This window comes from Syzygium oleosum, unplaced genomic scaffold, assembly GCF_021117445.2.
Source record: "Syzygium oleosum isolate NSW1041296 unplaced genomic scaffold, Sole_v2.1 Sole_v2.05, whole genome shotgun sequence".
Classification (NCBI taxonomy): domain Eukaryota; kingdom Viridiplantae; phylum Streptophyta; class Magnoliopsida; order Myrtales; family Myrtaceae; genus Syzygium; species Syzygium oleosum.
Genome location: NW_026607489.1, coordinates 1,860,057 through 1,921,004, shown reverse-complemented (window position 1 = coordinate 1,921,004; position 60,948 = coordinate 1,860,057). Strand labels below are relative to the sequence as shown.

Sequence of the window (60,948 nt, the reverse complement as noted above, 5' to 3'; positions counted from 1 at the left end):
TATCACTTTCCAATTATATGTATTTATATATATATATCACTTTCCAATTATACTCAAAGTAATAATTTATAGGTACAAGAAAGAGAGTTGTTAATAACCGTTAAAAATAATTGGTAATTATTAAAAAAAACTTATCGTTATATGCCCGTTGCAAAACCGTTACAAAATGATGACTTTATGACAGTCATAAATTATAACAAATATTTCAAAACTGCTGAAATATCCAATATATATAATCCCCACATACATTCCATAGATCCGAACACCACTTACAAAATAAGAGGTTAAACAAACACGCTGCCCCTTATAACTCCCACCTACAAGAACATATGACACATGGTTAGCAACTAACATTGTTTTCCTCGCGACATTGACATGCTCTACCAATGAAGACCAAGTTAGATAATAATCAACCAAATTATTATGGTCTAAGTCCTTTAAGGTTTATAACCAATTCCCCAGTGAAGTGGCCAAGCTGTCGTGACCTACCTTTTTCGAGAGCCCCCTGGGGGGATAGGTTTAGAGGTATTGCTCGAAAGACAGTCCGAAAAATATATCGAATCAAATGATTCTAGGATCCAAATAGTCCATCAATTAAGAGTGTGGGCTCTCCCAAGCAATACCTCGTATGACGTTCGGATTTTCATTTTTTAGTTCTTTAACACCATAAGTATTTTCTAGGAGTCGCCACTAGCTATTTAGGGTCATCTAGAAATCAAATAAGAGGCGAGAGGTTCGTCTTACTATCTACGCAACCAAAGATTCTAGTCCAGGGACTTGATTATGCTAATCGTCTAATTAGTACCCTTTCAATACCTCTAACTTGGTGGGAATGTTCATCTAAGTGATCAACGACTTTCAACAATTATGATCCTAAAAGTCATTTGATGTCACTAAGTGTTCATGCAATGTTATTGCAAAGTTTATTATGACCCTAAACTAACCCTAACCATTATTGAAGAGAAATTAACAAGCAATTTATTTAAATGGTAGTGAGATGAAGAAAAACTCAAGAAATGAAATGACTTTAAAGTAAATGTCGGAAAAGAAAACCCGATACAAGTTGAGCAAATAATATACATGGCCATGTTATAAGCCTCAGGACAGGATCCCCCATGAGCTAAATTCAAATCAAGTTCAGTTTCTAATCATCTACTAAGACTAAACTTGTGTCAAAGGAGTAGCTCATCGCGGCGTGAGGTTGTAGAGGAGCAGCTTGTTGCGGCGTGAGGTCGCGGCCGTGGAGGTGATTCGACCGTGACTCTACTCCCCCTCTCTTTCACTTGTGTATCTCTCTGTGTGCTTTGAATTTTCAGAATAATGAATTACCAACCTCTAGGTTATGAGACATATCTTTGTATAAGATTAACCTAGGTTTTGAAGGGCTTAGATTAGGCCTTAATTGAAATAATGGACTGTAATTATTAGAGCCTAAATCTAATGGGCTGAAATTAGACTGAACTGAGCTTGGATTCGGCCCGTTTCCCCTTGTGAATTTCGGCCAGAGCTTATCCTCAATGTGGTAAAAAATTGGCCCTCTTGTGGGCTTGATTACTGACGGGCTTGGATTCATTTATGGCTTATTTTAACTAAGCTCAAAGCCTTTAAACATTATAGTCTCTATCCAACTTAATTGAAGCTTAATCCCCATGATTTTGGGCTTGAAAATTTAGGCTATGCCCCCCCCTCCTATGCTGGTCGAATCTTGCTTCCATTACGGGCCAAGTCCACATGATTAATTCAAGCCCATTTACCACTGTCGGTCCAATGCACATGCAACTATATAATATATGCTTCTAAAAACTATATGCTATGCAATTTAATTATATTATTTTTGTTTAGGGACTAAATAATTTTCTATAGCCAAAATTTAGATGTCAACAATGAGGAACGAAGAAATCAGCACCAGTGAGGGCCTAGAGCAGTCTTGCCTTATAAAAAGAAATATTGTTGGTAAAGGAGGATTTAGCACGCAAGCACATGATGAGCATTTTCTAGTTTAAATTCACTTTGAGGGGCAAGAGATTAAGAAGAACATGAGCTTTGTAACCACAAACAAATTTAGGATCCTAAAGCACATATTTGTAAGCATCCGTGTAGTTCATGGAAATATCAGAAAATCACAAAACGGGCTTTTAATAATCTCAGCTAGCTCTTGACACGTATGGAGAACTTTTTCTTTTCAAATATAAGAACAAATTTGTCTTAACTAGGAATGTGAAGATATAATAAAATAGAGCCACGACACGAGGATAAACTTCCTCCTTTAACGAGCATAAAAATTTCAGGTGCAACTTGTCAAAAAAAAATTGAAAAGAAAATATTGTGAGAGCGGTGTCGAACCATTTGTCGAGAGAGGAGAGAATTAAAAGCATTTTCATTATCTAAAGAGAAAAAGAGAGGGGAATCGAATGACAAGGCTTGGGAAAAACAGATTGTAGAATCAAATTAGACGTATTTCCAATAGTCATCATCGTCCTTCTTTCCTTCAGCTCGAACTTCCTCCGGTTCAATAGGTTGTTACTCCTGGTCGGCTATGGCTTCTGTTGGGGCTAACAATACAACTTAAAGGGAGGGATGAATAAATTGAATGAGAATCATGAAAATCTTTCGAGGAATAACTTAGACGCAACAACAAATATAACAAGATGAGATGATAATCAACGTGTGTGATGATAGTAAATGGATATTGCAGATGATGAACTAGAAAGGTAAAGCGCACAACAATTTATAGTAATTCGGTTTCATCCCCAAGCCTACATCCACTATTCAAATAACAGCATTAACACAAACTAGATTCCACTAGTAATCTACAATGCAAGTTACAAGTGGCAAGTGTTGGTCCTCTTAGATGATAAATCACATTATCAAGATATAACGCTTGTTCTTACACTTGTACACTTGACTATTTGCAATTGCAATGCAATCCAAAACCTTTATAAGAAATATCAGATAAAGAACAGCGAATATTTTTTTTTTATCTTAGACAATGAAATGCAACTACAGGTTCTCTCTTCCAACCTCTTTCAAGCTTCGCTGATCCTCTTTGTATAGAAGTCGTTAATCAGCCCGTTGGAGACTCTAGAGAAGATCAAGATAGCTGCATGAGAGATAGCCATTTGAGAGTAGGTGAAGACCCTTGCCAAAATCGGGATTAACTATACAATCGTTTCCTCTGACATCTGCAGGTTTCACGAAATAGAATTTGCCGTAGCTGTCACCTTGCTTATATTCGGTTTGATGCAAAAACTTGTCGGTTGCTATTCCGATTCTATTTCAGTTTTCCTGTTACCGATTCCAAGCTTGTAATGGCTCATTTTATGTACCATCAACTTTGTTGCTTCTTTGTTGCTGACTTGCCGGCCACCATGAAAGCTCCCCACCGCCAGCCACAAGCCGTCCACCGGTCCGAGTTGGAAACAAATCTTTGAAGTTAGGTAATAATCCAATCATAATTTGAATATTAAATTTGATTGCCTATTTTAATTGGATTGTTATCTAACTTTGAATATTTAAGTGATAGGCATATCCATTTAGGATTATAGCCTAATTTGCAATGCACCTATAATCAGTAAGTCTATCTATAAGGCTATAGATAGGATTATGGATTGCGTGGCGATGATCGATAATTTGATTCGTAAGACTTAAGATTAGGTCAAAAATTTCAAGTTGATAATGTTTCCCTATTTGAATTGATTGAATGCTATCTTTGATATTTGAGTTTATCTTATGTGATTGGATGCTTATCCTGTTTGATTGCTTTCCTTATCTAAAAAATACAAGAAGATCACATGTTGGACTAGGATAGATTTTTTAAATAACATTTCATGATAGATAGAGTTTGTTATATAGATTAGATTGCATGCTAGGATAATATATGTCTAGTTAAGATAATTATCTAATAAAAAATAGGATTTAACTTAGATTATTTCCTAGTTAAAATTAGATAATATGCTATTCTAGATAGATTATTTTCATTGATTTTTAATTACGAATTTAATGAAAAATATAAAAAAAATTCATTTTAGGTACGATATTCCAGATACATTGCTAAGTTTAAATAGGATTGCATGCTTAGATAATTCCAGAATAGATTTGAATAGATTCTAGATTGAATTTTCTTTAATGGATAGGAAAATTTACATAACATTGCATGCTTAAACAATATTACATGTTTAAAATGGTTTTCTAATATAGGATAGGTGTTTAGGTCAAATTAATCCCTAATCTAGAATAGATAACTATTCTTTTTAGATAGTTTAATTAGGGTATTTATTAATTTCGAATTTTAATTAAAAAAATAACAAAAATATAATATGCATGTCATATAGTTTGAATGTTAGGAAATTGCATGTCATATAATTAGACTTTATTTTAAGATAAAATAAAATCCCAAAAATACTTGATTATTTTGGTGTGTCCAATTTCTTTACTTTCTTACAATTTGCATGCTTTCTTTGTTTATTGTCATTTTTAATGGTTGTGCACCCGCATGATCACTCATTGCATATTAGTGTCTAGGTTAAAATTAATACAAGTTGCTTACAAAATAAGTCCCCGGATCCATTTAATTCTCTTGCTCGTAGAAGTAAAGTACACTTTACTTGAGTTTTTAATTGACCCACCAAAAATAGATTAGTGGGGACTCTTAAATGAAAATGATTTGCATGATAAATAACACCAATTTGCAACTTAGGTTCAAGTTATTTAATATACAAATCTTTTTTTTTTATTTTGGAATCGCCACTAATCGACTTTTGATGGGTTGATTAGAAACCCAAGTAAAGTGTGGGAGTGTACTTTACTTTTACGAACTAGAGATTACATGGATTCGAAAACTTAATTATACTATATTAAATGCCCTTTCGGTACCTTTGCTCTTTTATTTTCAAAAAAATATTTTGCGGGCAGGTTAAATTGATATTAACTTTTCCACTAACATGCAAGGGGTGATCATGCGAATGCGCAATCAAGCAAGCAAATTGCAAGAATGAAAAGCAATTAAACATAACAAAGCACTCAAGCGTTTTTTTTTTGGTTATTTTATCTTAAACTTAAAGACTAACCTATATGACATGCAATTACCTAACATGCAAACTATATGACATGCACATGATATTTTTTGTATTTTTACATTAAACTTCGAAATTAATAAATACCCTAATTAAACAATCTAAAAAAATAATTATCCAATCTATATTAGGGATTAATTTGACCAAAACCCCTGTCATATCATAGAAAAGCATTTTAAACATACAATATTGTTTAAACATGCAATGCTATCTAAATTTTCCTATCTATTAAAGAAAATTCTTTCTAGAATTTATTCTAATCTATTCTAGACTAATCTAAGCATGCAATCCTATTTAAACTTCGCAATGTTACCTAGAGTATCTTACCTAAAATGAATTTTTTGATATTTTCATTAATTTTGTGATTAAAAATCAATGAAAATAATCTATCTAGGACAGAATATTATTCAATTTAAACTAGAAATAATCTAAGTTAAATCCTCTTTTTTTCAGACAATTATCTTAACTAAACAAATATTATTGTAACATGCAATCTAATCTAAATAACAAAATCTATCTATCATGGGTGTTATCTAAAAATCTATCCTAATCTAACATGTGATCTTTTTGTACTTTTTAAATAATGAAAGCAATCAAACAGAATAAATGTCTAGTCAGATAAGATAAACTCAAATATCAAAAATAGCATTTAATCAAATCAAATCGGACAACATTATCAACTTGAAATTTTTGCGAATGAGGATACATAACTAATCTTAAGCCTTAAAGATCAAATTATCGACACTCGCCATGCAATGTATAATCCTATCCAAAGCTTTATAAATAGAATTATTGATTAAATGCGCGTTGCAAATTAGGAAATAATCCTAATTGAATATGCCTATCACTCAAATATTCAAATTTAGATAAGAATCCAATTAAAATAGGCAATAAAATATAATATTCAAATTCTGATTGGATTATTACCCAAATTCAAAGATTTGCTTCCAACTCGAACCGGCTCGTGGTGGTGGTGACTAGCGGAGGGGAGCTTTTGCGGTGGCAACAAAGAAGCAAGGAAGTTGATGAACAAGAAGCAATGACCATGACCTGCAAAGAGCAAACTCAAGGACACTGAATAGGAGTAGTGTGTCAAAGGAAATGATGACGTGTCTTGAATCAGCTACAATCTCTTCACCACTTGCTCATCAAGCAAGATCAATTCTTTCCAAAGAGAAAAGATCATGATTGTGTCCCTGTAACCCTAGCTTGTATTATAAAAAGACACCACATTGCATAGCATATGCAACAAAAAAAAATTCTATCACTGAAACACAAAACACATATTGGCAATTGCCATCCATTCTCATCTTGTTAGTTCATTGCTTTAACATAGTGAACAACTCGATGAGGGCAGCCAATCTGCTGGGTCGCAGTTGATCTGTTGCTGGCAGTGCACCGAGACAGCGAACTTCACTAATGGCTTCAAAGTGCGACTGCAAGGCAGGCCGCTGCTTGCTGGACACGATGGGGATCGCCTGGAGAGTCGGACTGGTTCAGGTGCTCGCCAGAGCTCCGAGGATGGTGACAGGAAAGCGCCGCGGTGTGCGCGTGGGCAGCGAGCACAGCAACGAACGAGAGCTGCTGTGATGGTTCGCTTGGGCTGCTGTGCTCACCGGAAAACCTGCAAAATTTCAACTGAGATCACAAGACCGGCATTCGCTGCCCATGACAGGCTCTGGATATCGCTGGGCGTGCTGGATCAGGAGTTTGGGCGTGTCCAAGAAGACCGCAGGGCACCGAAACTGCTGGTGAGCGAGGATCAAGGACTGAAGGAAACAACCACCGACTGCTAGAGACATCGGACAAGTTGTGTCACGCCCCGAACCCTACGAGCGCGCGATCATCCCTTTGTGGTCGTAATGTACGCGACAGCCCTTGACTTGTCGCCGACCCAATCGAAACACTAACGAGTAATGCATGCGGAAGCAACCTCGAACTCTCCGTACAACATATAAACAATGGGATAGTAGAAAGACAAAGAACACACATAAACAAGACACTTTTATAAACATAACGTCGATTCCAACACATATATTTGCAAGCCTTCTACGAGGCCACTATCTACGAACCACGCACAACAACAAGGATCGGGTGGTTGGTAAGCTTAACTATTCTACAAAAAGGTGCACTCAAAAGACAGGGTAACTCGACCTATCCTCAATCCCCGTAGTATCCTGGCAGCGTCTCCGGATCAATCACGGTCGCGGGTCTGAAATGGTTTGGTTATACAACCATGAGAACACTTCTCAATAAGCAACTACCTAAGCCTCGCTTAGACCAAAGCGTACTTCCGAACAATTTTAAACATGCAATACTGACATCCAACATGTCATGACAATTACAGGCGCCCTTACCTCGCCTTGGCACATACGTGAGCCCTGCACGTTAGAATATCGCCATAACATGGCCAATTGCCCATCAAGCATGCGCAAAGCAATTCATGGCATGATCAAGCATAACATGGTTAATAATCCAGACGAGCTCATCAATTAACTCAGGCAAAGCATTCCCCAATGCAAATCGCACTCATTAAGTCCAGATTATTAACGACCCCTCGAGCCACCGAACTCCCGTCGGTCTTCTGGCGTAACCAGACATCGTCCCGCTACTTCGGCGACGGCAACGTCCGGAACCCCCGCCCAGATGGCATTCCACAAAGGAGCATCGATTCGGCCTCTACTGCGATCGGCAACGTCTAGAACCCCCGCCTAGACGGCATCCGAACTCCCGTCGGGCATCATCTAGAACTCCCGCCTAGACGGAACGTGTCGTGACCATGCACACACCTCAACAATCATTATCAATTCTTATCTTTGTAAATTAGCCCAATGTCAACTAAATCCACCAAAATGTCATGGTAACACCGATTAGTTCCCGAGAGAGAGAAAAACCGAGTATGCACAGAATCGGGGCCAAACTGGGCAGTAACATAGTCACCGAATTTCCTTTAAAATAAATATTAAATCAACTCCAAAAATTCTGAAATTTGGATATGTCGCATAAAACATCTTGATAAACATTTTCTGTGAAGAACTCAAAACCCAGTTCCTACTATAAACACCTTTTTTTGTCACTTGAAGTCAGAAAAAATTCAACCCGTCCGGTCAGGCCGCCTGACCATCAAAATGCATCTCATCCAGTATCCAAATCATTTTGGAAAGCCTTCAAATTTTTATATGTCATATAAAAACATGTTCTTAACAAGTTTTGTGAAGGAAGTTTGTTGAAAAGAGGTCTGGAAAAATTTGTAGAAAATCGGAGAGACCAGATGGTCGGATGAACAGTAAATCCGGCAGACTGAATTCGGTCCAAAAATGGACTTACGAATGGCACTAAATGATCTCCAAAAATTCCAGATTTAATATATGTCAAACTTCAAGATGTTTTGAACAACTTTTATGAAGAAAACTTCCTCAAATTCGGCCCACACAAGTCACAGTAAAAATAGAAAAATCCAGCGATGCAGCAGCAACCTTACCGGAAATTAACCAACAGACACCACCAAGCAAACCAAGCACAACCAGCCACTAAACCAACTATCCACAGCCCTTAAACCATCCCTAACATGTCCATTAGTCACCCCTTAGCCTAGTCAAGGGTTAGGAAACCACTTACAAGAGAGCTTAAGCAAGACAGCCTAGCAAGGGAGCAAACAAGAGCCTTGGCACGGCAACGGCTACTCCGGCAAAGCAACAGTGAGAGCGGACAGCGGATGGCAGCTCAGGTGGTCGGTGATGGTGTGAGGGTGATCGTGGGTGGTGGTGATGGCCGAGGGGTGGTGATGGTGAGAGGGAAAAGGGAAAGAAAGCATCCCGGTGGGGTGTTTTTGCGCGAGGAGCAGCAGCTGCGGTCTACGGCTCCGGCATGTCTCTAGCGGCTGGGAAGGCGAGGCTGTGGTGGTTGACGAGCAGCTGGTATGGTCTGCTGGAATGGGAAGTAGCAAAAGCCAGAGGAAGCAGAAGCCGAAGAAGCAAGCAGCAGCAGCAACAAAACAGCAAAGAAAAGAAGAGAAGGAAGAAGAAGGCAGCAGAAGGAAGCAGCAGCCACGTGAAGCACCATGGGCAGCAGCATGGGTCAACAGTCAGCAAATCAACACGTGAAGGTGCTGCAAGAAGTCAGCAGCAAGAGCAGAAACAACGTGAGCGAGTCAGCGGGCGTGAAGGAAAAGATGAAGTCAGCAGAAAAGTAGGTCGGCGGCGTGGGGGGGGGGGGGGGTGTGGAGAAGAAAGTCGGCGGGCAGCAAGCAAAAATAGAAGTCAGCAACACGTGAAGAAGTCAGCAGAAGCAGCAAACAAAGTTGAACAGAAACATGGGGTCATCAGTCAACAAAACAGGAGCAACGTGAAGATCATCATGGGAGTGGGTGGAAGAAGACAGCAGCAGAGGGAGTCAGCAGAAAGGTCAGCAACAGGCGTGGGGTTCAACGGGGGAGGAGGAGAGGAGAGAGAGAGAAAGTCAAATGCACTTGAGTGCGATCCGACGATCCTCGTTCAATTCCGAAAATGATCCAACGGTTCACGAAAAACCCTAATTATAAATTAGAAAAAAAGGCCAAAAGATAATATCTAAAACACACTACGAGGGAGGTTTACTAGTCCAAATCCGCACCCGGTCCAAATTTCACTTTTCGCATATCCCGGGCAATATCGAGACTGGCCACAATAATATCGACACCATCCAATTAAATTCGTCCCGAAACTCCGAGAAATTCGACACTAAAGTTTGGGCTCTAAATAACGGCCAAATTCGATCGAGTGCAATTCTAGCGAAATCTCTAATTTAAAAAGAAATAACCCAGGAGTGATCAGTTCCGGGTGAGATTTTGTTATAAGCGCACTAACGAAATACACGTTTTGTAAATCCAAAAAATGGGTCGAAATTCAGAATGTCACAACTCTTTCCCCGTACAAAAATTTCGTCCTCGAAATTTACAACCCAACTCAATCATTCGAGCATATGGGGGTATTGGTGTCGCATCAACTCTTCGCTTTCCCACGTAGCACCTTCGGTTCCATGGTACTCCCAAATTACTTCGACCATCGGAATATTCGACGTGATGTGATAATTATTTGTTCTATTGTTGCGACTTTTGATGCTCTTGCTCAAACTACTTTGTGCAACATAGGTTGGCTAATATTGAAATCTTTATTGCTGCTGAGATTAACATTCGGATATCTGTTCATTGTAGATTTTGAAACTTATGAATAGACAACACACGGAGAAACATTGAGCCTTCATATTGAGTATTCATGTGAGATTATGTTGTCTCTCAATGCTTGTCTCATAATGAAAATTTCTTAATCATTCGCTTATGCCAAGTTCCGTCAGTGTTTGTTTGTAAAACAAACAAAAAAGGCTATTTCCTTGTCCCACATAGGAAAGAAACGAAAGTTTTGGTCTATTTATAAGTTAAGGTATTATCCTTTATGTAAATGGAGAGAAGGGGTGAATGTGCTAAACCCCATAATAGCCGCGTGCGGGTGTTCGATTTTTACGCGCACTTAGCACTTTGCGCGCCGCAGACCAAAATAAGCCTTAATCAACAATCTATTTATTTATTAAATTTCGAATTTATTATTATAAAATAATTATTTTTATCCTATTGAAGCAGTGTGACTGTTCGTAATAGAATGTCAATTATTTTTTAATAATTGAATTTTGAATTTTTATTTTCTGCCTAACGGTAATTAGACTCTCTTATAACCTTTGGAAGGTTGTGTTTGTTCGGACAAAATTGTCCATTTTAGGACATGAAAAGGTATGTCCAAAATTGACATTTTTCATGCTCGAAGAGTTGTGTCTGAATTGCAACTTTTCGGACATGAACAGTTGTGTTCAAACCGTGGTTTTTAGACACGAAGGGTTATGTCCGAATTGCAACTTTTCGGACATGAATGGGTGTGTTCGTATTGGCAGTTAGACACCAAGAGGTGTGTTATATTTGCTTATATATTGAACAATTCTGTTCAATTAAAAATAGAACATAACTCCCTTCATTTTTGTCTTCATGAAGAGAAAAACGAGACATTCATTTTCTCAATTGTTTCGCAGAGAGTTTTGGGAGATTTACTGGAATTGCTATTTAGTATTCTCACCGTGACTTTGTTGTATCATAAAGGGAATTTGCCAGTAACCTATAGCAACTTCGTGGGGCAAATTGATTCTAAAAGAGAGTGATTACACATCTCAAAGTCCGACTACATTCCGATTCCATTACCTGCAAACACATTTTTGTTCCAACTCATGAAAATCTCTAGAAGTTTATGCTCTCCTTTCTTTTGAAATGCGGTGTGCTTGTCTTTCTATCCTCATTTAAAATATCAAGAGACATCAACTATCTACTTAAGTGATTCCTTTATGACAAGATATCTACTTGAAAAGCACACCCTTTACTTAACTCACAAATACTTTGATTATGTTTTTTTTTTTGGTAAGGAATACTTTGATGATGTTTGTTTTGTGAAAAATGAATAATTTGAAATTTTTTTTCGAAAAATGAATTCTTATATCTCTTACGAAAATAAATGAACGAAAAATATCTACATTATCTATGAGAATGTTTAGACATAAAATGTTATTGATAATAAAAATATTTTCTATTGACTAATTATTTCAAGAGATAAAATTAATAATTTTTCGAAAAATATTTTCCAAATCATTCATTTTCTGCGAAACAAATAGAGCTTTCATATCTATATATTTTTACATCTGTAAGGCAGTTTTGTCATCGTAGAAAATAGGGAGGTTGCTGAAAAACCATCCTTGTGGAATTTTGATGATTCCAAAATTGTATTTGGTAGTAACATCTACTATGATAAGTGCATATGTCAATATTTCCTAAGATATCAGTAAAGACCAAAAACTAAATAGTGGCAATCAAGAGAACAAGTACCAATATGACAAGTAGCTCATGGTGATTCGAAAGTACCAAAGTTAATCTAGTGTTCTTGAAGGTATTTAGAGACTAATGAAGTCGAAAGGATTGTTAACACCTAAATTTTGACGATCCATCTAATTATTCATTGGATAAGAAAATTAGGGATTGATCCCGAAACCTAAACAAAAATACTAATCAAAATTGCATATATATATTAGGGGTATTTACATTAGTAGCTAATTAAGCCCATGTAATTTGCATTGGACCGGTAGTGGATGGGCTTAATGAGAGGTACTGAACTTGGCTGAACCAATTGGACTAAGCCCGCACGATTCAAAATTCGGCTAAGCCCAATTATTCCTTTAACATGACCGAATCTTTAAGGTGGGAAAACATCAATTAGAGCGATACGGCCAAATTCTGCCCACGAGGGTAAAAATTAAAAGATATATTGATCATGATCACAAAAGCTGGACATATTTTCCAAAGGAGCAAAGGCAATATACTTGTTTTAAAGATCTTTCACACGTCCATATATATCCACGAGCAGAAAGGACAAAGCAATACAAGGGAAGAAAGGAAAAATATGATATCTTTGAAACATCCATAAGAGGAAATACGATTGGCTTTCTTTCCTTGATGGCCCTGCCCCTCTCACGTATTTAAGGGCCTCATACAGAAAAGGAACAGGGAGTACAGAGTAAAAAAGGAAGAAAGGAAAAGTGGTCTCCTTCTTCCTTGGTGTTTCGTCCGCTTCAACGAAGGACTCGACTGCAACCTTGTGCCACCGCCGATATTCTTTCAGCAGCCACCACCTGAGACGCCGCTTGCACCACGAGCGCCAGCAGCTCCGGCCGAGACCCGCCAGATCCGGTGCAGTTCCCAGGCCGTCGGACAACTTGTGACATTCTGAATTTCGATCAATTTTTGGGATTTACAAAACGTGTATTTCGTCAGTGCGCTTATAACAAAATCTCGCCCGGAACTGATCACTCCTGGGTTATTTCTTTTTAAATTAGAGATTTCGCTAGAATCGCACTCGATCGAATTTGGCCGTTATTTACAGCCCAAACTTTGGTGTCGAATTTCTCGGAGTTTCGGGACGAATTCAATTGGACGGTGTCGATATTATTGTGGCCAGCCTCGATATTGCCCGGGATATGCGAAAAGTGAAATTTGGACCGGGTGCGGATTTGAACTAGTAAACCTCCCTCGTAATGTGTTTTAGTTATTATCTTTTGGCCTTTTTTTCTAATTTATAATTAGGGTTTTTCGTGGACCGTTGGATCATTTTCGGAATTGAACGAGGATCGTCGGATCGCACTCAAGTGCATTTGACTTTCTCTCTCTCCTCTCCTCCTCCCCCGTTGAACCCCACGCCGTTGCTGACCTTTCTGCTGACTCTGTCTGCTGCTGTCTTCTTCCACCCACTCCCATGATGATCTTCACGTTGCTCCTGTTTTGTTGACTGATGACCCACGTTTCTGTTCTACTTTGTTTGCTGCTTCTGCTGACTTCTTCACGTGCTGCTGACTGCTGACTTCTGTTTTTGCTTGCTGCCTGCCGACTTTCTTCTCCCCCCCCCCCCAGCCGCCGACCTACTTTTCCGCTGACTTCCTCTTTTCCTTCACGCCCGCTAACTCGCTCACGTTGTTTCTACTCTTGCTGCTGACTTCTTGCTGCACCTTCACGTGTTGCTTTGCTGACTGTTGACCCATGCTGCTACCCATGATGCTTCACGTGGCTGCTGCTTCCTTCTGCTGCCTTCTTCTTCCTTCTCTTCTTTTCTTTGCTGTTTTGTTGCTGCTGCTGCTTGCTTCTTCGGCTTCTGCTTCCTCTGGCTTTTGCTGCTTCCCATTCCAGCCGACCATACCAGTTGCTCGTCAACCACCACAGCCTCGCCTTCCCAGCCGCTGGAGACATGCCGGAGCCGTAGACCACAGCTGCTGCTCCTCGCGCCAAACACCCCACCGGGACGCTTTCTTCCCCTTTTCCCTCTCGCCATCACCACCCCTCGGCCATCACCACCACCCACGATCACCCTCACACCATCACCGACCACCTGAGCTGCCATCCGCTGTCCGCCCTCGCTGTTGCTTCGCCGGAGTAGCCGTTGCCGTGCCAAGGCTCTTGTTTGCTCCCTTGCTAGGTTGTCTTTCTTAGGCTCTCTTGTAAGTGGCTTCCTAACCCTTGACTAGGCTAAGGGGTGACTAATGGACATGTTAGGGATGGTTTAAGGGCTGTGGATAGTTGGTTTAGTGGCTGGTTGTGCTTGGTTTGCTTGGTGGTGTCTGTTGGTTAATTTCCGGTAAGGTTGCTGCTGCATCGCTGGATTTTGCTATTGTTACTGTGACTTGTGTGGGCCGAATTTGAGGAAGTTTTCTTCATGAAAGTTGTTCATAACATCTTGAAGTTTGTCATATATTAAATCTGGAATTTTTGGAGATCATTTAGTGCCATTCGTAAGTCCATTTTTGGACCGAATTCAGTCTGCCGGATTTACTGTTCATCCGACCATCTGGTCTCTCCGATTTTCTACAAATTTTTCCAGACCTCTTTTCAACAAACTTCCTTGACAAAAATTGTTAAGAACATTTTTTTCTATGACATATAAAAATTTGAAGGCTTTCCAAAATGATTTGGGTACTGGATGAGATGCATTTTGATGGTCAGGCGGCCTGACCGGACGGGTTGAATTTTTTCTGACTTCAAGTGACAAAAAGAGGTGTTTACAGTAGGAAATGGGTTTCGAGTTCTTCACGGAAAATGTTTATCAAGATGTTTTATACGACATATCCAAATTTCAGAATTTTTAGAGTTGATTTAATATTTATTTTAAAGGAAATTCGGTGACTATGTTACTGCCCAGTTTGGCCCCGATTCTGTGCATACTCGGTTTTTCTCTCTCGGGAACTGATCGGTGTTACCATGACATTTTAGTGGATTTAGTTGACATTGGGCTAATTTACAAATATAAGAATTGGTAATGATTGTTGAGGTGTGTGCATGGTCACGACACGTTCCGTCTAGGCGGGAGTTTTAGACGATGCCCAGCGGGAGTTCGGATGCCGTCTAGGCGGGGGTTCTAGACGTTGCCGATCGCGGTAGAGGACGGATCAATGCTCCTTTGTGGAATGCCGTCTGGGCGGGGGTTCCGGACGTTGCCGTCGCCGAAGTAGCGGGACGATGCCTGGTTACGTCAGAAGACCGGCGGGAGTTCGGTGGCCCGAGGGGTCGTTAATAATCTGGACTTAATGAGTGCGATTTGCATTGGAGAATGCTTTGCTTTAGTTAATTGATGAGCACGTCTGGATTATTAACCATGTTATGCTTGATCATGCCATGAATTGCTTTGCGCATGCTTGATGGGCAATTGGCCATGTTATGGCGATATTCTAACGTGCAGGGCTCACGTATGTGCCGAGGCGAGGTAAGGGCGCCTGTGATTGTCATGACATGTTGGATGTCGGTATTGCATGTTTAGAATTGTTCGGAAGTACGCTTTGGCCTAAGCGAGGCTTAGGTAGTTGCTTATTGAGAAGTGTTCTCATGGTTGTATAAACAAACCATTTCAGACCCGCAACCGTGATTGATCCGGAGACACTACCAGGATACTACGGGGATTGAGGATAGGTCGAGTTACCCTGTATTTTGAGTGCACCTTTTTGTAGAATAGTTAAGCTTACCAACCACCCGATCCTTGTTGTTGTGCGTGGTTCGTAGATAGTGGCCTCGTAGAAGGCTTGCAAATGTATGTGTTGTAATCGACGTTATGTTTTATAAAAGTGTCTTGTTTATGTGTGTTCTTTGTCTTTCTACTATCCCATTGTTTATATGTTGTACGGAGAGTTCGAGGTTGCTTCCGCATGCATTACTCGTTAGTGTTTCGATTGGGTCGGCGACAAGTCCTGGGCTGTCGCATACATTACGACCACAGAGGGATGATCACACGCTCGTAGGGTTCGGGGCGTGACATCCCCGTTGAATTGGTATCAGAGCAAGGTTAGCTCGATCCAAGTTGGTCGAAGCCTGGAGTGATAAGGAGCGATGACTTTGGGGTAGTTAGTTAGGGAGACTCGTGTGCCATGCGTACCCCAGACTGTTTGATTGTGATTGCTGAGTGACGTACACAATAACATGTGAGGTGCAGGTGCGTCAGGACTTAAGGTAAGTGCACGAATCTTGTTGGCTGAGATTGATTGGTGTATGTGATTGGCTACCTGCTTAGTGAATTCTTGTTGTGATTTATTGCCTAGGGCTTTAAACTGGTATAGTTGGCCTAGGTTTCTAATTCCTGCGTGGAATTATAGCAGGTGAGCTTTTGCGAGAATTAGTAAGATGAGCAGTCGAGGTCGAGATAGAGGTCGAGGTCGAGGTCGAGGTCGAGGTCGCGTAGCCCCGTTAGCTGGAGTTATGGAGGATCCTAGGGTGGATGAAATCTGGAGAGCGCTCGAGGAAGCGGGAATATTATCGGGTAGACAGACGGGGGAAAGAAGTGATAATGTCGCCGCTGTAGCTGCCAGCGAGATTATTGGAATTAATGGAGGCCAGGGGAATAATGTGATTGGTGAAAATCCTGGTCCAGTGCGAGTAAACGCGATCAGGCCGATGTCCAAGCTAGTAGAACAGTTTCTAAGGTTGAAACCCCCGAAGTTTGATGGGAGAGGTGATGCTGAGGCGGCCCCAAGATGGGTGGAAGAGCTAGAAAAGGCTTTTGAGGTGCTGGGGTGCACTGAGGAAGAGAAGGTAACACTAGCAGTCTACCAGCTTCAGAGTAATGCAAGTGATTGGTGGAGGGCCACCAAAGGTCAAGTATTCCCCACTGGTACTTCTCCGAATTGGACCATCTTCACTGAGACCTTCAATGGCAAGTACTTCTCGAAAAGCGCTAGAGAGCATAAACCGGCGGAATTTATGAGACTTCGCCAGGGCCAGATGTCGATGGATCAGTATGAAGCCGAGTTTGTGAGGTTGTCCAAATTTGCCCCCAGGATGGTGGAGGACCCAACGGACAAAGCTAGAAGGTTCCGAGATGGGCTGAAGCCGGACCTTCGCAGTCAGATGATCTCATTAAACTAGAAAGGCTATCATGAGATCTATGAGAGGGCCCAGGCAATTGAACGAGATCAAACAGATCGGGCTGCCGCTTCTGGATCGCGGTACGCGTCGTTTAGGGACAATCGGAACTTTGGAAAGAGGCCTATGACTGGGAATAGGCGATTTGTCCCTCCCGTTAAGAACGACATTGGAAAGCCGAACTATCACTCCAGTGCGGCATGTCGATCGTGCGGAAGGAGGCATGGGAATGGCCTTTGCCCGGGTAGAAGTGGAGCTTGTTATGGATGTGGCCAACATGGTCACCAAGTGAAAGATTGCCCGAGCCGACAAGCTAGGCCACCAATGCAATCGCAACAGCCTCAGATGAGAAATCAGGTCGGAACTGCCCCACAAAATATTCAGAACCGACCCCCAGCTCAAGGGAGAATCTATGCTATGGCTCGCAAAGAGGCGGAGGATGCGCCTGGTGTGGTCACAGGTACGGTCTCTTTATGTGATCATGTTGCTTATGCCTTATTTGATCCGGGAGCATCGCATTCATTTGTGTCTGAGCAATTTGTTGATCTGGCTGACATGGAATTGAAACCGTTAGAAGTAAATTTATGTGTTACCACCCCTCTTAAGGATAAAGTGTTAATCTCGTTAGGATGTTCAGACTGTAAGATTGTTGTTGGTGGTAGGGAGGAATTGATCGATTTGGCTGTTTTGGCTATGTTTGATTTTGATGTCATTATTGGCATGGATTGGCTGGTTAGACAGAAAGCCGTTATAGACTGTAGTAACAGGATGATCCAATTTAATCCGGTTGATCATCCTAGATATGAGTTTGTGGGGAACCGAGGAGGAACCTCGATCCCTTGGATTTCGTCGCTCGAGGTGACTAAGTTGTTGGACGATGGGTGTCCAGGTTACCTGGCGACTGTGGTTGATTCGTCGATTAAGGAACCGAGGCTAGAAGAGATAGCCGTGGTGTGCAATTTCCTCGATGTCTTTCCTCAAAAATTGCCAGGATTGCCACCTGAGAGGGAAGTGGAATTCGTAATTGAGTTGGCCCCCGGGACAGAACCGATATCTAGAGCGCCCTACAGGATGGCATTATCAGAGTTGAAGGAGTTGAAGGTTCAGATGCAAGAACTACTGGATAAGGGGTTCATCCGTCTAAGTGCATCACCATGGGGAGCGCTAGTGCTGTTTGTAAGGAAGAAGGACGAGTCCTTGCGTTTGTGCATTGACTATAGGCAGTTGAATCGAGTGACTATCAAGAACAAGTATCCATTGCCAAGAATAGATGACTTGTTCGATCAACTGCAAGGGGCATCGGTATTCTCTAAGACAGACCTAAGAACGGGATACCATCAGTTGAGGATTAAGAAGGAGGACATACCGAAAACAGCGTTCCGTACCCGATATGGACATTACGAGTTTACGGTAATGCCGTTTGGATTAACTAATGCCCCGGCTGCCTTATGGATTTAATGAATCGGGTGTTTAAGGAGTTTCTGGATCAGTTTGTTATTGTATTCATCGACGACATACTGGTGTATTCAAGGAGCCCCGAGGAACATGAGCGACATCTAAGGATGGTTCTACGGACTCTAAGAGAACACGCACTATAAGCCAAGTTTAGTAAGTGCGAGTTCTGGCTCAACCGGGTAGCATTTCTTGGGCATGTAATCTCCGGGGATGGAATTTCAGTGGATCCAACAAAGATTGAGGCAGTCACGAATTGGCCAAAACCGACAACAGTGACAGAGGTTCGGAGTTTCCTAGGACTTGCAGGCTATTATAGACGTTTCGTGGAAAGGTTCTCCGCGATAGCTACTCCTCTAACTCGTTTACTTAAGAAGGAATCAAGGTTTGAATGGACAGACAAGTGCGAGAGGAGTTTTTAGGAGCTTAAGCACAAGTTGACTACTGCCCCTGTGTTGACGATACCGTCAGGTCCCGGAGGATATGAGATTTATAGTGATGCGTCACTAAAGGGATTAGGATGCGTGTTAATGCAACATGGAAGAGTGGTTGCATATGCATCGCGACAATTGAGACCTCATGAACTTAACTACCCGACGCATGATTTGGAACTTGCTGCTATCATCTTTGCACTTTAGATTTGGAGGCATTATTTATGTGGGGAAAGGTTTCAAATCTATACAGATCATCAGAGCCTAAAGTACTTATTTTTTCAGAAGGAATTGAACATGAGACAACGTCGCTGGATGGAACTCCTGAAGGATTATGATTGCACATTTTGTATCACCCCGGAAAGGCTAATAAGGTAGCGGATGCACTTAGTCGAAAATCAAGTATTGCGCAAATAATGGTTAAAGAATGGACATTACTCGAAGGGGTGCGAGATTCAGAATTCAAGTTTGAGGTAAGTCACCTCTCAAGTCTATTAGCTACCTTGAGGATTGAACTAGAGATTCAGGCGAGGATTAAGGCATTACAATTTATGGATCCTGAGATTCAAAAGATTCTGCAAATGGACAAAACTAAGAGAAAGGCTGACTTTCAAGTATCCAAGGACGGAATCTTGAAGTTTCGTGGACGTTTATGTGTGCCCGATGATGCAGAGCTTAAGGAGGAAATCTTGGTAGAAGCTCACCGTAGCAACTACAGCATTCATCCGGGCAGCACAAAGATGTATCAAAATTTGCGTCAGCACTACTGGTGGAACGGAATGAAAGTGGATGTAGCTAAGCATGTGGCTAAGTGTTTAACGTACCAACAAGTGAAGGCGCAACATTGTAAGCCCGGTGGACAGTTGCAACCCTTGGAAATTCCCGAATGGAAATGGGAGCATATCACAATGGACTTTGTTATGGGACTACCGAGGAGCCAGAGAGGTCATGATTCCATTTGGGTTATCGTCGACAGATTGACTAAGTCGGCACATTTTCTGGCAGTGCGAAAGGATTTCGCAATGGATAAGTATGCCGAGCTGTATATGCGACAGATAGTCCGTCTCCATGGAGTGCCAGTGACAATAACGTCAGATAGAGACCCTAAGTTTACCGCAACCTTTTGGAAAAGTCTTTAGACGGCTATGGGGACGAAGCTGCAATATAGCACGGCCTATCATCCACAAATGGATGGTCAGTCTGAAAGGACAATTCAGACGCTCGAGGACATGTTACGAGCGTGCGTTATAGACTTTAAAGGAGGTTGGGAAGAGCGGTTGCACCTCGTCGAGTTTGCCTACAATAATAGTTATCAGCAGAGTATCAGAATGGCACCTTTTGAGGCGTTGTATGGCAGAGCGTGCAGAACTCCAGTTTGTTGGGACGAAGTTGGGGAACGGAGTATAACGGGTCCGGAATTGGTCCAACAGTCAGTCGAAGCAGTCAAGGTGATTCGGGACAGGCTTAAAACCGCTCAGAGCCGCCAAAAGAATTATGCAAACCGGAGACGAATACCTTTGGAATTTCAAGTGGGGGACCACGTTTTCCTCAAGGTATCGCCTATGAGAGGATTGTCACTGTTTGGCAAGAAAGGGAAGTTGAGCCCGAGATACGTGGGTCCATTCGAAGTCTTGGAGAGAATTGGCACTTTGGCCTATTGTCTCGCACTACCGCCGAATTTGTCACAAATCCACAACATGTTCCACATGTCTATGTTAAGGAAGTACGAACCGGATCCGACCCATGTGCTGAATTATGAATAAAGCTTATAATCACCACATCGCTTAAATCTCCCCCTTTTTGTCAACATCAAAAGGAGCGAGACGATGAAAGCATGAGAACGAAGGAGATCCAGTAATACCAACAGAAAATAAAAACCTCAATCCTACAATCCCATAAAAGAAAAAAAGAAAAGCATGAAAGGGTAGAAGCAGTAACTACTCAAAAGATTATTAATATATTCTAGCCTATCGATGACTCTTAATCTAAGAGAATGGACATAGGCTTGATTTAAGCTGAACCAATATAAAGATTTGCGTGCATCGTCTTCTATCTCTTTACTTATTTCCATATTTATCTTCTAGAACCATACCATACTTATTATCATCAATTTACTCTTGCATTTCATTAATTTCGCAAAAATATATCAAGTTTTGATAATCAACCAATTGACCCCACCGTCTAGGTTGCATTTCCAGCCACAACATTATCAACTCAACTTTATATCCTTACAATCGACAATGCATCTCTTATTTATAGACGGACTAAGACATAGAAATTGGGAAAAATTAAACTAGGACATATTATACTAGGAAACGCCAAGTTTGGAAATAGTAAATAAGGAAAGTTACTCTAATTAGGAAATGTACTTAAATTTGAGATCTACCCGAGTTAGAAGACAACACTCTAGCCTTCGATTCAGCTGAATGATCCTTTATTCTTTAACTTCTAAAAACTCCATTTTGGATGCCTTCTCATCATCAGACTCATGTTGCGGCCAAAATCTCCCTTTGCTTGTATAAGCATCAAATGGGCTTGGTTAATTGATGAAACTTGAGTCAAACTTCTGAGTTGAATGTCTTCAATGGGATTTGATACTCATGCATTTGGATTCGAATGCATGGAATGCATATACACACTTGCATCATGTAAAAAAGAGAAAAAAAACCTCTATGTTGATATTCTATATAGGCATATTCCAATCGTACTTGTCACTCGTCATGGCACTTATCTCCCCTCCAACTTATCTCCCCTCCAACCACGTGCTATCATTTTATGTAGTGGTTTTGAAACTTGATAATGACTATCTGGTGTAACTTACCAATCATCTTTATCCGATGATATAAATCTCGCTACACTCATCTCCATGTGTGTTATAGTTTCACTTTTGATTGACTTGTTATACCACATGTCACTGTTACATTGTATAACTGCCATATAAAATACCTTCTCAAAGGAGAAGAACATTATCTCCTAAACGTGGTTGCTGAAAGGAGCAAAGCTAGATATATTAAGATTTGTCTATTAAATGGATACCCAAAATTTTCAAACAACAGTTCACCGTATCTTTTCAAATATCCATTTTACAAACGAGTCTTAATACGCTTTGTGTTTTTTTTTTCTTGTAAGAAAAAAATTAATCAGATATACATAATGTATGCATGCACTCGGAACATGTAAAGCAGTGTTGATTTCTCAATAGCAAATTCGACGGCTCTTGTCACAGTGCCGAGCACTAAATGAGATCGCCCAGCAACATCTAGAAAGGCAAGAAGCCCCAGTAAATCGCGAAACATGGTCAATTATTAATATACCCTTCGGTTTCGGAACGGCCATTTTGGCTTCGTCTATGACCTTGAGCTTCTGAGCAGAGATTCCTGAAATCCTGCCATTCTCCACAGAAACATTAACGTGCAATTGTGACAACAAAACGTCATCAATAGTTCTGTACACAAATTCTCATTCTCCAGTTAAAAATATAAAACATGCTGTTCGGTCACGAAAAATCCTAAACTGGTACATCTGTAACAGATTTACTTTGAACTAATTTTTTGACCGCCAAAAACACCAAACTAGTACACATGTGACAAATTTATCCTCAACTAATTTTTTGACTACCAAAAACTCCAAATTGGTACACTTGTGATTAATTTACCCATCGAAAAATTAGATTAATACCACAGAAAATCACAAATTGATAGACATGTGACAAACGGAGGGGTAAAACCCCAAACTGATACATCCGTAAACTGTTACGTGTCATCCTACCCAGCAATTTGACGGACAGAGGAAGTGTTGATGGCCATAAAAAAAGCCTCCTTGTCAGAAGCTAGTGGCACTAGGCCTTTGATTGGCCATCTCCACCTCTTAGGAGGCCCGGTGTTGCCCCATATAGTCCTAGGAAACATGGCCGACAAATATGGGCCGATCTTTATTGTCAACACCGGCATTCATCGAGCATTGGTAGTTAGTAACTGGGAGATAGCCAAGCAGTGCCTTACCGTAAACGACAGAGTCTTTGCAACTCAACCAAAGTCGGTCAGCTCCGAGGTCATGGCCTACAACTATGCCATGTTTGCCCTCTCTCCCTAGGGCCCTTACTGGCGCCACGTGTGTAAAATCGCCATGCTTGTGCTCCTCTCCAACCACCGGCTGGAATTGCTCAAGCACGTCCGGGAATCGGAGATCCAAGCATCGATAAACAACATATGTAAGTGATGTACGGAAAAATATAGTGGCACACCAAAGAAGGTGTTGGTGGACATGAAGCGATGGTTTGGTGACATAATTCTAAACGTGGTGTTCAGTATGACAGTTGGGAAACGTTATGAGGATGAACGAGACAAGAAGGGTCGAGATGCTTTGAGGGAATTCTTCGACTTGGCGGGGAGGCTCGTAGTGTCCGACGGGTTCCCGATTTTAAGGTGGTTGGATTTGGACGGGTACAAGAAGAAGATGAAGAAGACAGCTCGAGAGCTAGATCGTGTGGTTCAGGGATGGCTTAATGTGCATACAAGCAGAAGAAACAGTAACAAGAGACATTGTAATAACAGGCACAATGACCAGGATTTCATGGACGTGATGCTCTCCATTGTAGATGCTGCCGAAGTGCTTCCAGGTTACGATGCCGATACTTTCATAAAAGCAACATGCATGGTAAGTTTAAAAATCATTAACCCAGCTCATTAGAAAGTATTTGATACAGTAGATTTGATTTTTTAAGTTGGTTTTAATTTTACCACGACGCTCAATTTGAAGGGATGTTAAAGATTTTGAGTAGGACTTTTATACTCCACAACATAATCTGTATAAACTTCTTTGTTGCACAAATTATCTCCACCCCGTTAAATTTGGATAGTTAAAAGCACAACTAACCAACTATCAAATCAACCCTGGTAAACATGGCTTATATAACAAAGAAGTTACAATGCTTGTCTAGCAAAAATTAAAGGTAAGTACTTATCCATAGTTTACAATCAAGGCATCAAGATTCGTCACTATCCATCACTTTGCAGGCACTTATTTTAGCTGGGTCAGACACAACTACAGCATCTCTGGCATGGGCCTGGTCTTTGTTACTCAACCATCGTGAAGTCCTAAAGAAGGCCCAACACGAACTAGACACTCATATTGAAAGAGAAAAGCCGGTAAAAGAATCGGACCTCAAGAATTTGGTTTATATCCAAGCCATCCTCAAGGAAACCCTCCGTTTATACCCGGCGGTCCCACTCGGCGTCCCCCAGGAGTCCATGGAAGACTGCACCGTGGATGGCTACCACGTCTCGAAGGGCACTCGTCTCCTCTTCAACCATTACAAGATCCATCGGGACCCGCAAGTCTGGTCGGACCCTCTCGAATTCCGGCCAGAGAGATTCTTGACCACTCACAAAGATTTCGACGTTCGAGGTCAGAATTTTGAGTTCCAACCGTTTGGTAGTGGCAGAAGAATGTGCCCCGCAATCAACTTAGCTCTGCAACTAATGTCACTGTCCCTTGCCACTCTTCCGCACAAGTTCGACATCACGACATCAGCAGATGAACCGGTTGATATGACCCAGGCGATCGGCATGACGAATCTCAAAGCCACCCCACTCGAAGTTTTTGCAACTCCACGCCTACCCGAGCACGTTTACCAGTAACTCTCTCCTCTAGGGATGTTGTAGTGCTCAGGGTCTCTATCTGAAGCGCCTCTAGCATTGTTCTCCCTTGTATATTGGACTATGTTTCTAAAAATAAATTGGAGACACTTATGATTTGATGGAGAACGGTGTATCAATGAGGGTGACGTCAACTTTCCAGATTAAAGTTTTTGTATGTTCAATGGTAGACATTAAGGGCCTGTTTGGCAACTTGCCAAATAGTAAAAATTTCTATTCTTTTGTTGCCAAAATCAGTTTGAGAACAGAAATCCGTTTGTTAAATCTTTTGTGTCCGGGCACAATTTTTCAAAAAATTGTTTCCAGAAACAGTTTTGGAACAGAATTAAGAAGCAAAAAAAAGTAGCTTCCTAATTCCGGAACAATTTTTCCAATTTCGATTCTTCTTGATTTTCTTCTTTTTTTTGGTTTGTTGTTGTTTTTCGACCTGCCCTCCACTCGCCACCCGTCGGCCGCCGGTTAGACCGCCAGCGACCGACCACAGGCCAGGGCCGGCGAGGGTGTCGCGGCCCTCGCCGGTGGCCGGCGAGGCCTCACCCAACCAAGGCGAGACCGGCCTCGCCGTCACCACCCAAGTCCGTCGCCTGGGTGGCGACGGTGAGGCCGGCCTCGCCTTGGCTGGACGAGGCTCGACTTCACCCAGATTTGGCGACGGCGAGGTCGAGCCTCGCCCAACCAAGGTGAGGCCGACCTCGCCGTCGCCACCTAGGTCTGTCGCCTGGGTGGCGACGGCGAGATCGGCCTCGCCTTGGCTGGGCGAGGCTCAACCTCGCTGTCGCCACCGGTGAGGCCGACGGCGAGGGCCGCGATGCCCTTGCCAGCGCCGGCGACCGGCCATGGCCAAGGAAGGGAAGAGAAGGGACAGAAAGAAAAAAAAAAAAGAAAGAAAAATTCAAAGATTCAAAATATTATTAATAAAATGAAATTTTGTGTAGTTACCAAACGTATTTCTATTCTTTTTCTATTCTAAGAATATAAATTTTGGGTAGTTACCAAATGTCTTTAAATGCTTAGAAATTGTTTCCGAGCACGGAATAAAAAAGAATCATTTCTGAGCAGAATTTGTTTCCGGGCACAGAATGGTTGCCATGCGCAGCCAAAGCACATGGTGTATTAGTTTGTGTAACAATCTACTAGGAAATATAGATTATTAAATGGTAATGGAATTGGACGTTTATTTTTCCCATGGTAAAGGAGTTGGAGATATACGGTGTACAATAAAATCTTCTATAATATTAATTTTACAATGTGCTGCAAACTATGCTTGAACATGTTGCCTGTACAAAAGTATACTTTGAAAACAATATTAGTTAAATAAATCTAGTAACTGATTGAACTATTTAAATAGGATATGGAGGGTATTACTTGGATAGGTTATCGGGGACTTATGAATTATGATACTTTGAGTATTTGAGTATGGTCTTTGCATCTATCTTCCCCTTCGTCCATTTGACATTTTAGATCATATGGAAAAAGTCACTCTTGATTGTTGAAAGTACGTTTCGAATTTTAGTCGAGATTGAAGGAAATATGTGAAAAAAAGTGGATATAAAAATGGGAGCGCTCGAGGAATAAATCTTGGACACCCACGAGGCGCCATTGCAATTGAAAAACTAGGGTCGGGCACTCAGGCTGCCGGCCACTGCCTTGGGATGTGGCTAATGGCTACTTGCAATTCGATGAGTGCCCGGCCGGACAAGGCCGCCGGCCAAACTCGAGGCAAGCATCTAATCAGCTCAGGCTACACGCTTGGGCCTATAGAAAGATTAACAAATATTTAGTTGAACTTGCAAATTGAGATTTGAGAGTACGAATAAACAGATAAATCAACCTGTAAAAGAATCTATCATGTAGACTGATAACTCCTGTCTAGAAAAGTGAAATACAAGTGTCATTGTGTTGCTCCGGTGCTTGAACCTGAAAAGATGGACCCTAGATCCGCGATAACAGGATTGTGCTCTCACGCTTAAAGTTGAGGGGACCACGTCATTGGGTAATGTCCCAATAAAACACATAACATAATTTAATCACCTCAGATTAGCCATTATTGCTCTTTTTAAATCGAATAATTTTATATCGCTAAAACATTGCCTTGTCCTATTAGGGATTTCATTAATAAGTGGCTCCACAAGTGTCACGGAGCCACTCCTTAAACACCAAAGTAAAAATTATTATCATTTTCAATACAATATTTCTCTCATATTATGTATCATCAGTGAAAATGAAAATCTTTCTTTCTCAAATACAATTAAAAATGGTATTTGTTAACAATATCCCTGTTATTCACATGAATTCATTACTAGTTTCAAAACAACGTAATTAAATAGGAAAAATAATAGAATGCCATCCAACTATGGAGACTAATGAAAGTAGGGGTAAGCATATGGAACCACTCGAACCAGGAACCACTCGGACTGAACTGAACCAGCCGATTTGGTCCAATTCCTAGGAGCACCAGTCCAGTTCCCGATTCCACAAAATGAAACTGGTGATTTTTGGTCCGGTTCCTGATTATAGGTGGGAATTAGACCACCCAGACTGGACAGATTTATTTATTTATAATTTTTTTATTTCTTAAATAACAGTATTATCACGCACGTATACACATTCCCCTCACCCACGTTCACTAGGGACGCATAACCGAGAGCAAGGAGAGATACAAAACCCATCGCAAAGCCTTCACTAACCCACTCGCAGCCACCGCATAGCCACTGTCCCCCACCTACCGCCATTCATCATCCTCGGCCAACACTCTCGCTACTCTGATGAGCGTCCTATCCAATCTCTGTTTTGCGTCTTGGAGCCTCATTGCAGCTCCACCGCCGCTTCGCCTACACCAACGAAGTAGCTCAGCAGGTTCGGTGGTTCCCATAGACTTGTTGACATGCCCTCCACAACGCAGCTGCGTCCAACCTTCCCCATCACCGCCCGCATGCCGTCATCGTTGCCCATCATTCCTGACGTGCAGCCGCATTTGCCCACCATTCTTGCTGCCATGGCCATGTCTCTTGGCATCCACTAGTAGTCACTGCAGCCCCCTCGAAGCCTTCATTGCCGCCATTCTCAGTTTTCCCGAGCCACCCCTATTTTGCTCTATTTTTTGGCCGAGAAAGCCCGAAGTGCTTCATTGGTTTCATTGGACCACCCGAGAACCGGACCGTCCTAGGATCAGGTGATCCGGTCGGATTCAGAGAACGGGAAACCAGTCCCACCGGTCCGGTTCTCAGTTCCAGGCAGGAACCGGACTGCTTAGGGAATTGATCACCCCCGATGAAAAGGATAAGAATATATAGAAAATAAAAGTCTTAGCTTTATCAAAAGGACAAAAAACACGTCCCAAATAGGACAGGAGAAGTTGAAATGAATTGAAGAAATCTTGGCCAAAACAATTAGGATATTAAATTAAGGCAAAAAAAGTTGTTTTTAAATAAGGCTGAGAAGAGTAATCTAACAAGTTTCTATTACTAGCTATTTTGAGAGTGCTATAACCTAATACAATTTTCATTTCCTCATCTAAACAATTGTTTCACCGGAATTTCTCTCATTACAAAATATCTTTCACCGAAAGTTGTTCTTCGATTTTAATTAAGGAGACCAAGGTTCTGCGACAACTCTGAACAAAAAATATCACAGGCACAAGCGAAAGGAATAAACACCTTTAAAGTCAAATCATACAGACTCAAACCATGCCAAAATTTAATCGACAACAAGATCCGAAAGGAACAGACTCGATTAGGTAACCAAACTTAACCAGACTCTACCGAAACTTAATCAATAACACAACCTGAAAACGTAAAGATACTACGCCGGAATTTAATCAACGACACGAATAGGAAAACTACAACTAATTTAAAGTACAATGCAGGAAAGCTAAAGATAATTGAAAGATAACATTTGGTTTGATTTATGCGCGCCTTCTGATGGATGATTGGTGATTTTTATAATGGTTTTGAAGTAACTGCCTTTTGACGGTTTCCGATGGCTGCATTCTCTTGAGTAACTCTCGTCAATTGCCTCCATGTTTCTATATCTCCTCTCGCACCCATGTTCTCAAACGGTTGCTTTTGTCATATATGAATTGCTCCATGATCTTTTTTCTTGTAACGATGGCTGTCCCACGATCCTACTTTCAAGCGATAACTGTTCCTTCTAAAAATGTGTGCCCTTAACCTCAATTGTCTTGCCGATTTTAAGTTTCAAATTATTCATCACCAATGCTCATATTAGCAGCTACCGACCATCCGTCATCGTATTTCGATAATTGGATACGTGGCATTAATGAATACCAATGTCGATTAACACATGTCAATTTCTGTATTCGTCGATAAGCTGGTGTATGTGTAGTGACACCCATGTGCCATGCACGTGTTTGTTCTCACTCACACGCTAAACATGTGCTTATCAATAATCAGATTATTTTTAGTGTCAACATCTTAGCTAGTTGTGATATCCTGAAATTTGACCCTTTTCGAGATATATGAAATGATAATTTCATTGATGCACAGTTAGTTAAATCTCGCTCTAAATTGATCACTCATGAGAGGACTAACTAATAGGAAAAGGCTGTTAAGGAATTAAGTACGCACAACCTGAGAACTCGATCATGGATTGATACTTCGACCATAATGATTGATGAGGGACAATTTTGAGCCATTATAGACCGATCAAGGAACGGTTATAGAATGATTCGCCAATAGTATACAATCGGATCGCGAGTGATTCCGCCTGACCATTGTATGAATTGCGAACGACTCTAAACCAATTCCTAACGCTCGTGTACTTCGGAACTAGCGATTGACCCCTCGCAATTACATTACAATCGAGGTCACCCATGACTCGAGGAGGTTTAAACGTGATTTGATATCAAATCAAACATGGGTTGAATACGCGTAACTCCTAAAAGTCACCCGTTAATTTGAGATATACTAAAGTCCCAATTGATTGATTTTGACTATGAATTATAATCCGAATTGGGGTATCAAACTTTCAAAGATTTCAAGACTAACCTATTGGACGTTGCCTTGTTAATCCTCCGATTTATCGGTCTGCTCGAAATTCTCAGAAAAGGAAATTTTGGGCAAGAATTGGAGCCCAAGAGAAAGTGGGCCGAGCGAAGGCCCATTGGACCTCATGCCTAATGTGTGCTTCAGCCACTTGGGCCCAAACAAGTTCGAGTGGGCCCAATGAGGCCCACTAAGCTCACTTTAGTGAAGACTTTGGGGGATCAGCATTGATAAATGAAGACTTTGGGGATAAGAAAATATCTCTCAAACTCTCTCTCTCTCTCTCATTTTCGCCCCCTCTCTCCCTCCTCTTCTTTCCTTCAACCAAGCTCAGTCCCACCGCCCCCTTGGCTGCTGTTTTGCCACCATCACCACCCGCCACCACCCGTCAAGCGCCATGACCGTCCGTCGCCGTGCGCCACCCGTTCGAGCAGCTTTCCTCGACGGTCCGCCCTCACCGCGAGCCAAACCAACCCCCACCGAAGCTGCTAAGCTGCTGTCCATGCCATCGTCGACACCTCGTGTCGTTTCCGGACCGAGCCACGCGTAGCCCTCGCCGCCGCCTTCGTGTCCGTGTCGTTGGAATTGTTAACGGGTGAGTTAACGTTCTAATCCCTTGATTAGTATGTTAAACTTGATTAGGATTAGTTTATATTAAGTTAATTGGGTGATTAGTGATTAATTGTGATTAATTAGTTGATGGATTATCAACTGGCAATAGGTTATCGGAAAGTTAGACGATAAGCTATTGCTAATTAGGTGATAAGCTATTGAAATTTTGGTGATAAGCTATCGCTAAATAGGCGATAGGCTATCGAGAAAATGATGATAAGCTATCGTCAAAAGAACGATAAGCTCTCGTCAAAGGAATGATAAGCTATCGTTATTAAGTGATAAGCTATCACCAATTAGGTGGTAAGTTATCGATATTTGAGCGATAAGCTATCACCAAGGGTCGATAAGCTATTACTAATTGGACGATAAGTTATCACAATTATGGCGATAAGTGGATTTTATATGGGTGTTTTCTGCTTGATTTGAGTGTTGAATTATGCTCGTTTCATACTATTTTTTTTTGGTAAAGTAAGTAGTATATAACTTTTCAACGCGCAACTTACAGCAAAGGAGGCCGAACACAAAAACCTCGTACCTGAGGAGACAGAGAGTGTCCCGACCAGTACAAAGGTGTTGCGACTAATACAGAAAGCACAGGAAGTGCAATAAAAGGAAGGCTAACAGGCAGCCAACAGAAGACAAACACATATACTCCAAGAGGAGGTCAGCTAAAAATGGAGTCAGATATGCCCCAACTGGCTTGAATCCTTCTATTCCGAGGATTGTCTTGGACTGGCTTGAGAAAAAGGCCTTTGTCTCTAACTACCTTGGCAAGATGGTTGCGAAGAGCAGGCATAAAATGGGTGCCATTCCTGAAGAGAATATTATTCCGTTCAATCCAGATGAGGTGGCACAATGCCCCAAGAGCAAACCGAGAGATACATTGATGAAAGCTATCTCCACCAATGAAACGAACACCCCACCGGAGATTCTGTTGCCAGGACCCATTAAGCCAAGAAAGGTGACAATTAGTAGCCCAATATTGCGCGAGGGAGCCCGTAGCAATGTACCCAAAGAATAAATGATCGATCAAGTCTAGTCTAAGGTGGCAAAAGGCGCATAAACCTTCAGATATTCTATGATAGTTCAGTAGGAAGACCTGCGTGGGAAGCCTATTAAGGGCCATCAACCACATCAAAAAACCGTGGCGCGGTGCAATATGATAGTCCCAGATGAAAGAATCCCAGTAGACCGCTTGTCCTCTTGTCCGTACCAATTCCCAAGTCGAGGTAATAGAGAAGATTCCAGACGAGTGTCCTAGCCAAACAAAGTGATCTAGTATATCGACATTAAGTAAGGGGAGAGGAGACGCCCAAGAGTTGAATGATTGCAACACATTCGACTGGTGCCAAGCCCTTGAAAAGAATTCACAAACCGAGGCCGAACGTGGGATACCAGAACAGAAAATATCCCTATCCGAGAAGATCTTATAAAGTGGGCTTTTGGGATGCCAAGAATCGAACCAGAAGGAAGTGGTCTTACCATTACCTATTCGCCATTTGAATTGCGATTGGAATGTCTGGCGTAAATCCAGTATCTTTTTCCATGTCCAGGAGCAAAAAGATGGTATGGATGCAACCCAGAAATTTTTAGATTTGAGGAAATTGGAGTGAATCCATTTACACCATAGGGATTCCTTATCCGTGAAAAGGATCCAAATATGTTTGAGCATAGCCGCTTGATTGCAATCAATGAGCCTACGTATGCCCAGTCCACCTTCTTACTTGGGGAGACAAACACGACTCTAGGATACTTTGGCACCACCAACCCCTAAATCAGGACCTTTCCAAAGGAATTGTCTGAGAATCAGTTCTATCCTCGCTATGACCGATCGAGGGAGGGTGAATATAGAAGCCCAAAAGACATGTATGGCGTGGAGAGCAGATTTAATCAGCTGCAAGCGTCCCGCAAAGGAGAGAAACCGTTGGGCCCAAGAGCGAGCTCGAGCCGTAATAGAATTGACAAGCAATGTACAATCGGCCTTACTCAACCTAGAGGCAGAGATAGGAACTCCAAGATATCGAAAGGGTAGCATACCTTCAAGGTATCCGAAAGAATGCAATATCTGGTCCCGCAGTTGGGGTGTCCCTCCCGAGAAGAAAATTTCACTCTTGTTGACATTCGGCTTGAGGCCAGACCACCGAGAGAACTGGTCCAGGGCGTCCTTCAATAGTGTGGTCGAAACCAGATTTGCTTGCGCGAATAAGAGGACATAATTGGCAAAAAACAAATGAGTGAGTCTGGTTGCCTTACATCGCCAAAAGAATTTAAAGCCTGGGAGCTGAGTGTGAGCATTGAGAATGCCGGTGAATACTTCGATGACTAGGGTAAATAGGTAGGGAGATATGGGGTCCCCTTGACGAATGCCTCTACCACTAGAGAAAAAACCATGGAGAGTCCCATTGATGGAAACCGAGAATTTCGGGGTAGTCACGCACTCCATAAAAAGCTTGATGAACACTTGGGGAAAGCCAAATGCTTGCAAGGTCAGCTGCAAGAAACCCCAGTCAACCGTATCATATACCTTTTGAAAGTCTACCTTGATAGCGCATTTGGCCAGATAAGGTTGGTGATGGAAACCAGCAAAAAGTTCTTGGGCAATAAGTATGTTGTCACCTATTCTCCGCTTTTTGACGAATGCATTCTGCGGGGGGTTAATGATCGAAGGCAGAACAGATGCAATTCTGTTAGCCAATATCTTGGTGATGCACTTGTAAATCGTATTACAACATGCAATAGGCCTAAAGTCATTCAAAGCCAATGCATTGGGAACCTTAGGCACAAGTGTAAGGATGGTGGCATTGGTCTCCTTAAGAAGGGTGTCAGAAATGAAAAAAATCATTGATCGCCAAAATGACCAAAGGTCCGACAATTTCCCAAGCTTCTAGAAAAAATTCAACATTAAACCCATCTGGCCCCGGGACTTTGCCCTTAGGAAGGGAGAATAATGTGTTTCTGATTTCCAATTCAGTGACCTGCCGGGTAAGAAACTGTACCTGGTCCTCATTGAGAGACCGGCCAATCACGCCCTGGATATCCAGCGATGAAGGCAAATCAAGTGAAGAGCTGGAAGCAAGTAAATCCTGAAAATGATTGACAATATGATTGTGGACAAGTGTCGGTTCAGTAAGGACAGATCCATTGTCATCCGAAACCGAGATTATACGATTGAGGATATGTCTTCTGTTGACAAAATGGTGGAAATACTTGGTATTGCGGTCACCTTCTTTCAGCCATTTGATCCTGGATTTCTGTTTAAAGAACGATTCCTCCTGATCCTAAGAGACGTGAAGTCATGGAGCTGATCCTTCTCCAGAGCAGCCAGAGACAGGTTTAAGGGGTCCCTAACAAGAGCATCTTGAGTTATAGACAAAGCCGATCTTGCCTGTGCGGTGCAACCTGAAATATCAGAGAAAGAGTCCTTGTTAAGTTGTTTGAGTCTTTCCTTGAGAATCTTCAGCTTGCAGCATAAGATGAACATAGGAGTTCCAGTGATCCGGGAGTCCCATGTCTGAGTGACAATAGGCAGAAATGAAGGGTGAGACACCCAGCAATTAAAGAACTTGAAAGGCTTCCTGGACAGAGAGGGAAGCACAATTCGAATGATCATAGGAGTGTGGTCGGACACCCTTGGAGCCAAAAAAGTAGCCTTCGAATAGGAGAAGGTGCTGGTCCACTGATCATTAACAAGGACTCTATCAATCTTCCTTTGTTTTCGGGAGGCACCAGAAGATGTCGACCAAGTAAAGCGATGGCCAACATATTTAAGATCATCCAACCCAGCTTGGTCTAGACACAAAGCAAGTTCATCAAATGCTGGAATCCATGCATTGGAGCTGCCCATTCTATCCGAGTGATCACGGATGGCATTGAAATCCCTAGCCACCAGCCAAGGCTCATCAGAAACAACCATGCTGGTCTGAACAAGATCAGTCCATAGGGACCGGCGAGCAGTAAATGTATGCTCACCATAGATTATAGAAACATGAAAAGACTTATTCATTGCCAGCAAACACATGTGCAGGTGAATAGCCTGAGAAGATTCCGAGCGGACATCCATTTGTACCTCCCGGGCATTTCAGCCAATCCAAATTCTACCCCGAGGGGAGGAATTAAAGTTAGAGGACCAGGACCATCCCGGCAGTAGCCCCGTAGAGATGTTAGCAAAAGAGCTTGGTTTAACCTTAGTTTCCAGGATACCAATGCAAGAAAGGTTTTTAGATCTGACTAATGATCTAATCTCAGCCTGTTTTAAGGGGGCCATAAGGCCCCTAATATTCCAGACGACAAAAAACATATGTACAGGAAGGGGTAGGATTACCTCTTCTTAGGGCCACCCCGCTTCCCAGATTTAGGGTTGGCCTTCTTAGATGTAGAAGGACTGCTTTGAGGAGTAGGCAAAACCGTTTCAGGCATAGGGGGGGACTGAAGGGATCCTGTTTGAGGGTCTCCTCCTTGGTGCATCCCAGCTCTTGATCTGGTGCTCGGAGCGGCAGGGAGAGGAGATGGAGGGTCATCATCTGCATCACTACCCACATTACTAGCTGTACCAGCTTCAGATTCCTCCGAATCAGAGACATCGCCCAAAGAAGCAGGGGAAATTACTGGAATGGGAGGAGGCTGAAGAGCCACTGGGGCAACAATGTTCCCGGGGGTAGGGAGAGTCTGCCCTTGGTTTGAGGATGTTGCTATGGCAGAGACTTTTAGTTGCACCCCAGCTTGCCTTTTACCGACAGTTTCCCATTTACCTTCGCCTGATGAAGGAACATCTTCTGCCTGATTAACTTGTGCTTGAGGCTTCTGTATAACAGAAAGATTTTGACTGGCAATCGTGCACTTGTGGCCAAACGTACCACATACCGAGCAGGATATAGGTCGCCATTCATATTCGACCTTAATGGACCAGGTATCGTCATTGCTGCAGGATCATGGGAACTCTAAGGATCGTGAGAGGACCACTATCCAGAATTTTCTGGCGAAAGGAGCTGTCGGGGATATGGAAGAAGAAAAATCCATCCCCATTCGCAAGAACATCCACCACTTGTGTCCCCCAAATGTTTTTTATTGCATTTTCAGTCATCTTGAATGGAAGTTTCTTCCCAACGAAATAGCCCACAAGGCATTCCTGCCATCTTGGGTTTGTGTCTCTAAGAATCTCTAGAGAGATTCTAACAATTGGTTTCCCATCAACAATAGCAGGTGGGATGTAGGAGAGGTTGTAGCCCTTCTCCATAGATTTTGCCACAGCAGCCCAGGATCGTTGGCCGGGCTGCGGAGCTAGTTCCCGGGATGGTACTGTAGTTGACGATATCCCTTTGCTTTGGCTTCGCCTATTCCTTGCCAAGGCTTGGCCTTGCTGATGAATTGAAGATCCCCCACCAGTGGAATCAACACGAGCCAGGTTGGAGTCATACCTCACTCTACTGCGCCCTCTACTCCGCTGGCGCTGTTTTGGAGCTGCAGGATGGACAGAAGAAGGGCCACCTACATTAGCTTCATTAGTGTGAGATTTCTGCTCTACAATAGCCGCTGAAGTGGGCTGCACTAGATTTCCAGGCAAGCGAACATTGGACCCAGGCACTTGCTTGGAAGATGCCTTAGGTTGCTTGGTACTTGCCAAAGCCAAGGATTGCGTCGGACTAGAAGGCTCCATAGGAATAGCGAGATGCCTAGCCATGGAGATCCTTAGTCCGAGAAATCCATAGAGAAAGGGTGGAACAGAGAAGAGTACACCCTATAGGATCAGGTAAAAAGCAATGTTCAACCAACACCAAAGATCAACCAGCTCTATCGGGAGGAGTTCAGAGAGCAAGTTCAACACCAGAATGCAGAAGCCCAGAACAATCTATATCAACCAGCGAGACTGCAGACGGCACCAATCAAGAATCCCAAAGGTTCAATGGAAGTAATCGTACAGGCACTGTATGGCTCCCAAGAACAGAAAATAGAAACCGCGGGTGCACAGTGTCTCGCAACAGTATGCGAGAGAATGAAAACCCAGATCTACAAGCGAGGCTGTTCACGGGCACCAACCAAGAATCCCAACGGTTCAAGGGATGCAAACTTACAGGTGCTACAAGGCTCCAAGATGCAGAGGAATTGAACGGAAGGATCGTCCAGGATCAGAAGAGGAGCCGCAGGTCGTGAACACCAAAAATAGAAATCCAGAAAAACCAGATCTGCAATTCGGGCTCCACGAGGGCACCAACCAAGGATCCGAATGGTGCAAGGGAAGGACCTTTACAGGTGCTACAAGGCTCCAAAATGCAGAAGAAATGATCGGATGGATCGTCCTGGAGTAGAAGAGAAGCCGCGGGTGAACAGTGTAACTCACTCAGCCAGCGAGAGAGCACCGAGAGAGACAGGTGAACAGTGCAAGGGCTGGTGAAAAGTTCGTTTCATACTATTTTTTTTTTTGGTAAGTCGTTTCATACTATTTAATGCTTGCTTTACCCTGAAAAATAATTGGCCTATGTGAACCTTGTTATTTAATTTTTAGAAGGGTTTTTGTGATCATATAAATAGTAAAACCAGAGGTGTCGACTTTATATGTCAAGTTTTATAAGTTAAATACGGCAAGAATGTTTAAAAAGGGAAGCATGCAAAGTTTGACGGTTTAATTGTGTGTATGTGATCACGTGTGAATTTATTACTGTATTTTTAGGCATGAAAGTTGCAATATTTTGATATGTGATCACAACCACGTATACTTTGGTTAAATAAGGAAAAATGAAATTGGCTTGAGTGGTTTAAATGCTTGCGTGATCACATAATGAGAAACCGTTACCCCTGTATGAGTGTGGGCGTGCCTTAAATGGCCGTGATGAAACCCTCGTCTGATTGCGGGTGTGCCTTGAATGGCCGTGATGAAACCCCCGCCTAATTGCGAGCTTGCTTTGAATGGCCATGATGAGACCCCCGATGGATTTCGAGCGTGCCCTGATTGGCCGTGGTCAATACCCTATTAAAGCAGAAGACCCTCGTGCGAGGACGAGTGTTCCCTAAGTGGCTGTGATAGATGTCGGTCATGTTGGAAGACCGCCAAACCGTAGGGTTGTGTCGTGGCCCTGAATAGTCTTAATAATCGGAACACGCATGGGTGCATCGTGCATAAAAAGTCGTTATGTGTCTGATAATGTTATATGCTCATTGTATTATTATGGCACATGATGATTCATAACGTGCAGGGCATGTTTTAAGACAAGGTAAAGATGTCTGCAAATGTATGATGGCGTGTTTGTGTATGTTGTGCTTAGTTGCCTGACACTATGTATAACTGAGGCAAAACAAGGGGTTGCATTGCTATTGATTTGTCATCATTATATCATTGCATGTTTTAGGTGCATCCGAGACTAGTGGACTTCCTAAACGAGGCTTAGATCGTTAACTTCCTGAGATTTACATCTCATTTGTTATTATTAACTGTTTTCCAGGACCTTAGGATGACGAACCACCCGATGCGGTTTGGGGTGCCGCAGGATATGGATAGTATTTTACGGCAAAAGAACACTACAAGTGCCATAACTTGTGTACGGCGCTCACTTTAGTGTTATAACTTTTTTTTGGATCATTTTAGTGCTAAAATTTTTGAAAAACGATCACTTAAGTGCTAAAATTTTTGAAAAACGATCACTTAAGTGCCAACTCCGGTGCCGTACACAATTTTTCGCCGGAAATCTGACGTGGCATTTTTTTTATTAATTTCTGAAGCTGACGTGGCTCGCCGGAGTCTCGCCGGAGATTGGCACTTAAGTGATCGTTTTTAAAAAATTTTAGCACTTAAATGTTCGTTTTTCAAAAATTTTAGCACTTAAGTGATCGTTTTTAAAAAATTTTAGCACTAAAGTGATCCAAAAAAAAGTTATGACACTTAAGTGATCGTTTTTCCTCCAACTTGGCACCAAAGCGATCCGAAAAAAAGTTATGGCATCAAAGTGAGCGCCGTACACAAGTTATGGCACTTATAGTGTCCTTTTGCCGTATTATTACTACCCATCGTTTTCCTGGCAAGCCGCATCTTTTGAGCGCCACCTGTCTACTGTGTGGGTGGATGAGGGCCTAGCTTTTGGGTCCCTCATTGGTTCTAGGCATAGTTCATCCGTGAGGGCGAGGACCTGTACAGTCCTCTAAGGGGATTTGATGGTCCTCCAGATGGGAGCCCTGGGCAGGAGATCTGGAATCCTATGGACATTGACCCACCTGACAGGTCAGTGGAGAATCCCGAGACCAAACCGGATCCTATGTGCCCGTCAGATTACGATCCGTCGGAGCATGACACCGACTCGCCCTATTTTGACTCGCCGAACCACTATGTTGATAGTCCTTGAAGGACATGCCTAGGATCGGTTCTTTTTGGGATGACCCACTTTTGGATGGAGTAGATTGAGCCCCAACTCAGTATCTTTTTGATAGGCTTGTAAGGAAGATGCCCTTGAAGGGTTTGTAAATGTGTTTCCTTGGAGTTAATCCAGTAATTAAATAAAATGGCGTTTTGGCATGAATGTTGTTGATTGTTATTACTATCTCTGCCGTTTACTGTTATGACTGGGTGATTGTTGTCGCTTCCGCATGCGTAATCGAAAGAAAAAATGAAAGGTCGGCGACGAGTCTTGGGACGTCGTATGCAAATGACCTAAGTGAATAGGGGTTGTTGCGTGCTCGAGGATCGGGGCATGACATAATTGAAGTGAACACAATTTCGAAAGTTGAATTTGTCGTCAACCAAGAGATCATGTCACCTATATGTTTGTCTAGCCGTTGTCACAGAATTTCGGAGGAGCCACCAAAGTAGTCAAATTGGAGGGAGTTTGTTAACATCAGATTAAAGATTCGAGGGATGTGACATGTTTAAACAAAACTACTCATTTTTGCTAATGCACAAAGATAATCCAATTTCCAGATCTTGTAGTTTCTTTCGAGCACATTCACTCGTTTTGGGACGCGCAACAAAAGTTTGATAGACTTATACCTTCGTTCTAGGGAGGAAGCTCAAGGCCAAACCAATTGGCATACTTAAATCTACCTTCACACAAAAGCTCAAACAATTGAGTTATGGACCAACCAAATAAACTTACACTTTCACCCCTCGTCAATTTTACTGTGTGGGATTTCTCGTACTGCTGAAAACCTAACACACACACACACATTAACACGGGGAAAATTGTCCAAAAAATCCTAAACCTATTGCACTTTTGCCAATTCAACCTTAAACCTTTTAATTGTGCCAATTTAGTCATAAACATTTTCATGTTTTGCCAATTGAGTCCATCCTGCCAATTTTGATCGGAAATCATTGACGTTGACTCCGGCCTTCCTACGTGGCACGACCGGCGCCGATCAATTTTGTCCTGAAATCGTTGACGTGGACACAAACTGGCGAGGGTCGCGGCCCTCACCGGCCACTAGGCGAAGGTCGCGGCCCCCGCCGGCCACTAGGCGAGGGTTCGCAGCGCTCAACTTGAACGAGGGATCGCAGCGCTCAACTTGAACGAGGGATCGCAGTCCTCACCTAGCCGTGAGCGAAGGCTGCAACCCTCGCCAGTGGCCGGCGAGGGCTCGCAGTCCTCGCCCAGCTGTGAGCGAGGGCTCGCGGTCCTCGCCCAATTGTGAGCGAGGGCTGTAAGCCCTCACCTAGTGGCTAGTGGGGGTCGCCCGGCTTCAGCTGATGGCTAGAGGTCCCCTGCCAACCTTATAAAAAAAAGGAAAAAAAAAAGTAAAGAAGGAAAAATAAAACGAAAGAAAAGAAAAGAAAAAATATAATATAATATAAAAATTTAATAAAAAAATCCGAAAAAAATTAAAATATTATTAAAAATTGTCCATGTCAGCGCCGGTGTCCACGTGAACGATTTTCGGCCAAAATTGGCTGGATGGACTTAATTGGCAAAATGTAAAAAGGTTTATGACTCAATTGGCACAATTAAAATGTTTAGGACTAAATTGGCAAAAATGTAATAAATTTAGGATTTTTGGACAATTTTCTCTGTTAACACGCGCTATGCAAGATTTGAAGGCTTAAAGCAAAGATGATCCCCGATATGCTTCATACACATTTGACAATTAAGTCGGTTTTTGACAGCTGACTCTTGCTTATGAAAGGGTGAGTGCCAAATGAGGAATGACCATCTCTCTCTCTATTGGGAATGGAGTATACTTAGGTTGTGTTCGTGCCCCGAAAAATATTTTTCCGGAAAATATTTTTCGCGTTTTCTGGTGTTCGGGGGCGGAAAATGTTTTCCGTGGGAAAATATTTTCCTTCTCCATCCCCAAATCCTTCATTGTTTTGAGGAAAATGACTTCCGCTTCTGAGAAGCGGAAGTCATTTTCCGGAAGTCTGAAGCTCTGCTTTGCTTCAGACTTCTTCCTATTTTCTTTTTTCTTTTTTTGTTACTTCTGCTTCTTCTACCTCAGCCAGTCGGCAGGCCGGCGACCGGCGAGCTCGGCCTCGCTAGAGCCTCGCCGACGTCCGGCGACCTGGGCGAGGTTCGCCGACGTCCGGCGACGCCCCAGCTCGCACGGCCGGCGAGCTCGGGCCTCCCCAGATCCGGCGAGGCCCCAGCTCGCACAGCCGGCGAGCTCGGGACTCATAAGATCCGGCGACCTGGGCGAGCTGAGGCCTTGCCGACCTGTGGCAACGCTTGAGCTCACCTCTGGTCGGTCGCCGGACGTCGGCCGTGGCCGTGGCCGGCGACCTGCCGGAGAAGAAGAAGGAAAAAGAACACAGCCGGCGGCGATCGTTGCCGAACGCTGGAAAATATTTTCCGAAACTTTTTCATATTTCAGCCGAACACCGGAAAATTGTGTTCTGGAAAAACATTTTCTAGGAAAATGATTTTCGGGAAAACATTTTCCAAAAACACAATATTTTCCACCAAACGAACGGAGCCTTAGAGTTTTGAATTGTCCACGTACATTTTAAAAGCATTTGCTGTATATCATCACGTCATCGAAGCCTTTACTTATATGTCAAAAAGTTGCCAAGAGGAACTTAAACATATAGTTGTGAGTAGGAATAAGGACACCACAAATGTCATAATTTTTGTACGACGCTCACTCGAATGTTATAACTTTTTTTTCGAACACTTGAATGTCATAACTTTTAAAACAACATTTATTTAAGTAACATAACTTTCAATTGATTACTTAAGTGGCATAACTTTTGAATAGCGTTCACCTAAGTGCTAGAAATCCGACGTGGCATGGTACTTGTCTTGAACCTTTAAAAAAATTAGGGTTAATACCACGAAAAACCCCAAACTGGTACACCTGTGATAATTTTACCCCAAACTAATTATTGACCACAAAAAATCCCAAACTGGTGCACCTGTGACAATTTTATCTCAAACTAATATTTTGACCACTAAAAACCCCAAACTGATACATTTGTGAAAAATTTACCCTCCATTAATTTCCGTTAAATTGGATTAATACCACAAAAAATCACAAACTGGTACACCTATGACAAACGAAAGGTAAAACATAAAACTAGCACATCAATCAACTACCGCGTGTCATTTAACAAAGTAATTTGACAGTAAAATTTAACGGAAACAAACTGTGGGTAAAATTATCACAGGTATACCAGTTTGGGGTTTTTGGTGGTCAAAAAATTAGTTTGCGGTAAAATAATCGCAGATGTACCAATTTGGGGTTTTTGTGGTATTAACCCAAAAAATTATAGCACTCAACTGATCGATTGAAAAGTTGTATAGCATTTATATCATTAGAAATTAGGTTATGATACTCAAGTGAGCTCCATACATAAGTTATAGCACTCAAATGATCAAAAAAAAATATTATGACACTTGTCATGTCCTTTTTCCTATCGTGAGTAAGTGTTGAAAGTCCTTCGGGTTATAATAGCAACTTCTGACTCATATGAGGTCTGGGACTCTAAATCTGAAATAGACAAAACCAAGAAAGGATCAGGGAAATCGCCCCAATCCTTGTACTCTAACCTCGCGGCATATATGAATGCAACAAAATAACATAACGAAGCACGACGAAAGATATCATCAGAACCCAAGCAAGTGAATTACCTTAGTTAAAGACAACGCAATATTCACTTCTTTTTTGCGATCTTTATTCAATTCAGTCACAGAGTTCGATCAGAAATATTTCACATAACATTTTGAGAAGACTTCCGATTTCTTCAACGGCAAGAAACCGATGTGCCATCTGCCAGGTGAAGAGTGCAGCCTTTCAGAGCGAGGCAGCAGTTGCACTTGGGACTCAGTTTTTCATCACCGGTGGACGGGCACGTCATATAGTCCACATCCAAGCAGTACTGTGGACAAGCTACAGCGCTAATCACCGTCATCCCGGGATTCATTTCCAGTAGAAGTGCACCTATCAAGAAACAAAGATGTTTACTTTATGCGATCACCGATTTGAAGGCATCAGAGTCGTGGAGTCAAGACGTGTGCGTGCAAGGACATCGACGGGGGGCAGATTAAGAATATTAAGACTCACCACATAGGAGGAGAAGCACCAGACAACATGCATTGCTCCGAGCCATGATGTTCCTGATGAGTTTTCTGATAGCAGTTCACTGGGGTCGTGCTTTTATAGGGGAAATGGAAACCTAAAGTCATGACTCTGATTCGGATGATGATACATTAATGTCTCCATTGTATAATTATGAGCCGTATCATGCTCGAAGTATGCAAAACTTAGACTTTTCGGGCTTCAACGAGGTTACACCTGGTGCATCAGTGTTTGAACTTTGAACAGAAGATAAGGTGCCAAATCCAAGTCAATGGCCGTTGTTTGACTTAATGATTTTCATTCAAAACACGCTATTGAATGAAGGTAGTCTTACCATTCCAATTGTTTCTTCCGGTTCAAGTTTCAAGAAGAAAATTATGGCCGTTCCAATGGAATTCTAATGTCAAAACTTCAGTTCACTATAGATCCTTATCTTAGTGCAAACTGGTGAAGAGTCCGGGCTTTAAACCTAGTCATCCTAAAATTGAAAAATCTCACTTATAACATTAAATATAGTATTTTCACCAAAATATGAAATGGTTAGTCAGTCACCCGTGGACACTTTAATATATAATAAGGATAAGTGTACTAGAAGTCTTAAAACTTATTGCGAAAATGCAAGTGAGTCATAAAACTTTCAAAAAATACAATCAAATCATAAAACTTATCAAATTGGGGAGCTCTACCCTGCCATTTTCTTCTTCTATTTCAATTTTTTTAAAGATAAATTTCAGCTTTTTAATTTTTTAATCTAATTAAAATAAGATTTGAAGAAGAATATAATAAAAGGGTTAATACCACAAAAAACCCCAAACTGGTACACTTGTGATAATTTTACCCCAAACTAATATTTTGACAAACAAAAACCCCAAACTGGTACACCTGTGACAAATTTATCCTCAATTTGTTTCCGTTAAATTTTATTGTCAAATTGCTTTGTTAAATGACACACGACAGTTGACTGATGTGCCAGTTTTATATTTTACCCTCCGTTTGTCACAGGTGTAACAGTTTGTGATTTTTTTTTGTATTAATTCAATTTAACAGAAACTAACGGAGGGTAAATTTATCACAAATGTATCAATTTGGGGTTTTTAGTGGTCAAAATATTAGTTTGGGGTAAATTTGTCATAGGTGTACTAGTTTGGAATTTTTTGTGGTCAAAAAATTAGTTTGGGATAAAATTGTCACAGGTGTACCAGTTTGGGATTTTTTATTGTATTAACCCTAATAAAAAAAGGCCATGTAGGAGAGAGAAATTAATTTAAAAATGCCACGTCATCTTTTTCCGTTAAACAAGTTGATGGTGTTAACGGAAGGATTTAATTGCACAAATTTGACAAGTTTTAGGACTTAATTGTACTTTTTGAAAGTTTTAAGACTCAATTACATTTTCGCAACAAGTTTTAAGAATTCTAGTGCACTTGTCCCTATATAATAAACAAATAATAAAATAATACTTCTGTTGACACCTAATTTTTAGCTCATTTTTCAAATTTTTCAAAAATCTCAAAAATAGGATTAGGAACCTTGGCCAAGCCTAGAAACCTAGTTCTAAACCAAAAATAAATTTTTAGCATTTTTCTGCATTTTCCTTAATTTCTTTTAGTCAAAATAGGTGAGAAAATCAACAAAAATAGCAAATGGAATCATAAAATTCCATAAAAATAGTCATTAGTCTTATTTTAAATCCAATTTCATAAATAAATTGTCAATTTTGGAAAATCTCAATCGGGTATATGTTTTTCCCAAAATTAGGCAAAATCAACCCAAATTGAGCCAAAAATTCAATTAAATACTTTCTAGTCATTTTTAGGTCATAGTGTCTTCACAACAAATGATTCTAGAACCTTGAATTGCATAATGGTCAGTCCAATTGCACAATTTAACAGATAAATCAAAAATCCCCAAAAATCAATTGGAAATTAGGAATTTTGAACCCAAATTGGGAATCGTGTCCAATTCGAAATTGTCGAATCCTAAGACCATCAATCCTAGGGTTAATCAGGTGTGGGTAATCCAATTTTGGCATCAATTTTGCCTAATCAGGTCATTAAGGCATTGAATTGAATAAAACCCCAATAACCCGAATGTTGTGAATTAAAAATCTTGGGTTAAATTGAAACAAAAATTGGGTAAAATCACATATTTTGATGTAAAATGTCATGGGTAATTCGATTCTTGGGTTTAATTTGGAAAATTTGGTCAAAATTCGAGTTAATTCGTGATTTTAGACCAACCCTGGTCTGCCGGGTCAGCCGGGTCGGTCATCCCCTTCGCCCGGATTGCCCAACACGCGATAAACCCAGAAAAAACATCTTGAACCCTCGACTTTGACGACCTCTCCAATCAATCTAGCACGTGGAAATCGAACGTGCCAGCTGGAGAATCTCCAGCTGGCGCCAGCGAATCATTCTAACTGATTCCGAGTCGGTGCTAACGAACTTTGGGCGAGAGAATTTGATCAACAAAAAGGCAAAAAATGTTATGGCGCGCACGGAAGTCATTCGGAAAAATTCCAGAGAGAGAGGAGAGAGAGAAACGATCGCAAAAGAAAGCCCAAACGAGAGAGGTTCTGAGTAGAGGTCTCGGGAGTTGAGCGATCGGCGTTTTTCATGCGAAAAATGCCGGCAAATTAGCTCTGATTGTGGACCTCCATACCTGAAAATCCAGAGACAAAGTTGATCGTCAAGGCGTGAAAATCAAGCTCGGTTGGCGAGTTCAGGTGTTGTCCGGCAAAGCAGAGGTCACAGACTGAGAGATCAATTGTCGAAGGATAGTCCGACGGTGGCAGATTAGCTCGGAGACTCTTATTTGTCCTTCGACGAAGCAGGTAAACTTCGTTCGTCGTCACAGTTTTCCCGATTTTCCAGAATAGGTTTTTAGTTCAATCGTGTATGTGCTTCTCGATTTTAGCTATGATTATAACCAAAACATGTTCTGATCACATATTTCATTATTTTGGTTGCATTTTGAACGATAAATCCTGCATAAACCGAGTTGGCCATGGTTGTTGAACTTCGCCGGAGCTTCCCCGACTTGACCGGAACGTCGCCATGACCATAGGTCATCCAAGTCAGTCTTCTTTAACATTGATTGATGATTTTCTAGTCATTAGGTTCGTGTTAGACGGTTAGGGCGATGTAGAATGGTGATATAAGTTCTATAATCATAGGTTTAGTTAGAGATGAATTAGGTTTTTTAGGCTCGGTTTTCGCCAACCGGCGGAGGTCCGGCGGCGTACCAAATAGGCTAGATCAATAGCTAGTAACATGGAGATTATCCAGAACTAAAAATCAGCTCCAGAACACCACCGGAAGGTCACCGGAGAAAGGCTTGAAGTCGCGGCTTTGATAACACGAAATACAAAAACACGCACACTAGGTGTTCGGCGAAATGCCGAAGAGAAAACAAGCCCAAACGGCGCCGTTTTGGCACCGTGCTCGCCAGAGGATGTGATCGGCGCCGGTGCTGGTGCCGGCCGGTTCGGTCTCGGCCGAACTGGTCTGAACAGGTCTGGTCCGGTTCAATTTTCCGGCGGGAAATAAAAAATTCATATAAAAAAATCAGAAAATTCTAAAAAAAATTAAAAAAATCAGAAAAATTCTAAAAAATAGGAAAATTAGAAAAATCATAAAAAAAAAAATTAGGATTTTTTTAGAAAATTAGAATTTTCGGAAATTTCAGAATTCTAAAAAAAATTAAAAAAATCAGAAAAATTCTAAAAAATAGGAAAATTAGAAAAATCATAAAAAAAAATTAGTATTTTTTTAGAAAATTAGAATTTTCGGAAATTTCAGAAAAAACTCAAAAATTTCGGGAATTTTAGAAAAATTCGTAAAAATTCCAAAAATTCTCAGAAAATTGCATAAAAAAATTTAGAAAATTCATAAAAAAATTCAGAAAATTGAGAAAAATCATAAAAAATAAAAAATTCGAAAATCCATAAAAAAATTTCAAATTTCAGAAAATTCAAAAATTTTGCAAAAAAATAAAAAAATTCAGTTCTCGGTTAATGAAATTAGGATTAAACATTTTCCGAAAAAAAAATAAATCGAAAATTCCCAAAATTCACAGAATGGCCCAAATTCATTGTGGCCAACCTCAGGAAGTGAAGTTTGAATTTTTGGAAGTGCCTAAGTGGCATTTCTAAGAAAAACCCCTAAAAAACCCTAAACCCAAAAATGCACCATTAAATGAATAAGCCTCTAGAGCTTTTATTAGGGTTTAGGTGTTTTACTTGATTTTGATTTTTAGTGGCCAAATTAGGGTTGCTATGATTGATTTGCCATTGATTGCGCATTTAATTCTTGGATGCTTAATTGTTTGTTCATGATTAGATTAGTGAATTGACCTTAGGAATCCGTATGACACGTTAGACATGCCATATCGTTCTTAGGTACCGAAAGGGCGTTAATGATCTCAATTTGAGATCATTAACGTAACTAAGTCCATTATTCAGAATCTTTGGTTCGTAGGATCGTGATATTTCTCCCGTACCTCGATTAGGTTTCTAGTCAACCTACCATAAATGACTAGTGGCGACTCCAAGTTTAAATTTAGATCAAATAACCCCCGCTGTCACGTGAGGTATGGTTTGGGAGAGACCCGTGTAGAAAAATACCTCCATTCTAGCACGCGAGAGCGTGTTGCGACAGGCTTGGCGACTCCGCTGGGGACCCTTGGGTTTCTAAGTAGACTTAAGCCTAAAATAGAACGATATGCATGTGTTTGTGCTCGCAAGGATCCCAGGTACGTTCCACTAATGACGTGTTAAATGGTGATGCAGGTGGGAGGTATAAGGGGTGTAGTCTGTACTTACCTTTGTTTTGCAGGATGGTGTTGGGATTGAATGTGATTCGACCAAATTTTAGAAGTGCTGTTTGGTTATAAATTGTTGTGCTTGCCTTTAAATTGCTTTAGCACTGCACTTTTCACACACACCACCCGTGGCCCAACCCCGGCTACATTTAGGATCACCCTTAGGAGGTATGTGTTTAGGCGAAACTGTGAGCCAATTGCTCATGGGATCGTTTAAATACAATACCGATCACCGAGATGGAATAATATTCCATTACTTTAGGCCGATTGCCTATTGGAATGGAATCTCTTATCTATTAAGGTGGTGACCTTGAGCCTTTAGTATATCCCACCCTTTTAGGTGTCAAAACCTCACTTGTTGCATATGCTTGTCTTTGTGGTTGGTATACCTAAAACCAAGCAAAAATGTGCCGGTAAGTAAGTGTCGTTCCACTTCTCTTATTTTTTTAATTATGCAAAGTTAGTTGACACAATTTTGTTAAAAAATGCCCAAATGATAATCAATGTTTGATCAAAATGCCTTTTTATACTAGAATGAATGAATATGGTGACATGCTCCATTTGGTCATATTTTTCATTTCTAGATGGAATGTATAGGTCCATGGTGATTTTCAATGTAATTCAAGTAGATTGAATGCTCAAGATGTGACACGTACAATCCCATTTGCCGAAAGTCTATTTTCGATGTATTCAAAGTTGTAAACCATAGGATAGGACTTTATGGTCAAAATGGAGCATGATAAAAGGTATTTGCATTAAACATTGGTTTCATTCACATTTTCAAGTATATGCTCTTTTAAGGCATAAATGGATTCGAAGTGGCATTTGTATTACGTCATAAGTATGCAAATGTACTTTACCACCATTTTTTTTTCCATAAAAGGACATATAATTAAAATGGGGGCATTTAAAATTGATGTGTAATCCATGGTGATTAATAATGAACTTTTTTTACATGATTAGGCTCGATGGGAAAACTAGACATTCAAGTAGTTCCCATTCCACGAAAAGAGCTCATGGCTTGGTGGAAGGACATGACAAAAGATAACCAAGTTTATGTTCAAGATAGGTTGGGATACTTTCTAGACTTGATCCATGTGGTACATCAAGTCAGTTTAATCCAAGCTTTGGCGCATTTTTGGGAAGTTTCCACCGCCACCTTCCAATTTGGAGAGTATGAATTGACACCGACTTTGGAAGAATATCAAGCCGCCATTGGAATTGATTCCAAGCCTAGGGTCGTAGAGCCACCCGTTGGATTTAATCCCATAAGAATTCTTGCGGAATTCCTTAACCTCAAAGCTTCTAAAATCGAAAAGTTAATCAAGTCAAACACGGGTAGATTTCCATTATCCTTTCTAATAGCCAATTTTTCCAAACTTCCTAGGGAAATAGGAAACACTTCGGCTCGGGTTTTCATTCTAGCCTTCTTTGGCTTCGTTCTATTCCCCGTATCTAGAACGGGATTCGACCCTTTAGTTGTCACGGCCCGTACCCCTCGAAGTGCGAGCATCCCACGCAAAGGTCGAATTTATTGCGACGTCCCAGGACGCGTCGCCGACCCAACGCCCAACACAGAGAGCAATGCACATGCGGAAGCAACGTATAAACACAAACCCGTACAATAAACAACCTGATCAAGGATAGCTCAAACCAGCAAACAGCAACATAAAATATACACTATCCTTCAAACAAGAGCCTACTACGGTCTTACAATCAAGCTCAGCAACATGAATATCCAAAAGCCACCGACACAACAAAAAGGGACAGGTGACCGGGTTAACCTAATTACACTTTAAGTCGATCTATCTCCCCAAAAGCGACGGGTCAGACCTACTCTACAAAACCCCTAAACTAGCCCTATGGCACCTAGGGGTCATCCTCCACCCTACCATCTCCCGAGTCCTCTGACTCGTACTCCGGAGGAACTGCTTGCAATGGCTGCACAGCCTGCGGCTCCATTGGGGGCACCGCGGGTGACTTCTTACTCGGCTCTTCGGGATTCACGACTTCGCCATCGGGAGGCTTGATTGCCGAAGGGTCCCACTCGCCAACGCCATCGTGAGGGGGATCAAAACTCCTCAGTGGGCCGGTCTCCTCTATACCATCTCGATACGTCCAAGCCACATACGAATAGGGCTTCAAGTATAAACCATCGTCATCAACCCAAACCACGCTTGTGTGTTTCACATAAGCCCGACCGTCTCCAAGAGAGTACTCCACCTGCTGATTGTCCACATGACTGGGAATCCCAAAACGAGGAGGTGGGTTTCCTGGGTTCATGGCGGGGTCTGAAATATTGGGTTTTAACAACAATGAGACGAATCTCAGCGAGTAAAAACCCATAAACCTAAACTAGGCTAACATGCACCTCCTGACAGGCAAACAAAATACAACAACCAAAGTCACAACAACAGACCTGGGCCCTCGGGCCCAGATCAACCCCACAACTAACCCTGCAGGTTAGGCAGTTTAAATAATTCTCACGGCACATGCGCGATCACACTTGATCATACGTGCGCCATACGCATGATCATAATCCTTAGTGCCCATGCCGCACACAATTCACCGAGTCACACATACTCACATACTTGCCAATGCGCTTTTGCATACACGTGCCATCAAAATGACCATGATCATGATTTGGCTCAAAATTGCACACTGGCACACGGCTCATTTTCTCAATTAGAGCTCAACCCGCGTAAAACCCATCAGGTCTATTTCTCAATAACCAACACTTCATGGCCCGCGTAAAACGCATCAGGCCCAGTGTCTCTAGCCCGCGTCAAAACGCATCAAGCTCAACACCAATCTCCGTACGAACCAAAACCCGCATCAAGCTGGCCGTCTTCCAGACGTACCGGGCATCGTCCCGCGTAAAACGCATCAAGACGGAATTGACCCCGCGTAAAACGCATCAGGGCCCTTAGTGATCACATGCTCATGTCAGGCACTCATTCTCGCATAATTCTCATTTCATGCCCATTCTCGGCATACGAAATGCGTGGCCATGCAATTCCCGCACTCGGGCAATAATGCAATGTACAATGAGCATCCAAATTGAGCCTAAGCACATAATCAATTCATGTCAAATCATGCTTAATAAACGCCACGGCGCACTTCATTAACATACTAGCATGCCCAATGTATCACAACAACATGCCCAATCATCACATTAGCGTACCCAAACAAGCAATTCACTGCAATTAGGCTTCGGCATACCATTGGCACATAATTCATGCTACTAGCACAACACAAACTCGTACGCTCAAGGCTCGCCATACCACTTCATTCGCGGCCACACACAAGACACTCAACATGGCCTTATCAAATTACTCACCAATGGGCACAAATCCGCCACTAGATCATTCAAACGAGGTATGCTCAGGAATTATTCTCATTAAGCCCTTAATCGCCCGAACTTAGGCCATTTAATCACCATATGGCAGCCACTAATCTCAATCATTCTCGGCCATAAATCAACTTCATAATAACCCATTAAGTCTCCCAGTTTGTCAATTTAGTCCAAATTGAACCCGGCGTACCATCGGCACCTAAATTCGTGCGATTAGCACAACACAATTCCGCACATTCAAGGCCCGCCATACTCTCCCATTCTCGGCCTTAATAGGCAATCGACATGGCATGATAAAAATTGATCACCAATGAATACTCATCAGCTACAACATCGATCAAACATGCCGAGCTCGGGAATTCGCGATTAAACCCCAAATTGACCAATCTTAATTCCGGATAATCCCGATATGGACAGCCACAATTCAGCACGTCCTCAGCCATGTTTCCACTTCCAAATCATCGTACTAGACTCCCATGATCGTCTCATAAACAACCTCCACCAAACAGCCACTAATTAAGCCTAAATTCACACTAATTAACCTCTAATCAAGCCTAATCCCATCTAGAAATGCATAGAGGCCTAATTAGGGTTTAGAGGGTAATACTCACAATTTTCCTAAGCTCCTAATATAGCCGAATAGGTGGGGGAACGGGCGGTCCAAGCGGCGGCTCACGGTGGCGCTCCGGCGATGCTCGGTGGCGGCGGTGACCGGCAGTCCTTGGCGGCCCTCACGCGGCCGAAAGGGGCTGGTTCGGTGATCCTTACACCGCACAAGGAAGAGAACAGGTTGGTCGGGAGGTGGTACAGTGACGGCTAGGACGGACGGCGGCCCTCTCGCGCGGCGGCGGCGGCGGCCCAGCGAGCTCCCCTCACGGCCGAGCAAGGAGGAGAGTGGAAAGGGAAGAGATTGGCGTGGAGAGGGAGGGCTGGCCGGAAGAGAGGAATGAGGGAGAGAGAGAAATTTTTGGTCTTAAATGGGGGTTTGACCCACTTTTCCAATTTCCCATTTTGCCCTCTCTCACTTGATCCATATTATTCCAAGCCAAAATATCTAAGGGCGTTTTAGTCTTTTCATCCTTGCATATTGGGCTGATCTTATCCTCTATTTAATCCCCAAATATTTTCCCAAAATATCCAAAATTCGGAATGCCCAAAATAGGCCTAGGGGCAAAATCGTAATTTTCCGGTCCCGGGTCGAATTTCCATTTTTCGACCGTACCAACCCCAAATATAATTGGCCACTCAAAAATGACGTCGTCCTCGCAAAATAGTCGCACACGTTCACGAAAATCGACATCCAAGTCTGGATCAAATTTGGCGATCAAAATCGCTCAATTACAATTTTAGGGTCTCTTACTAACGGGTGGCTGTTTAGGGGTTACGCGTATCGACCTAGGGTTACTCGAGTCGTGACGGTCTCGATTAACGAGAGAACATGAGGAATTATCACTAGTTCTGGAGGTCGCGATCGTTCGGATTTAGTTCGGGATTTGTTCACCACGTGTACTCTCGGTCGTGCGGAATCACCCGCGATCCGATCGTATGTCATTGGCCAACTAAATCCATCACCTTCCTAGGATCGACCCACATTGGCCCAAAATACTCCCTCGTCGTTCCTCGGAATCGGTGCTCAATTCGCGATCAGGTCCCTGGTCCACGTACCATTTTCCTAGTTAGTCATTCCCTGTTGGTCAGTATCCCGTGAAGGATTCGTTCCGGGCAAGACTCACTAAAATTTAATGAGAATAATATCAATCTCATTGATCCCGGAAATAAGTCGAAATTCAGGATGTTACATTAGTTGCAATAATCGCGAGGCAAGCATGTCTCAAATGGGATTTCTCTAATATTCTTCTTGCCCAAACCATCATTTCCTTGAACACATATCAAAATCGTGGAAAGGGAATCTTTCAAGCTTCTACGAGTCTCCTATCTCTATGATTCATTTCACATATTCGACCATGGTTTCATTCCATGAGTATTCGTGAGATTTGCCCAACGATAAATCCCATAGAACGATACCTTCATATTCAACATAAATTGCCCAAGCAATCTTTCTTAGATTTGGCTAATTTCCTTTGTACTATTTCCCTCCAACAAATCCAATGGTGGATTAAATGGCCAAAAATTGACAAGGCAAGGATTACAAGTTAAGAAGGGAACACGGTACCATTACTCGGGCTGAATGGGGGAGCCGCCTATTGTCCCTTGAGAGTTATCAGACAATTTGGGATGCTTCAACAAGTCCCACCGGCATGGAACCCTGAGGAGTTTGCCTTTGACATCCCAAGTGAAATTATACCCGAAGAAGAAAAGAAAGACCTTCAAGCCAAGGTTCACAAAATTATCCTTTCTTTGGATAATTCACCTTCACAAGTAGTGGAATGGCCAAAGAACTTGGAAGGAGACATGAAGATTTATATGGCATCCAAGGAATACATCAAGTGGATGGAAAGTAAACGACCAATTGATGTAGAGCCATACGTTCCATTGAGCATTATAACGGATCCCGAGGAGGAGTATGTCCCAGAATACATTGTCCTACACGTGCTTGGAGTTGAGCCTTACATCTCCAAAGAAATCGTGATCGATGTCAAAGAATGGGAATCTCAAATAAAAGAATGGAAGGATTACCACGGGGCGGAAGCTACCTTAGTTAGCAAGAAGCCTAGACTTAGATGATTTAGAATTCCCATTCGAGTTTAAAATCATTTTGTAAAGCAATCTTGGATTTTATATGAAATACTCATTTTTCAAAATCCGTTTGGATAAATTCAAAGACGTGATTAAAAAGAAGGATCACCATGGATTACAATTCTTTGAATGGTATGATTCCTTGAGAAAAACATTGATGAGAAGTTTTATGCAAGGCTAAGGCTTGTGTAAAAGTTCTTATCCTTGTTAATCACAAGAAACCATACAATTAAAAGAATGTGGGTTTTCATATTCATTTCACCAATTCTAATATCCCGATGGTTTTCATGAAGACAGGTTTTCTAGCAACGGAAGGCAAAAGACCCCGAACCCGTTTACAAATTAAAATGGCCGAGGAAGAAACTCGCACTCGACTAGCTGAAGTGGAGAACCAGATGACGCAAATGGCTGCCATGATGGCAGAAATGAAGGCCTTCATTATAGCTTCGAAGAGATCTTATCCTACAGTTTCAAATCCAGGAGCTGAAAATACCGCTGAAGTACCAGTTGAAGAGCCAATGAGAAGTAAAGAACCAGTCCAGGAGAATCCTCTAAAAGCTGCACCTGAAATAGTGGATTTGGAGGAAGACATTCGGGTTAAAAAGACATCCAACGATGAAGAGGAGGCCAAACGATTGGCCAAAATTGAAGAATGCCTTGCAAGCCAAGGATATGAGCTTCAAAGGTTTGATAAATTCTCACCTTACGCAAAGGTGGTGGTTCCAGAAAACTACAAAGAACCGGAGTTCATGAATAAATATGATGGAACTGGCTGTCCTAAAAGCCATTTGAAATATTATCTCCGCAAGATGGCAAGATATTTAGACAACATGCCACTTCTTATCAGCACATTTCAAGATAGTTTGAAGGGAGCAGCCCTGGCATGGTATACCGCTCTCGACATAGAAGATTTTACCGAATAGGACCATTTGGCAGGAGAATTCCTTCGCCAATACAAATTCAATGTTGAAGTACTTCCAACCCGGGAGGATTTAGTCAGAACCGAGAAATGAAGAAGCGAAGGATTTAGAACCTACGCTCAAAGGTGGAAAGCTGTAGCCTCACAAGTTAAACCGGCTATAAGTGAAGATGAGCTTATTGAACTCTTCTTGAAGTCGTTACCAACTGAGTATTACGACAAGCTGCATATATCGGGCTGCCAAACATTCACCATGTTGGTAAAGGTCGGTGAAATAATCGAATGGACATTGAAGGAAAAGAAATCTCAAGAAGTGACAGTACGGAGACCGTATCCTGGAAAAAAGGATAAAGAACCTGTACGTGACGTGGCTATGGTATCTAGCCCCAATGTTAATCAGGCTTCATTCCCAAAACAGTCTAACGTCCCTTGGAGAAATCCAAAACAGTTTGAGCCGAAGAAAAGACCCGTAAGGCAATTCACTCCGTTGCCACGGCCCCTGTCGAAATTACTACCGATGTTGTTGGAAAGGCATCTGGTGGCCAAAGAAGTGCCAAGAGATAATCCTGCAAGGTTCCCCTAGTACAATGAGTCAAAAACTTGCACATATCACATGGGAGAAAGAGGACACGATGTAAACAGTTGTCCAATCCTGAAATACAAAGTTCAGCAGCTCATCGACAAAAAGATATTAAGTTTTCAAGAGCCAGAGCCAAATGTGCATCAGAACCCTCTTCCTGAGCACAATGTGGTAAATATGGTCCTTACAGAAGGAGAAATAATAAGGCCTGATGATGAAGATGAATATGAAGCCAAATTAAAGACTGCTCGACAAGGAGATGCTCGCTTTCGTCATGAAGCATTCTTAAAAAGGGAAATTATAGACAATTTGGGAGAAGATTCTGGCAAATACAACTTCCAAGTAAAGTATACTCCACCACCGTGGGCTTTTAAAAGTGAAGTGATTGTGCCCGATGGTTGGGGAGGCATGGACGATGAGCTCAGCAGACAAAATAAGACTCCATCCGGTGATGAAGTGGATCAATTTGAAGAGCAAAAAGAAAGGATTTGGCAGGGTGAAAGGCGATTTACCCAAACATCACTTGAGCAAGGTGACACTGTAGACCTCCTTGGTCAAGACAATGGAAAATACAACTTCCGTGTTAAGTACACACCTCCACCCTGGGTTTTTAAAAACGAAACTATTGTGCCTGATGGATGGGGAGGCATAGATGAAATCCCAATCAACGAATTAAGTCTTGAGAAGAAAGAAGATCAAGATGAGAAAATGAAGAAAAAGGCTCGCCAAGGAGACAGACGATTTGTTCGCAAAGCACGAAAACAAGGCGAAATTGTGGATTATCTGGGACAAGACAGTGGCCGGTATAACTACCGTGTCAAATACACACCACCTTCATGGGCACCTAAAGATGAAAATATCGTGCCTGACGGTTGGGGTGGAATGGATACTATTGAAGCTGACAAAAGCATGGTGTCCATGATTACACCACTATTGATCAATCTTGATGAAGTAGATAGGCTTGAGGAAGAGAAGGATCATGTTGAACCAATTACCATTGAGCTCCCAATTGGTCAACTAAAGATCGAAGAAAAAGAGGTTCAGCCTGTGATCATCACTTTGCTTCCAAAGGAGAAATTTGATACTAGATGTGTACCATGGGACTACACCCCTAAGAAGTTGATGCAATAACCAGATCGGGAAGATGTTATGTCCCAAAAGAAGGTGAGCACGAAAAGAAGGGAGTAACCTAAGAAAATGTCAAGCAGTTGTTGTCAGTCATGAGGACAAGTGAATATGAGGTAATTGAGCAATTGAGGAAGATGCCAGCACAAATTTCATTACTGGATCTTTTCAAAACCTCAGAAAGCCACAAAATGGTGCTTATGAAGCTTCTTAATGAAGTACATGTTTCCGAAACAATTAACGAGGTGCAACTAGAAGATTTCGTTGGGGCTATTCTTTTGAAAGATCAGATAGCTTTTTCTGACGAAGATTTTCCAATGGATGGTCGTTCACATAGCAAGGCCTTATATATTGCCGTCAAATGACGGGGCAAGGAAGTATCCCGCGTGCTGATTGATAATGGCTCCGTGCTTAATTTGTGTCCATTAAGCAAGCTGTGACACGCCTCGTACCCCACGAAGCGGTGACATCCCGTCTCTGGTCGAATTTAATGCAACGCTCCTAGAACGCGTCGCCGATCCAATACCCAAACAGATGATAAGGCACATGCGGAAGCAACAAACAAACACCCGTATAATATAAACACATGAGACCAAAGATAGAACAACATCCAAACAGGAATATACTTACAAATAAACATTTTCATTTCTTCGAGGAAACCTTTTTACAATATCCCTTTGCTCAATAAGAACATACAACCAAAAGCAGTCAACAGCCACCAGATCAAAAGGGGCAAGTGGCTAGGGAGAGGTTAGGCCAACTACAGGGAAGATCACAGTCAAAAAGGTATGAACTTCCCAACTAAGGGCTAAGACCTATACTAGGGCTCCCAATCAGGGTCTGAATACTCTGAAGAACCATCCGACGGCTCCTCCGAAGAACTCTCAGGAGGCTCAGACTCTTCTGACTCCATATCCTGTGCTGCAGCCCACTCATCCTCTGAATCCGGCTCCAACTCTAGGTTCAGGTATAGTCCTATCTCGCCTATCTCCTCATCCGAACCTAATTCTGCAACTTCCCCGTCCTCATCCGAATCTAGGTCCATGGCCTCTAATATCTCCTCCTCTTCGTCTGTGAACTGATCAGGGTCTTCCACTATCACCTGCGGCTCCCCATCCATCACCTCATCCTAGACATCCAAAACATGATCATCCTGGGGGTCGATCACCTCACCGTCAGCAACAATAGGCGCCATCAAACCATTCTCATCAAGTGGGGCATCGAAGGTCTTGAGAGGTCGGCCTATGTTCCCGTCAGTGTCTCGAAGGCACCAAGCAACGTATTCTTGAGTCTGATAAAAGTACTCCCCAACATTGACAAAAACCACGGATCGATACCTAATATACGCTTCCCCATTGCCCGAAGGAAATACACTAGTCGACTGCTGGATCTGCGTCGGGATCCCAAAAGTGTTGGTAGCTCTGGCATGATCAGGGACGAGGGTCTGAAAAGTTTGGGTTATACAACAATGAGAACATGTCTCAGTGAGTAAAACCCCCTAAACCTAGGCTAGGCTAACGTACATCTTCTGACAGACAAACCAACACAATCCACAAACAATAACCTAGGTCCTTAGGCCCAGATCGATCATCACGCAGACCCTGCAGGTTAAACAGTTCGATATATAATAATAACGGCACATACATGGCATGCATAGTCACACATACGCCATACGCATGGTCATGCTCAATAGTGTTTGTTTCACATGCCAATCACCGAGTCTCACACGTTCGCACACTAGCCCATGCATTCTTATGCATGCAAATGACCTCAATATGCCATGTTTCAGTCTGGCTCACACTGCACACTGGCTCAATGCTCAATTTATTAATTTGTTACGACCCGGGAAACGCATCGGGCCCAGTGTCTATAGCCTGCTACAAAGTGCATGAGGCGCAATACTGTTCTCATCACAACACTCAGTGGCCCACGTAAAAACGCATTCTCTCGGCCCAGTGTCTCTAGCCTGCTACAAAGTGCATGAGGCGCAACACCGATCTCTTTACGGACCAGAGCCCGCGTTAAACGCATCAGGTTGGTCGTCTTCCGGACATACCGGGCATCGTCCTGCTACAAAGTGCATGAGGACGGAACACCCCGCGTTAAACGCATCAGGGCGAAATGTGATCACACATACACACAGCCAGTTATTATCTGAACCCCGCGTAACACGCATCAGGGCGATTAGGTGATCACATGCTCATGTCAGACACGCATTCTCGCACAATTCTCATCACATGCCTCATTCTCGGCATACACAATGCGTGGTCATACAATGCAATACAATGCAACATGAGCATCACATATCTCATTCAGGTATTCAATCAATCCATGTCGCTATAACTTGCTCAACTGGCCAATTTAATACCGTGCGGTCCAATGCACAATTCAACGGTCGGAGAAGTAATTCAAGCCGTCAATTGACCAATAACACTTCGCACAACTTGGCCACACGAACACACGACATGGCAATACCCGATTTACTATAATTGAGCACAAACAACTATTAACCAGTCCACCCGGGCATACCTGGCAATTCAGGCACATAATACTCAATTGGTCTATTTTAGCTCAACAACCCACTATATGGACAGCCATTACTCGGCCTATTCCCGATCTCAATTTCTCATTCAATTCAACCCAAAGATCCACCAAATTTATCACGACAACAACCTCGAGCCAACGGTACCCAAAATCTCCTTAAGTCGCACAATATTACTAAACCGGGCCCGTCTAAAGACGTACATCAACCTAGTCCGGGTTTAGGGAAATATACTCACTCTTAAACCAACTAAGGCGACGAAGAACGGGCGGCTAATTGTCGATGAACGGTGAAATCGGCGGCGGCGTTCCTGGCGAACGGCGGCGGCGATTCGGCGGTGGGCGACTCCGGCGTTCCTTGGCCGGGAGGGAGAGAGAACGAGAGAGGGGGAGAACGGACGGCATGGTGATGATGAGGCGTGGACGGCGACGGCACGGCAGAGCAACGGCACGACGGCGTCCCGGCGGCGAGCGGCTCCGGCGTCCACGACGGTCTCACGGCCGAGAGGGAGAAAGAACGAGGGAGGGGGAAACTGATCGTGGGAGGGCTGGCCGGGGAGAGAGAGGGAAAATGAGGAGAGAGAATGGGTCAAAGGGGGTCAAATATGGGGGTTTAGTGGATGCCAATTGTCACAAATCCAAGCCCGTTGACCAAAATACCCCTAATCTAATGGCCCTAATTCAATCTTATCCAATAATTGAGGGGCAAGATGGTCTTTAGCCCCAATAATTGAGTTGAAATTCAATTTTAATTAATCCAACAATATCCCAAAATTCGGAACCAAAATGGTCATTTTTCTAGTCCCAGGTCGAAATTCCATTTTTCGACTGTACCAACCCCAAATATGTGTGGCCAACATAATATGACGTCGAATTCTCAAAAATAGCCTCTTAAGCCCTGGAAAATCGACATCGAACTCGGGGCCCAAATACGCGATCAAAACTTGCTCAATTTCAAATTTCAGTGTCTCTCACTAACGGGCGGCTGTTTAAGGGTTACGCGTATCGACTTAAGTTATCCGAGTCATCACGACCTCGATTATCGGGAGAACGAGAGGAATTATCGCTAATTCCTGAGGTCTCGATCGTTCGGTTCAAGTTCAGGATCGGTTGGCCACGCATACTTTCGGTCATACAGAATCACTTGCTATCCGATTGTACGTCGTTGGCCTTGGCCAAACCACATCAGTCACCTACCTACAATCGACCCACATTGGTCCATACTATTTCCTCATCGTTTCTCGAAATCTGTGCCAGGTTGGCGATCGGGTCCCTGGTCCACGTACCGTGTTTCCTAATTAGCCATTCCCATTTGGTCAGTATCCCGAGAGTGATCAGCTCTGGGCGAGACTTACTAAAATGAAATGAGAAATAATACTCGTTTTATTGATTCCGGAATTGAGTCGAAATTTGGGGTGTTACAAGCTGCATCGTCTAGGAATTAATGAAGAGTTCGTCAAGCCTTCAAAGGTGACTGTACGTTCGTTCGATGGGATGAAGAAAGATGTTATCGGTGACATTGAGTTGGAAGTAAATAATGGCCCTGTGCCTTTCCTAATCGATTTTCAAGTGGTAGACATTCCAAGGACTTTCAACCTACTGCTGGGGAGGCCTTGGATTCATATGGCTGACGCCATTCCTTCTAGTCTTCATCAAAAAGTTAGATTCGTTATTAATGGTAAAATGATTACCGTGCATGGGGAGACGGACTTCACCACTTACAAGGAAAGTGCCATACCTTATGTCGAGCCTGAGATAAAAGAAGAGCCCAGCTATCACTCATTTGAGATGATTTCTATGATACAAATTCCCGCTGGTAGTGTCATGAAGTCTCCGGAACTTTCGGCATCGTCTATTATGTCTGGAAAAGTATTATGCCAATATGGATTCAACCTTGATGATGGACTTGGGACAAAAGCGCAAGGAATTAAAAAACCCATTATCCCATTTGGCACAAAGAAAAAGTATGAGGTGGAGTATGAAGTCACTAGTAATCACCATGGAGGCCAAGGACAAGGTCAAAAGAATCATGAAGGCCGTGGAAGCCGAGGTGATCGAACCATTAACCCATCAACGCGGAAGGGTAAGGCTAGAGAGTTACCTATCATCAGATTCATATCAGAAAAAACTTTCCTGGGCCTCCCAAACTGCTTTCAGAAGAAAATTTACATGCGGAAGCAGAGTCTATCTTGCTGGGTTTATTTGAAGAGGACGTTATTAGCGTTGTTATAATTGAAG

At 42.3% G+C, this 60,948-nt stretch overlaps 2 protein-coding genes and 1 pseudogene across 2 annotated transcripts; 1 reads left to right on the top strand and 2 right to left on the bottom strand.

The window, feature by feature from the left end:
* The first annotated feature begins 22,702 nt into the window (after positions 1–22,702).
* LOC130134537 (cytochrome P450 CYP82D47-like) lies at positions 22,703–24,550 on the top strand (annotated as a pseudogene).
* Positions 24,551–33,415: 8,865 nt separating this feature from the next.
* On the bottom strand, positions 33,416–34,246 carry LOC115680840 (uncharacterized). Its single transcript, XM_030604686.1, has one exon. The coding sequence runs from the start codon at positions 34,244–34,246 to the stop codon at positions 33,416–33,418; it is 831 nt and encodes a 276-aa protein (XP_030460546.1).
* A 7,971-nt stretch (positions 34,247–42,217) lies between these two features.
* Positions 42,218–42,707, bottom strand: LOC115680905 (proteinase inhibitor PSI-1.2). Its single transcript, XM_030604744.2, has 2 exons — positions 42,658–42,707; positions 42,218–42,534 (listed from the first exon to the last, which is right to left on the bottom strand). Exons 1-2 carry the CDS (start codon positions 42,701–42,703, stop codon positions 42,338–42,340), a joined length of 243 nt encoding a protein of 80 aa, XP_030460604.1. The 5' UTR covers positions 42,704–42,707; the 3' UTR covers positions 42,218–42,337.
* Positions 42,708–60,948: the final 18,241 nt, after the last annotated feature.

Bases quoted from the DNA above. Each gene is read 5' to 3' on its own strand.
- LOC115680840 (XM_030604686.1), bottom strand. From the start codon at position 34,246: ATGGATGTCCGCTCGGAATCTTCTCAGGCTATTCACCTGCACATGTGT.
- LOC115680905 (XM_030604744.2), bottom strand. From the start codon at position 42,703: ATGGCTCGGAGCAATGCATGTTGTCTGGTGCTTCTCCTCCTATGTG. The intron at 42,535-42,657 runs GTGAGTCTTAAT...GTTTCTTGATAG, and splicing joins GGTGCTTCTCCTCCTATGTG to GTGCACTTCTACTGGAAATG.